Here is a 72,089-nt window from a genome sequence, read left to right on the forward strand (position 1 = left end):
TCAGAGTGTACAAAGTGTTTACCGAAGACAAACAGTACATCTCTGCTTACACAGTTCTATACATTCATTGTGAAAACATTACAGCAACACATTGATATATATAAAAAAGAAATGTGCTTCCACTTTTACTTTTACTTGTACTTGCAATTAAGTATTTTTAAAAGCATGTACTTTTGAATACTTAAGTATATTTTAAACGCAATTACTTTTGTACTTTTACTCGAGTAAAATTTTGACTGAGCTACTTTTACTTTTACTTTTTTTTTTGTAAATTTGACCATTAGTATCTGTACTTTAACTCAAGTACTGGGGTTGAGTACTTTGTCCACCACTGGTATTTTGAAGCTGCAATCCATGACCTTTTTAGTGAATAAAAGGTTATTTTGACCAATGTATATGTTTGAGTATTTTTTTATACAACATAACTATTATTTAAGACCGTGGCGGCGAGGGACAAGAGCAGGTCTCCTCGTAAGGACAACAAAACGTGGATATAAACCTGCACTGCCTTCAATCCTGCTAGCGAACGTTAGATCTCTGTGTGAATCAAGAACTGTGACCACTATGGACGACTTACTAGCGCGCGTAAAGTATAACAGTGAGACAAGGAACACGTCCATTGTGGTGCTAACAGAGACGTGGCTAACGGAGTTAGCATCTGATTCTTCTATCACTCCTCCTGGCTTCACCGCGTAGAGGAAAGACAGAGACCCTGTACTCAGCGGTAAGCAACGTGGGGGGGGAGTTTGTGCCTTGATCAACAACAACTGGTGCAAAGATGTTAAAATCCTAGATAATCACTGCTCACCAGACCTTGAACTTTTAATCATAGCCTGCCGTCCTTTCTACCTACCACGCGACTTCAGCATTGTGATTGTAGCCGTTGTTTACATTCATCCTGGAGCTAATAAGGACACAGCTATGAGGGAATTACACCAGGCGATCAGTGCACAAGAAAATCGCCACCCGGACTGCGCAGTCATCTGCCTAGGCGACTTCAACCGGACAGACTTAAAAAAGGTCTTTCCCAAATTCCACCAGCATGTCGCCTGCAGTACCCGTGGTGACAATATTCTTGACCACTGCTACACGCCCTTCAAGGATGGATACAAAGCCCTCCGACGCCCACCGCTAGGAAGCTCTGACCACGACGCCATCCAGCTGCTACCTGCCTACAAACAGAGGCTAAAAAGGGAGCCGGTCGTTGAGAAGGAAATCCGAATCTGGTCTGAGGACACAGACGCTATGCTACAATCCTGCTTCTACCAGACTGACTGGGGGATGTTTAAGAACGCCGCTGGGAATAACATCAACGAACTCTCAGACTCAGTCACTGGCTTTATCAGTAAGTGCATAGATGACATAGTCCCAAAAAACACAGTTCGGATCTATCCCAATCAGAAACCATGGATGGACAGCGGAGTACGTGCACATCTGCATGAACGGGATGCTGGTTTCAAATCTGGCGACGTGGAAACGCGCAACACGACGCGCGCGGCCCTAAACAGCGCCATCAGGAAGGCGAAAAAGGCCTACACAAAAAAGATGCAAGACAAACTCAGCAATGGCGACATCAGGAGCACATGGCAGGCGGTACACACCTTGACAGACTGCAAAACAAGAACCAGAAGCGAGGTGAACCCGCCTGCCTGCCTCCCCAACGAACTGAACACTTTCTACGGCCGGTTTGAGATCAGCTCCAACCGCGGCAGCCAAGCGGGGCCATCAGCAGCACCAGCAGAGGACAACCCTCTAACCATCTCGGAGAGAGAAGTGCGTACAGCCTTCACACGGGTCAACATCCACAAGGCAGCCGGACCTGATGGGATTCCAGGCCGGGTCCTTAAGACATGTGCAGACCAGCTGGCGGGTGTCTTCGCTGACATCTTTAACCTCTCCCTCTCCCTGGCTGTGGTCCCTGCAGGGTTCAAAATGTCAACCATTGTGCCCATTCCCAAAAAGGCCAAAGTGACATGCCTGAACGACTGGAGACCTGTTGCTCTCACCCCGATCGTCAGCAAGTGTTTCGAGAAACTGGTGAGGGAATACATCAGCTCCACGCTACCTGCCTCGCTGGATCCGTGGCAGTATGCATACCGCAAAAACAGATCCACCGACGACGCTATTGCCATGGCTCTCCACACCGTCCTCTCGCACATGGACAACAAGCTGCTGAAGGACAAATATGTACGTATGCTGTTCGTGGACTACAGCTCAGCATTCAACACCATTGTCCCAGCAATACTTGACAAAAAGCTCAGAGACCTAGGGCTACACCCAAGCACGTGCGACTGGATACAGGACTTCTTGTCCAACCGACATCAGGTGGTGAGAATGGGCAGCATCACATCCGACCCCCTGACCCTCAACACCGGAGCACCCCAGGGATGCGTGCTGAGCCCCCTCCTCTACTCCCTGTACACGTATGACTGCATAGCCACACATGTCTCCAACACCATCATAAAGTACGCGGACGACACGACAGTGATAGGCCGAATCGTCAACAACGACGAGTCTGACTACAGAGAGGAGATCAAATCTCTAGCACGCTGGTGCCGGGAGAACAACCTCTCTCTTAACGTCGACAAGACCAAAGAACTGATCGTGGACTTCAGGAGGCCGCGGAGAGACCATGCGCCCATCCTCATCGACGGTGCTGCAGTGGAAAGGGTCAGCGAGTTCAAGTTCCTCGGAGTACACATCGAGGAGGACCTCAAATGGGAGACGCACTCCACACACGTGAGGAAAAAGGCTCAGCAGCGACTGTACTGGCTCCGCCGCCTGAAGAAGCTCGGAGTAGGACGTCGCATCCTCAGGCTGTACTACAACAGTTCTGTCGAAGGCATCCTAACAGGCTGTGTCACGGCCTGGTACGGGAACTGCACTGCCCGAGAAAAGATCAGCCTACAACGAGTAGTGCGATCGGCAGAGCGGATAATGGGAATCGAGCTCCCAGCGCTCCAGGAACTGTACAAAAAGCGGTGCGTGCTCAAAGCCAAGCGCATCATCAAGGACAAGCACCACCAAAGTCACAGACTGTTCAACCCCCTACAACGACCGCGACCGGGCAAGGGGCTCTACCGCAGTATCAAGAGTTCCACCACCAGATACTGGTGTAGTTTCAATCCGGCTGCTGTCAGAATGCTGAATGGGGAATAAGCCTGAATGAGGCATAGGCCTTGTTCAGCAGCCTGACAACAGGCAGCGCAGACTTTTTTTTCTGGCTCTTCCTGAACACACCTGTGGATTATACCAGGGACAATGACTTGGACTTTAGCCCCCCCTCGGACACACCTGTGGACTACACCAGGTACAAATGACCTTTTGTTGCACTCTCTCAAGGAGCTACTTGCGGATTATACTAGGGTCAGTCCACTCTAGGTGGACACGCACTGACCTTTTGCACCTTAATCCCTTGTATAACGCACTGACTTTTTTTTTTTGGTCTTTTTTATTGTGCTCCTTTTCCTCTAAGCACCTTAACGTCCATTGTCTATCATGCACAGTATAAGTATAACATGCACAGTATACAATACATTGCTGCTATGCTCAGGCACCTTAGTTTAGTTTTGTTTAGTTTTTATTATCTCAGGTAATTTGTAAATATGTAGATAACTTGTCTGGCCTTCTGTTGCTCTCTTGTTTTGATCTCCTTCCCACTTACCCCCCACCCTCTTCCTCTTCTTCTTCTCCCCCCCCCCTCTTCTTTCTATGGAAACTAACGTTGCGATGGGAACGATGTACAAAAAAGAATTTCACCCACTTTTTTACCTTGTAAACCTGTGATGTGACAATAAAACTGATTCTGATAACTGTGGTTGTAGTAGATGATCTCCCTTATTGAGACATTTGATCATCCTGTGGTCTGGCATGACACCTACTGGTTGACAAGTGGTACTGCATTCAGCTCAAAAGCTTATTTTCTAGGGATGTAGCAAAACCAAAAACTGACGATACTACGATAATATCCCCATAACAACGATAATATCCCCATAACAACGATAATATCCCCATAACAACCATAATATCCCCATAACAACCATAATATCCCCATAACAACGATAATATCCCCATAACAACCATAATATCCCCATAACAACCATAATATCCCCATAACAACAATAATATCCCCATAACAACGATAATATCCCCATAACAACCATAATATCCCCATAACAACCATAATATCCCCATAACAACCATAATATCCCCATAACAACCATAATATCCCCATAACAACCATAATATCCCCATAACAACCATAATATCCCCATAACAACCATAATATCCCCATAACAACCATAATATCCCCATAACAACGATAATATCCCCATAACAACGATAATATCCCCATAACAACCATAATATCCCCATAACAACCATAATATCCCCATAACAACCATAATATCCCCATAACAACGATAATATCCCCATAACAACCATAATATCCCCATAACAACCATAATATCCCCATAACAAGTCCACAACAATACTAATATTTATCATGATGTACAGTATGAGCGATGATGCTCCAAATGTTCCACTTAATATGACCTGCTCAGAATAGGGATGCTATGGTTTATAAGGCCCTCATTGGAAACAAGTCCGCAAGGACTTTCATGAACGGACCTGTTAGACAAAGTATTTTAAATGTAACTGTGCAGTTTAAATTTTTTTTGCCTAATAAAATATTCAATCAATCAATCATAATGACATACAATCTGCTATTTTCAAACAGTTTAGTACTTTTACTTTTGTTACTTTAAGTATATTTTGATGCCAATACTTTTGTACTTTTACTCAAGAAACATTTTGAACACAGGCCTTTTACTTGTAACAGAGTATTTTTATATTGTGGTATTTTTACTTTTACGTAAGTAAAATATCTGAGTATCTTCTTCAGTGATACTTCAGATACTGAGTATCTTCTTCCACCACTGTTTTTTTGCTTCTCTTTAGCTTGTGTCTCTTGGCAGCCACTGTTTGACTAAAAGCTGGACCCCAGGTTCCTTGAGGGGGTTCCAAATGGACCCTTATGGGTGTGTAACTCTGAGAGTGTACAAATGGAACCAAATGGACCCGTACGGGTCCATTTGGTTCCATTTGTACACTCTCAGAGTTATGGGAGTCCTTGAAATGAAAAGGTTTGAGAACCACTGTGCTACACGAAATGGAACAAAAAGATGTATTTACTGTACTGTACCTCCCAGGGCAGAGAGGTCGTGCCCCCCGCTGCCCCCGCTGCCCAGCGCCCCAGGCATGGGGGGGTTGTTCAGATACTCGTTGACCTTACGGCAGAACTCCTCGTCCTTGTCCGTTTTGGGCTCCTGGTGTCAGGAAGAAAAAAAAAACACACATTCTAGATCAGTTCCGTGGAACCAGTGACCTCATCCCTCATCACATCTAGAGAGTCAAATCAGTTCATTTATCCATTTGTACATTTTAATTCAGTTGTCTCCCCCCCCATTCTTACAACCCCCCAAACTCACACACACACACATTCAAACACACACACATTTGAAATATGTATTCATAACCACATAGGAGCACAAAGGATATCAACACTAACAGTGCAGCCAGACAATAATGCATTGAATGAGACATTATCACCTTTTATCAGACCATTGAATGGGTGAAGTAGGCGACATACTGACCTACCCGCCATTTATCAGACCATTCATCTGGGTGTTAATATCAGGACCTACTGACACTGACTTAAAAAGTCCAGTTTTGGTTTTGGTTTGGGACCATGACGGAGGCGCGCTGTCTCAGGCGAACTGGAGCCACGTGAGGGACCACCGAGTGAGCTAAAGTGAGCGAGTTGCCGTCCCGAACGTTGTGGCGTTCGCCTGAGCCTACTCAGCACCGTTGGAGTTATGTACCGATAGAGTTATGTACAGATAGAGTTATGTACCGATAGGCACAGAATGGTAACTCATGTTGTGGGGACTGCTCTCCCTCAGAGTAGGTCAGTAGCTCCTGATTACGCCCAATGAATGGTCTGATAAATGGCGGGTAGGTCCGTATGTCGCCTACTCGCCCATTCAATGGTCTGATAAAACGTGATAATGTCCCATTCAATGCATTGATAGCATTGGAAGCCGGTGGTCAGACATGGTTTCATGGATAAAGGAAAACAACGCCTCCTCCACATTTAGTATAGGCTACCTCCAGACAGACAAGTAATCAGACACTCACCTGCATCCAGAAGAACAGCCTCTTGGATCCGGCCTTGAACTTCAGAACATAAACCCTGCCGGTGGTACACTGGCTGACCCGCTTGAACTCACAGTCATCAGGGAAGATGATCAGGTCCTAATCAATCAATTATTATCATTAACAGACAGCAAGATGATCAGGTCCTAATCAATTACATTCATTATTATCATTAACATAAAAGCAAATGAGGAGGGGGAGGGAGAGAGAGAGAGACAGACAGACAGACAGACAGACAGACAGACAGACAGACAGACAGACAGACACATGAGCTTTTAAATCTGTTATTTCTGCCTATAATGACATGCCCAAAATGGGGATGGATTAATAATCAATAATTGTATAAAAAATATTCTTTAATTATTTTTTTTACTTCTTTACATCTACAGTTAGATATTAATTCCCATTGAAACTGCCGCCGATTTTCCCTTTTTCCCCTGTAAATATAGCTGTTTGTATTTGTTGATGCTTTATCCCTTAACTGTACCGTCCTGCCGTTTACATTTTTCACCAATAAAAAGTATTCTATCAATCAATCAAACGCCTGTAAAATGTGACAATAAAGTTGGTTCTGATTTAGATATGGATATATTTTTGTATAATGATCAAATGTATGAATTAGTAGTTTATATGAACGTACATCGTCCACGTTGGCCGTGGTCCGGTCCTTCCAGCAGAAGTGGATGAGGGAGTCGTCTGTCTGCTGGATGTACACCTGACCTTTGCGTTTGTCCGGGGTCACCGTGCTGCCCTTCATGGTCATCTTCCCGGCACGGAACTCCACCAGATACTTACTGGAGGATCCACGAGAACCTGACACCAGGCTGGGGAACAACGCTCCAGACGCCATGAGGAAGGAGAAGAGGAACGCTGGAGAGAATATAGTTAGAGTTATAACCACTGTATTATAATGTATATAATATCTAGAGCAGGGGTCTTCAACCTTTTCAGCCCAAGGACCCCCTAGCTGAGAGAGAGATGAAGCAGGGACCCCCTAGCTGAGAGAGAGATGAAGCAGGGACCTCCACTACATATTGTATAAAATTGTGTTGCAGATTAAACCTCACTAAACACTTGATTTCGTCAGTGTTGTGTGAACTAATGTTGTTTTTTCACTTAAAACCTCAATACTTGGTAATCTTGATCATTGGCTTTGTACTTGATCTGATCTTTTTTCCCTCCACACCAAATCTCTTTGCCGAAAATAGCCGATCTACAAGCTCTATCTAAAAAGTTCCTATCACACAAAGATTTGGTGGTAACTCTGAGGACCCCCTAGGGGTCCCTGACCCCCTGTTGAAGACCTATAGCTTGATCAACCCCGGCTGGGTCACCTGGGCGAGGGTGTATGTTGTTGCGAGACCCGAAACACCCGTCCCCTAGGCTACAACACTGATTACTTATATAACCACTGTATTACAATGCGTTGTAAGTCATATGTTTTGGTTGAAACAAATTGTTTTGTTTAAAACTAAAAACAGCTCTATGTTGTGATAGTAATCACTGCTATAGAGTATTTGTTCAGTAACAGTGTTAAATAGCTCTATATTGTGATAGTAATCATTGCTATAGTGTTTGTTCAGTAACAGTGTTAAATAGCTCTATATTGTGATAGTAATCATTGCTATAGTGTTTGTTCAGTAACAGTGTTAAATAGCTCTATATTGTGATAGTAATCATTGCTATAGAGTGTTTGTTCAGTAACAGTGTTAAATAGCTCCATATTGTGATAGTAATCATTGCTATAGAGTGTTAGTTCAGTAACAGTGTTAACAGGACGTTCATGAAAGTCCTTGCGGGCTTGTTTCCAATGAGGGCCTGTGAGCAATTAGGGGTTAAGAGTCTTGCTCAGGGACAAATTTCATTTCATCGACACATATGCTGGCCTGGCCTGGAATCGTACCTTAGGCAACCAGGGCCTCTGGCTCCCTAGGCGGGCTCACTAACCACTCAGCTATGGCCGCCCCCCTAAATAGCTCTATATTGTGATAGTAATCATTACTATAGGGTGTTTGTTCAGTAACAGTGTTAAATAGCTCAGGAGTAACAGGAGTCTCTGTCTCTCCAGCTCTTTTATACACAAACAATGCAGGTACAAATTTTCAGGTGGGTTGCCAATTACATCCAATCAAAAGAGAGAACCAATTCACCAGCTTCAATTTGATAGTATTCTAGTTATGTTCTAATAATAATAATACATTTAATTTAATTTAAAGTGTGTCTATAATGACATGCCTAAAGTAGGCACTCCAAGATGAATGTGGTTATTTTGTTACTGGGTGGATGTTGACCCTTGGTGTTTAAAGCTATAGCACACAAATAGCCTGCTGTTTATCATGTGTTAGTTCTATATTATAATATAGAATACAATATAGAACCAAATGTCTTCCCTTAAATGTGTTTTCCATTTAACCATATAGTAGATTTTCTGTTAAAATCATCTTGACTGGCACTGTGTTTACATAGGAATATAAGTATTCTGATAATAAAACATATTCTTCTTAGAAATCAATAATATTCTCTTATAATAAACCGTTGGAACTATATGGAGCATCATCAGAGCCTTGTTCATTTTAATGACTCATAAAGGCAGTCATCTACCTAAATGACTATTCATATGTAAACACATGACCTACACAGACAATGATCATAGTAATCATATCATCATAAACATAAACAAATAAAAACATAAACATAAACATAAACATATAAAAACATAAACATAAACATACTCACATTGTTGTTGTGAATGAATGACCGTTAGCAGTGAGTGACAGACAAGCTTTTAGGAGCATGAGCTTGATGATTGGCTGACCGTTACCGTTGCTTCACTGTGATTGGTCAGAAGACACGCCAATCAAAATCACATCCGCACAGGTTCGGTAGAGAAGACACTGTGACTGCACACACACTACGTCTGAATAAATGTCAGTTTATTATTTTATTTATAATAATGGCAGGTCATAAAGAGTTGTATTTTTTTGCTGCAACATGATTTTATGAAGCATTAAATGATCAGTAAATTAAATAATCACGAGTCATCCATCCGGTGTTTATAGTCACGTGACGTCACGCAATGATGCTGAGGTGTTGTTGCATAAACTCTCCACTAATAAAATAAAATAAAATAAAATAAAATACATTCACCATCTGGAAGGAAAGAATGACTGCAATAGATACAAAAAACACCCAATACCGTCACCACCTGATGATGACAATGATATGTGATGAAGTATTAAATAACTCTATATTGTGATAGTAATCATTACTATAGATTATCTGTCAAAACCTCTAAAATAGCAAAGATAGCAGATAAACAACCAGTGATGCAACCAGCTGTGAGCTTGTAGGGGCCAGACTATTTTCATTATTCATGTGATGAAGTATAGTATATAGTATATAGGGCTTAAGTGTCACTTGTTTGTTACAGTCCTAGTGCAATGTGGCAGTGGTCCGGGGACCACCAGTGGTCCTTGAGGGGGTTCCAGGGGGTCCCCAGACAAATTAATAGTAGGGAACCAAATTGACCCTTGCTGTCTAACTCTGAGAGTGTACAACGGGTCCATTTGGTTCCATTTGTACACTCTCAGAGTTAAATTAACACTGATGATACTACAGTGTAGATTGGGACCCCCAAGAAATCAAAATGGTTGAGTCCCTGGCGTATCTTTTCAAATGGGGGTCCCTGGGCTAATGTGTGTCAATTTGGGGGTCCTTGATGCAAAAAAGGTTGCAATATGGGACAGCAGTGTGACAAGTTTACACAGAATCTACAACAGAAAAATACAGCAGTATCAGCCTTCTACCACAAGGGGTCACCGATGCGATGCGAGAGTGTGGCCTACTCTCTGGACCATTGGTTCTCAAAGTGGGGTCTGGGGACCCCCAGGGGTCCCCAGCTAAATGATGGATAGTAAGGAACCAAATGGACCCTTATGGGTCTGTAACTCTGAGAGTGTACAAATGGAACCGTTTGGTTACATTTGTACACTCTCTGAGTTCATTTAACATTGATTTTACAATATAAATTGGGGTCTCAGAGATATAAATGCCATTCAATGCGGGTCCGTAGCCTAATGCATGTCAAACTGGGGGTCCTTGAAATTAAAATGGTTGAAAATCACTGCTAGAGACGGAAAACTATTACGTTATGGGGGTCCCTGTCTGGCATATCTTTACAAATGGGGGTCCGCGGGCTAATAAGTGTTAAGTCGGGGGTCCTTGACATGAAAAAGTTTGAGAACCACTGATCTAGACAACACCAACTCGGGACTCCTGAATCGTTGCCCTCCACTCTCTCTCCTATCTAACATCAGGGTCTTTAGCTAAGCTGTCGCGCCGCAGTGTGTCTCAGTGTTGATTTAGACTGAAATTATGACGAAAAATGTTGGTTGACTACCTTTTTCACTTAAAAAAAACATTATTTTATGTTTGGTTGTGCTCGGGTGTTGCGCTCTGAAAATAGCAGATCTACAAGCTCACAACGCGTCGCGAGCTTGTAGATCGGCTATTTTCAGCATGCAACCAAGTGTAAAATCAGCCATTATGACGCCATCAAGGCACCACCAACATACATTATAGTCGACTAAATCAACTGTAGATTTAGTCGACTATAATCTTGATGATATTTAGTCGACTAAAACATTTCCGATGACTAAAACAAAATAAAAATTAGATGTCAAAAACAACACTGGTGTGTCTACAGTATGTAGGTGACTAGGTGGTCACTTCTTGCCTTTCCTGACTGTACCCTGGTATGGCTCCCATAGACAAGTAGCTCAATGGTAAACATGTCAGCACAGCAGGAAACCGGGTTCAAATCCGGGTCAGGAGAGGAAAGTTACATAGTGCAGCTTTAAAGGTAGGGTAAGTGAAAAAAAAAAAGTTTAAAAAAAAGCTTTTTGTTAAAAGGTTAAAGCACTATATTCTGATAGTAATCATTGCTATAGAGTGTTTGTTCAGTAACAGGAGTCTCCCCGTCTATCCAGCTCTTTAATAAACAGAAAATACATTTTCAGGTATAGGTGACAACATTTCAGCCAATCAGGAGAGAGTAACCATTTATCAGCTTAATTTTGATTCCAATTTTGTCTTTGCTAATTTCTTTGAGTCATCACTTCCGATTTCCCTTGTTTAATTTGTATCCTGCTGTCTGAGTTCTCTATCCTGATTGGATAAAATTGGTCTCCTGACCTGAAAATGCATTTTCTGTTTAATAAAGAGCTGGAGAGACATGGAGACTCCTGTTACTGAACAAACCAATATATCAGAATATAGAGCTATTTAATACTTATTTTAACCAAAGAAAATCACTTACCCTATCTTTAAATGTAGGAATAGTTAAGGGAACGTTTAAGGAATCGTTAGCATCCCAACCCTAGTCACAATGTGATACACTGGACGCTGTGCCGTCACCTGTATGTTATGCTCACAATTATCACATTGTTTATTTAAGAGAATAATAGAGAATCGTTAGAACATATACACGTATGTACAATACTGTACAGTATGGAGCCATTGTATTCATAAACTGACTGTCATTGTGGAGAAAGACTACGTTTCACATGGTTTCAGAAAGACTACATTTCCCATGGTTTCAGAAAGACTACATTTCCCATGGTTTCAGTCTCCTGGTCAGTTGAGCAGGTGTTGGGTTCAGGTTGCTGGGTTCTATGTCCATGTGGGAGACCCCAGGGACGTCCTGTCCCGCCTGAACCAGACGCATCACCTCTGCAAAGGACAGGACAGGTGTCTCTAATGAATGCTGGGTGGCTATAGGGGTCTCTAATGAGTGCTGGGTGGTTGTAGAGGACTCTAATGAATGCTGGGTGGTTGCAGAGGACTCTAATGAATGCTGGGTGGTTATAGAGGACTTTAATGAATGCTGGGTGGCTGTAGAGGACTCTAATGAATGCTGGGTGGTTGCAGAGGACTCTAATGAATGCTGGGTGGTTGCAGAGGACTCTAATGAATGCTGGGTGGTTGCAGAGGACTCTAATGAATGCTGGGTGGCTGTAGAGGACTCTAATGAATGCTGGGTGGTTGTAGAGGACTCTAATGAATGCTGGGTGGTTGTAGAGGACTCTAATGAATGCTGGGTGGCTGTAGAGGACTCTAATGAATGCTGGGTGGTTGTAGAGGACTCTAATGAATGCTGGGTGGTTGTAGAGGACTCTAATGAATGCTGGGTGGTTGTAGAGGACTCTAATGAATGCTGGGTGGTTGTAGAGGACTCTAATGAATGCTGGGTGGCTGTAGAGGACTCTAATGAATGCTGGGTGGTTGTAGAGGACTCTAATGAATGCTGGGTGGCTGTAGAGGACTCTAATGAATGCTGGGTGGTTGTAGAGGACTCTAATGGATGCTGGGTGACAGTGCTGGCTGTAGGGCACTGTTCCATGTGTCTCTGGGCACAGTGTGGTTGTCTCTGGGCACAGTGTGGTTGTGAAGCCGACAGGTGGCTCCCTGTTGTCCCCAGTGCTCCACCAGTGTGGTCCACAGCAGAGGACTCTAATGAATGCTGGGTGGTTGCAGAGGACTCTAATGAATGCTGGGTGGTTGCAGAGGACTCTAATGAATGCTGGGTGGTTGCAGAGGACCCTGAGCACCAGCGTCTGTACCCAGTCAGGTCTATGGGTTCTATGAACCTGGGTGAAAACAGAATGATGGTAAACCATTAGTATTAGACAATACTCTCTGGTCTAACTGTAGTCCCAGGTTTCCAGAAGGTGGGCATACCCGTTTCCTGTTCCAGTTCAGTGTCCCATGGCTTAGCCAGGCAGACAACTATTCCACAATCTCTGAATGCTACATAGTCTGAAACTACACCTCCTACACTTCAAACTCCATTATAATCATGTTAAGACTCAATAAAAACACCAGTCCTTGGTTCTGGTGACATATGATATTGTCCTTCTAATGCATGAGGGGGCCGTGCTTTATTATTATCATGGTTAAAATGGAGTTTGTATAGGAAATGGGCGTGTCTGCTAAAATGAATATCAAATATCTAAATACTGAATCAAGCGACTTGAACTTGAAAAACTGTCTTGGTTGAAACACAGAAGCCTGATTAGACGTTAAAATGACCCCAAACATGTTTGAAAGTGAAATTGTGATTAACTCACTGTGATTAAGACCATTAAAACAAATTAATTGGATAAAGTTGCTTAATGAGCTAAATGATGAATAATTAACGATTCATAATAATGAATTCAGTCAATCAAAGGAATTGAGTCTATGAGTCAGTAACTCTGACAGTTACCAAATAAATGGAACCAAATGGACCCTTACAGGTAACTCTGAGAAATGAGCAACCTCTAAATTAAATTAGCACAGAGGATGAACGGGTAGATTGGAGTCCCAAAAAAAAAAGAATATCGGGGTCCAGTGGTCTAATCTCTAATGCAAGGGTTCCCACACTTTTCAGGCCGTGAACCCCCAAAAATAATCAAATTTGAACTGGGAACCCCCTCTGACAAGCACTTAGAATTGTAGCCATTACATTTAGTTTGACTCGGTTCCATATATAAATACTGTGAAAATAACAGATGTACAAGCTCACAGAGCACAATGTTTGCCTCTTTATTATGTAATATTTGACAATTTGGCCAATTTGGTATTAAAAAGGTCTTAAAAGTCCATTACATTGTAACATTAGAAACATGCAGGTATACACTTATAGCCTACAGTATGTTGGTTTGTTTACCGTTGAGTGAGAAAACAATGTTGTACATTAAGCTAATCATCTGGGGACCCCCAAAGATAAAAAATAAAAAACTAATAATGCATATCAAACTGTGGGTCCTAGAAATGTAAGAATGTTGAGCCAATGGACTAGAATAGATGACAAATGGGAATGTAATAGTTAGATTAACAGAGGCCCCCCACCTCACTCTAAAATACACTTTTTACCCAGAAAAGAAAACATTGTTTTAGTTACTCCCCTGCGCCCCCTACAGATCTGGTCAATGGAACTTCTCTATTGACCAGACCTGTAGGGGGCGCAGTGGAGCAACAAAATGTCCACGTTGGGTGGAATATTTTCTTTTCTGGCCAAAAGGTGTATTTTCCACAGAAGGTGGGGGGCTCATAGCGTTCCCACCAAGGAGAGTAGGCTTTCAACACTTTATAACCGTCTTTGTTTTGGTGAGTACACATACTGTACTAGCCATGGTGTACATGACGCTCGTCTGTCACAAGCGTCATGGCGTTACTTGTTCCTGGTTTTTGAAAATGTTACATTTACAACCCGTACATCTACATAAACGTTCAAGTTTCAAATATAAAGTACTGACCCCACGGCCATGGATGTTACAAGTTAAAGCGCCTAGTTCTAAGTACCCGTATCTTCCGTATTGTTCAATAAAAAGCTTTTTAATCCGATCGGCAGCCATTTTTTTGTTTGTTTTTTATGTTGTATAATGTATCAGAGTGCAATACACCACCCAACCGATAGGGGCGCGTAGTTGAAAGCATTATGGAGAAAATTCTGAGAAAATGGCCACCGATCGGATTAAAATGTTTGTTATTGAATAATACGGAAGATACGGGTATTTAGACCCAGACGTTTTAACTTGTAACATCCATGCCGTGGGGTCAGCACTTTATATTTGAAATCTGAACGTTTATGTAGATGTACTGGTTGTAAATGTTATGTTTCAGGGCCAATACTGTACCTGTTATAGAAGAATATCTTCATCTGCAACATTTTATCATCATGAATGTTGGACCTGTGGTTCTGTAGAGACACCAGTCCATCCTGAAACATGCTGCTGCCCTCGAAGTCAAACGACTCAAACCTCTGGAACACGTTATTGTTGTCCACTTGTAGTTCATTGTCCACTTGTAGTTCATTGTCCACTTGTAGTTCTAACGACTCAAACCTTGTAAAAACACCGTCCATCTCTCTACCATCACGATCCTCAGACATGATCACTGTTTGTCTCTAAAGATCCTGTTAACTCGTATTGAACTGTGGAACCATGATGTTCTCAGAACAGGGAGGAACGATATTAACCTTTGAGTTTGATTTGAGGGAAGCTGGCTGTGGATTGTTTACGATCAACAACTCTAAACAAGAGGGTGTGTAGAGCCTGAAAAAGGTTCACGGTCCAAGACGTTAGCGCCCCACGTGGACGTTTATGGTATTGCAATGGAAGACAAGAGGAACACATTATATGAAGCGTGGTTTCTTATAACAGTACATCTATCTATCTATCTATGAATCTATCTATCTATCTACGTATCTATCTCTATCTATCTATCTATCTATCTATCTACGTATCTATCTCTATCTATCTATCTATCTATCTATGTATCTATCTATGTATCTATCTACGTATCTATCTATCTATCTATCTATCTATCTACGTATCTATCTACATATCTATCTACATATCTATCTACGTATCTATCTATCTATCTATCTACATATCTATCTACGTATCTATCTATCTATCTATCTATCTATCTATCTACGTATCTATCTACGTATCTATCTATCTATCTATCTATCTACATATCTATCTACGTATCTATCTACGTATCTATCTATCTATCTATCTATCTATCTATCTATCTATCTATCTATCTACGTATCTATCTACGTATCTATCTATCTATCTATCTATCTACATATCTATCTTCGTATCTATCTACGTATCTATCTATCTATCTATCTATCTATCTATCTATCTATCTATCTATCTATCTATCTACGTATCTATCTACGTATCTATCTATCTATCTATCTATCTACGTATCTATCTATCTGTCTGTCTGTCTGTCTGCCTGCCTACCTACAGTATCTGTCTGTCTGTCTGTCTGTCTGTCTGTCTGTCTGCCTGCCTGCCTGCCTGCCTGCCTGCCTGCAGTATCTATCTGTCTGCCTACAGTATCTTATCTATCTATCTATAGTATCTATCTATCTATCTATCTATCAATCATACACACTTCTTTATTATCAGGTATATTTAGGACAGTATGTTGGTAAACACATGAATGCTGTTTAGTGACAGTAACAGTATGAAGAGTAGAGGGGGGGGGATCTCACTAATCTCACCCTAAGATCCCATTAACTACTTTGCACTTTCCTTCTTAACACTTAAACCCTCTTGTCTTAGTAAACTGGACCTGAGTTGTCTCTGTACTTGGACGTTTTTTTCTTCACCAAATCTCTTTGCCAAAAAATTGCAGATCTACAAGCTCACAACGCGTCGTGACTCGTGTTAGCGACGCGTTGTGAGCTTGTAGATCTGCTATTTGCTCTTTCCAAAGAGTGTACGAATTTACCCGGGTCCATTTGGTTACATTTGCGCACTATAGTTTGAATTAAGATGAAGGATTTTGCTGTGTACAGCATGTGCAGTACTAGTAGCAGGATCAGTTAAATGACACAAGATAGTAGATCATTATTATTAATAATAATAATAATAGATTGATCTCTGTTTTGTACAGTATTTTTGTGCTGTGTCACAAACTCGTGTATGTTTTAAAAAACATAAGAGTAAATGTATAAATCTCTCCCTTCTGTTCCTCAAACATAATGTCTGCTCCAACCTCAGGAACCTTGGGGTGAACTTTGACCTGACCATGCACCTCCACACGCACATCAAGGCGGTGACCCCTGACCCGCACCTGCTTTTCACACCTCAGGTGGATTGTTTCATACACTGACCTAGGCATGATTATCCATGCCTTGTAGATCTGCTATCTTTGAAAAATTGTGAAAATGTGTGCAAATCTTTGAATATATATTTATATATATAGCCTACATGTATATATGTTTTAAAGCAAACATTTTTAACTCAAATATTTGCTTCTCGGGGATTCTACAAATGTCTTCTAAATCCTAACCGTTTTCTTATGTTGCTATAATATCAGTGGTGCTTAAACCTTTTTCATGTCAAGGACCCCCAAAATGATATGTATTTGGTCGCGGACCCCCATCTCAAAATGTTTTCTTCCAGGGACCCCCAGAAGCAAAGATTTGAGTAAAAAAATGTAAAAATGAGCTTGTATATCTGCTATTTTTGAATAGCCAAAGTATAAAATATGGATAAAGTGCTTACACGGATGTGTTCCCGATCTGAATGGGTTAAAGACAGAAGAAGATTGTTTTGCTGCTGCCATGACAACAGAGTCACCGCCCACTGTGTGGTTTCCTGAAATAAAGCAGAACCGATATAATTTCATCATCATGCTGTTGTTGTTGCAGCTTGCAGGTTTTTCCTCCTCCTCCTCCTCTTCCTCTTCCTCTTCCTCATCCTCCTCCTCCTCCTCCTCGAGCTCCTGATGGCAGCGGTCAACGTCCACTCCACCTCGGTTACCAGTGACAACCTGAGCCGTCATGACATGCTGGCATGGATCAACAAGTCTCTACAGCTGACCAGTCTGCACTACTCCAAGATAGAGCAGCTGTGTTCAGGTAGAGGACGCACTGATGTCTAAGTAACCAATAACATGCAGCAACACAAGTCTGTGTAACAGCTGTGTTCAGGTAGAGGACGCACTGATGTCTAAGTAACCAATAACATGCAGCAACACAAGTCTGTGTAACAGCTGTGTTCAGGTAGAGGACGCACTGATGTCTAAGTAACCAATAACATGCAGCAACACAAGTCTGTGTAACAGCTGTGTTCAGGTAGAGGACGCACTGATGTCTAAGTAACCAATAACATGCAGCAACACAAGTCTGTGTAACAGCTGTGTTCAGGTAGAGGACGCACTGATGTGTTCAGGTAGAGGATGCACTGATGTCTAAGTAACCAATAACATGCACCAACACAAGTCTGTGTAACAGCTGTGTTCAGGTAGAGGATGCACTGATGTCTATAAGTAACCAATAACATGCAGCAACACAAGTCTGTGTAACAGCTGTGTTCAGGTAGAGGATGCACTGATGTCTAAGTAACCAATAACATGCAGCAACACAAGTCTGTGTAACAGCTGTGTTCAGGTAGAGAGGATGCACTGATGTCTAAGTAACCAATAACATGCAGCAACACAAGTCTGTGTAACAGCTGTGTTCAGGTAGAGGATGCACTCATAGATATTAGAAACCTAGATACCTCATTGGCCTCTGCAGTTCATTGGGGCGACTTGTATCGCAATACACACGGCTCTTCCGCCCTGCACGGCTGCACCTGCCACTCAAAGTGACTACTGGCCAATCACAGCGCTCACAGCGCGTTGACTACTGGCCAATCACAGTGCGTCTTTTCCGGGACTTGTCATGCAATGGTTCTCAACCAGTGGTCCGGGAACCACCAGTGGTCCTTGAGGGGGTTCCAGGTGGTACCCAGCTAAATGATGGAGAGTTGATAACCAAATGGACCCTTATATAGATCTTTAAATCTTGAGTATAACATTTCACACTGTCAAGAAGAGTCAAATTGTTAAACATCTACATTACTTACTAAACAAGTACACAATTAGAGAACGTAAATAATTGTTATTTTGACAACATCTAATCGAATGATAACATTCTAAGTTTTGGGTGTGAGAGGCTAAAGCTTATCAAACGGTGGTCCGTGACTCAAATGCTGAATAAATAATGGACCTTGTCACCTTGATATGAAAAAGGTTGAAAACCACTGTTCTAATGCATTTACGTCCATTGAAGCAGACGGTCTCTCCACAATTAAAATCATCACAACTCCCTGAATTTTCAACCTATTTTCAAGCGGTGAAGTTTGTCACAAATGCGAGACATGGAGTTATGGATCCAGTAGGCGTAGGCCTATATTTGGTTACATCTAAATTGCATATTTTCATACCAAAATACTTTCAAGTAACAGTAATAGTCACAAAATATTTTTGTCTCCATTCACTGACAGACTACATGAAATATGCTGGCCACATTGCAGAATTGCCTTTATCTAACATCCTTCATGTTAGCTATTCAGGTCAGAACAGAGCTATCAACTTTGAAAGACTGAAATAATTGTTCATTTGAGAATTTTCTCTTCCAAAAACAGCAACTATAAATGAAAAGTCTGTGTTCCATATTTTAATGGCACTGAAAGTATAACATATAACACAAATACTCCAAGACAGCCAAAAGAATATCATTCCAAAGTCACAGAGCAGAATATCATAATGGCAATAAAGATAAAATAATACCAGAAGCATATCATTTTCTAGCCATGGTTCACGTGACGCTTGTATACGGGCTAATCATTTTCCACACGAAGCGACCATGTCTTATTTGAATTTCACAAATAGAGTGTGGAGTTTGCCAAGTTCCAACTAACTAGATGCTGCGCACAGCTGCTGCCTCTTAAAGGGTTAAAAGCTGGGTTACAAAATGACCCGCCCCCACCTGCCTCTGATTGGCCTACCGAACTTCCGCGTGTGTGACGCACACGGCAGCCCTGCAGAAGCAGGAAGCGCGCCCGAGATACAGACGCTTCAGAGCCGAATGAGGCGTCTACCTTTATATGTCTATGGATGCACTGATGTCTAAGTAACCAATAACATGCAGCAACACAAGTCTGTGTAACAGCTGTGTTCAGGTAAAGGATGCACTGATGTTTAAGTAACCAATAACATGCAGCAACACAAGTCAGCCTTGGCAGTGTGTTCAACGGTTGTGGGCTTTCAGACACATTTCTACTAGTTTTTCATGATATATTTGTCGATTTGTCCACTAGAGCTCTTTTAGCTGTTAATGTAATAAAGACTCAGAGAGAGGAAGTTTTAACGCAACAAAGGCAATAGTTTCGTAAAGCAGGAAGCTGATGCATTCTACTGTGGCAACTCTGTTTATGAACAGAAATGGTCATTTAGGTTCTAGTAATGATAGTAAACAGTAAACACTAGTGAAAAAGAACCAAGATGAAGTTTAGAAGCCGGTGCGTAGGAAACAAACAGCAGACGACATCAACAATAAAAGATAGACCCGCACACTGCCACTGGCACATTGAGGTTATAGTAAACACAATATTAACAAAATAAGCAGTTGTCATCAAGAGATTGTGTTTGTAATTATTTTAAGTCATTTTGCTAGGATCCCAGAGACATTTTTATCAATGCATATCAAAATGGGGGTTCTTGACATTCCAACGGTTGAGATTCACAGGGCTAGTGGTTGTAGTCGTGGACTAGTTGGTGAAACCCCTTATCATGCAGTCATCCTTTTTAAATGTGGGATATGTTGATGACTAAAAGACATATGTGTGTGTTGAGGACAGGTGCAGCATATTGCCAGTTCATGGACATGCTCTTCCCTGGATGTATTCCGCTGAAAAAAGTGAAGTTCCATTCCAAGCTGGAGCATGAATACCTCCAGAACTGGAAACTTGTCCAGAAACCGTTGCAATTTGTGGATGTGCGTGCCGTGCACCACCTAACCGCTTTACCTCTGAACCAACCACATTCACTATAAACTGCAGCTTGAGGAGAATTCATATATCCATATAATGTTTTTTGGACATACAAAGGTATCCACCCGACAGCGTCAGAATGTTGAAGGCCTCAAACACAGATTCCCAAAATATTATTTATTAAATACACAAACATATTCATTGTTTATGAGAATGCCAAATCATTACATACAGTGGGTACTCTTTTTCACATTATTTGAATTTCTGTCTTTTAAGGGGTTCCTGAATTCCTATCATTTTAATGAGACATAAACATGATATATCACTTTTTAATGAGACATAAACATGACATATCACATTTTAATGAGACATAAACATGATATATCACTTTTTAATGAGACATAAACATGACATATCACATTTTAATGAGTCATAAACATGATATATCACTTTTTAATGAGACATAAACATGACATATCACATTTTAATGAGACATAAACATGACATATCACATTTTAATGAGACATAAACATGACATATCACATTTTAATGAGACATAAACATGACATATCCCTTTTTTAATGTGACAAACATGACTTATCCCTTTATGACATATCCCTTTTTAATGCGAGATAAACATGACATATCGGATCATAATGTGTTGTGTGTGCAGAGCTCTGCTCTCCTCCACCAGCTAAACTGACTGAAATGAAATGTGTCATTTAGCAATGTCAGCGAGCCCTTGACACAACACATTGAGACACAACACATTGCTACAGTAAGTGTTATTATTATGTCACATTTATCAAGTCCTCCTCAAAACAGAACGATAGGACTCCGGTTAGAAATAAATGTAAATCCATAGATCTGATATCTGCTTTACTTTCACATTTCCAGAGGGAACTATAGGCTGGTTGTTTGCATAGGTTGAAGTGTCCAGTGGTTCAAAGTAACATTAGTTCATTTTACTCAAGTACTGTACTTTAAGCTGCACTATGTAACTTTCCTCTTCTACCCCGGATTTGAACCCGGTTTCCTGTTTCACCATTGAGCTAATAGAGCCGGCCTGCTTGCTCAGGGGATAAACTGAATCTTGACCATCAGGTCAAAATTGGTGTCAGATCCTGTGTCTAGGTGAGACATGACCTTTGACACCATCTAAATGTCTCAATAGAAGAGCAGGGAGACCAAATACAACCACCCCACTTATATAAGTTATGAAATTACATTTTATTCATTAAAAAAGTTACATTGTGCCTCTTTAAGTAACATTTTGAGCTACTACTGAGTTTTTAAAATGTTTCCAATACTTTACTCTTTTACTCCACTACATCTCAGAGGAAAATATTGTACTTTTTAATCCACTACAATAGAGGTTTATCACTTAAACCCCAGCATCTGAATTATGAGGAAAACCCTTGCAGAAAATAGCAGATCTACAAGCATCGCGTTGTGAGCTTGTAGATCAGCAACGTTCAGCCAAGACATTTAATGTAGAGCAAAAACTGAAAAGACACTAGTATAGAGCCCTGAGGGTTTAAGTGGTTAAAGCATTCCTCCTCTAGTCACTGATCACACCTTTCTAATTAAAATGTGTAAATGGTATTAAAATTAGACATCAATTCTATGACATTCTTTATCAATGAGTTGTGCTTGATTCTGTGGTGACGGGTCATGAAGACTGTATTTGATACAAAGACCAAATCACTGGATACAGCATTATGACCGTCTTTCTTTCACTTTGTATCCATTTTGATGAGTCAAACACATAACGTCGCTGTCAGGTAGCAACCTTGTATCTCCATATTTCAAAAATGTCTTACTTCTTCATACAAGAGTGACGCTCAAAAGTATCTTTCACTACTTTTGATTTTTTTTTTAATTATACATTTTATAAATATTGAACCAATGAAAAGTATCAACAAAAGCTTGTGACGAACACGGGTTCTTTTCTCCATTTCCTGAAAAGTTGCAGTTTTTGAGTTTTTGGTGTTTGACCACCTGACAGCGACGATGCTTCACATCAACATCTGTTCAATCATTTCAAATGGATACAGTTACAGTAACTTGTTGTTCAAATGGATACAGTTACAGTAACTTGTTGTTCAAATGGAGACAGTTACAGTAACTTGTTGTTCAAATGGATACAGTTACAGTAACTTGTTGTTCAAATGGATACAGTTACAGTAACTTGTTGTTCAAATGGATACAGTTACAGTAACTTGTTGTTCAAATGGATACAGTTACAGTAACTTGTTGTTCAAATGGATACAGTTACAGTAACTTGTTGTTCAAATGGATACAGTTACAGTAACTTGTTGTTCAAATGGATACAGTTACAGTAACTTGTTGTTCAAATGGATACAGTTACAGTAACTTGTTGTTCAAATGGAGACAGTTACAGTAACTTGTTGTTCAAATGGATACAGTTACAGTAACTTGTTGTTCAAATGGATACAGTTACAGTAACTTGTTGTTTAAATGGATACAGTTACAGTAACTTGTTGTTCAAATGGATACAGTTACAGTAACTTGTTGTTCAAATGGAGACAGTTACAGTAACTTGTTGTTCAAATGGATACAGTTACAGTAACTTGTTGTTCAAATGGATACAGTTACAGTAACTTGTTGTTCAAATGGATACAGTTACAGTAACTTGTTGTTCAAATGGAGACAGTTACAGTAACTTGTTGTTCAAATGGATACAGTTACAGTAACTTGTTGTTCAAATGGATACAGTTACAGTAACTTGTTGTTCAAATGGATACAGTTACAGTAACTTGTTGTTCAAATGGATACAGTTACAGTAACTTGTTGTTCAAATGGATACAGTTACAGTAACTTGTTGTTCAAATGGATACAGTTACAGTAACTTGTTGTTTAAATGGATACAGTTACAGTAACTTGTTGTTCAAATGGATACAGTTACAGTAACTTGTTGTTCAAATGGATACAGTTACAGTAACTTGTTGTTTAAATGGATACAGTTACAGTAACATGTTGTTTAAATGGAGACAGTTACAGTAACTTGTTGTTCAAATGGATACAGTTACAGTAACTTGTTGTTCAAATGGATACAGTTACAGTAACTTGTTGTTCAAATGGATACAGTTACAGTAACTTGTTGTTCAAATGGAGACAGTTACAGTAACTTGTTCTGTGCAGAAAAACTTAAAGCTTTGATGGCTTTAGGTTGTATAAAGAGGACATTCTGGTGACCATGCTTGCACCAATTGTATTATGCAAATCTACAGTATAATGTTACAGTTAATAATTACAATTACAATAATTTAGACAGGATTCCTCCGTTTACTAAGTGAGTAAACAATGTCATAAGAGCAGCTTTTCATTCCTAGTTTATCTAGTCACAGAAAATAAACCCCACTGAGGGATGGTTTAGTACTGAATAAAATAAATATCTAGTATTCAAAAAGATTATAGAAAAGTAACAGATACTCGTAAATAAAACCCCTGATGTAGCTTGATATACAGTATGTGCACTAGGGCTGGGCTGGGCTGAAACACTAGGGCTGGGCTGGGCTGAAACACTAGGGCTGGGCTGGGCTGAAACACTAGGGCTGGGCTGGGCTGAAACACTAGGGCTGGGCTGGGCTGAAACACTAGGGCTGGGCTGGGCTGAAACACTAGGGCTGGGCCATTCACTGAAGATATATCCAAACCCACATTTAGAACCTCTAACCTCATGTAGAATAATCGATGAAAAGAATCGTGAAAAAGTTGTGCAAATCTTAGAATATATACTTTTTAAAGCGAAATTATTTTACTCCGTTACAACTTCTAGGGGTCCCTGAAACAATATAATTTGAGATGGGGGTCCACGGCCAAATATATTTTGAGATATTATAGCAACATTTTTTTCTCAAATTTGGATTCAGAAGACATTTGTAGAATCCCCAGACGCAAAGATTTGAGTACAAAACAATTTTCCACGATTTTTACAAAAAATAGCAGATCTACAAGCTCGTAGCACGGCACTCGGTGCCGTGCTACGAGCTTGTATATCTGCTATTTTTGAATAGCACAAAGAAATATAAAAATTATTTTAATTTCTTATGTCAACGAATCAACATGATTTATTTTTAATTTTATAATAGAATAAATGGATCAGTCTGATGAACCACTACAGCCCTGTATTAAACAGTACTTCGTTGTACAACGGTGGCGCGCAAAAATAGTGAAAATAGCAGATCTACAAGCTCACAAGCTTGTGATCTCGTGGATCAGCGATTCTCACAACTTATTTAAAAAAAAGTTATAACTCGGGTGGCGGTTAAGTGGTAAAGCGCCTGCCCACAAACCGCAGAGTCTAGTGTTCGAATCCGCCGCGGTGCATCCGGCTTTGTGGAGTGTCTATACCAACACAATTGGCCCGTGTTCGGGGGGGGGAGGTCATTTGGCATAATAACTAAATTGGGAAGAAAAGGCAAAAGAATCTCATATCTAAAAAAAAATCACTCAGCCCTAACGTGCACAGTACATGTAGATGTATCTAACGTGCACAGTACATGTAGATGTATCTAACGTGCACAGTACATGTAGATGTATCTTAAACCCTAATGTTTCTAGTGTGGCTCAAATGTTGAACTAAAACCACAGTGCTTAGTATTTAGTCTCTCCAGACAATTTCCCCTCACACAATGTACAGATGCTCCCGTCATAACGTGGCTGAGAAAGTGCACATTGTAACGTTGAAGACCCCTCGGTACAGTATGTATACAGCATTATAGCTTGAGAGACTACTTAGTATTTGACAGCAGTGACAGTCACACAGTACGACTCTGGACTTCTGGAGGCCACGATCTTTAACGTTCTACAAAAACCCAGCGACGACAACAAGACGACATCCCTGACCTGGGCTGATGGGATGAAGAACAACGGACGACGTGCGAGAATACGTCACTTACGTGCGTGCGTGTGTGTGTGTGTGTGTGTGTGTGTGTGTCCTCTGAATTAAAAGTCAACTCTAAAAACTAAAGAGATTATTGTTTCAACTCTGTAAAAAACTAGTCATTATCAATGCACTATAAAATTGCAAAATAAACCATTTCTAATATATACTATATAATCATAAGCTTTTTCACAGGTTGTGTAGAAATGGTGAGGTGAGGGGTGGGGGGTACTGGGGGGTGATCAATAGATGTCGGGACAGTGGGACTGGGCGTTACTCCTCTCAAAGTAGCCTCCAGTGTAGAGCCAGTCCTCAGATCCTGTGTGAGGGTTTGTTCCCTGATGGAACCACCTGAAGGAGAAGGAACAGCATTAAGGTGATGAAACCACCTGAAGGAGAAGGAACAGCATTAAGGTGATGAAACCACCTGAAGGAGAAGGAACAGCATTAAGGTGATGAAACCACCTGAAGGAGAAGGAACAGCATTAAGGTGATGAAACCACCTGAAGGAGAAGGAACAGCATTAAGGTGATGAAACCACCTGAAGGAGAAGGAACAGCATTAAGGTGATGAAACCACCTGAAGGAGAAGGAACAGCATTAAGGTGATGAAACCACCTGAAGGAGAAGGAACAGCATTAAGGTGATGAAACCACCTGAAGGAGAAGGAACAGCATTAAGGTGATGAAACCACCTGAAGGAGAAGGAACAGCATTAAGGTGATGAAACCACCTGAAGGAGAAGGAACAGCATTAAGGTGATGAAACCACCTGAAGGAGAAGGAACAGCATTAAGGTGATGAAACCACCTGAAGGAGAAGGAACAGCATTAAGGTGATGAAACCACCTGAAGGAGAAGGAACAGCATTAAGGTGAAATCTGTAAGATTTATGCACTATCCAGGATCCAACCCGGGTCTCCTGTGTGAACGTTGATTTAATGTCATTATGATTATTATTATCATAATATTATTGATTGAATACTTTATTAGTCAGAAATGTTAACAGCACGTGGTACAGTCAGACATTAAGGCTAAAAGGGATAACATAAAAAATAGATACAAGACTCTCAACGACTGTGGTTTGTAGGAATTGGATTAAACCCACCTGGTGGACCATTCCTCTTCATCCTTGGAGCGTTCCTTACGCGCAAAGCGCTGTTTCTCCTCCAACCTCTCCTTCTCCACACTGGCTGTGTCTACAAGGCAATGACATCACACATGATAAGCTATGACATCACACATGATAAGCTATGACATCACACATGGAGCTTAATGTGCAAAAAATGTTTTCTCACTCAACAGTAAACAAACCAACATCTGCACATTTATAAAGTGACAATTTAAGGAATTTTAAGACCTTTTTAATACTGCAAAAAAAAACTAAAAAAACAATAAGACTATTACTGTGTCAAAGGTAATCAACAAACTATTAAAAACATTGTGAAACATTGGTCAAATTGTCAAATATTACCTAAGAAATGGGCAAAAATTAGAGACGTTGTGAGCTTGTAGATCAGCTATTTTCACTATTATTTATACAATTCCAAGTGCTTGTCAGGGTGGGGGGTCCCCAGTTCAAATATGATTATTTTGGGGGGGGGTCGCGGCCTGAAATGTTTGAGAACCTCTGCTATGAGGTTATGACATCACACATGGAGGAGTGGCTATGGTTGTGGTGGTGATGAGGTCATGCTGTGTCAGGATGAGGCAGTGTTGATTTCGTCGACTAAAACTATGACGAAAAATGTTGGACGAAAACCTAATAAAAACTAAGCTATGATGACTAAAAGGAAGACTAAATATATTGACAATTTCATCAACATATAAAAACTAGACTATAATGTTAGTGAGGGATCTAGAGGAGAAGAGATCCAGTAGAACTAAAAGACAAGTCATTATGTTTGGTTGCGCTCGGGTGTTGCGCTCTGAAAATAGCAGATCTACAAGCTCACAACGCGTCGCGCCGCGACGCATTGTGAGCTTGTAGATCGGCTATTTTCTGCATGCAACCAAGTGTAAAATCAGCCGTTACGACGCCATCAAGGCACCGCCAACATACATTTTAGTCGACTAAATCAACTGTAGATTTAGTCGACTATAATCTTATGATATTTAGTCGACTAAAACTAGACATAAACTAAAACATTTCATAAAACTAAATGGAATTTTCTTCAAAAGACTATGACTAAAACTAAATCAAAATGTTCTATCAAAACCAACACTGTGATGAGGTCATGCTGTGTCAGGATGAGGTCATCACCTATGTCTCCGTCCTCCATGGCTCTGATGTCAGGCCTCAGCCTGCAGTCGGTGGGGGGCAGCAGTGTCTCCATGCCCGGCTCCAACTCGTTCAGCGACAACGCAAAGCTGCTGAAGTTATACATCTAAGACGGGAGCAAAGGTCAACAGGTTAAAGGCCAATGTAGGCTTTGACGCGACAAGTGTCGCACTACGTGTCTGACAACCAGTGGTTGTAAAGTAACTAAAGTACAAAGAAAGTACATTTAGTATTTCTATTTCTACCTTACGGTATTGATACTTTTACTTAAGTTGCCAAAACATTTAAACAAGGGAGTGGATGTAGGCTTGTACTAGCCTGGGACCAGACCAATCTGACAGGGCAAAAGAAAAATATGGACACATGAGGCTAGGCTTGTACATCTTCCCAAAGTACAAAATGGCATTTTTTCAGAGGGCGAAATTGGTCTTAATCCCTTTCAACCAGGGATGAGCTGCTATGGGGGGTCGGCGACCCCTTAGTTCTGGCGCTGGCTGGGGGGCTGGGAGCTCCACATGCACGCGCGAGCACGCACCGTCAGCTGCGGTCTTTAACACCTTAAAGTTTAAACAATAGCCTCTCAAGGTTCGCGCCGTCAGCGGCGAGCCGTTCTCAATAGCGTCTACCTGGCTGCTTTGCATAACATTAGGCTACTTGAAAAAAGCCATGGACTTGAATTTAATGTGTTACATTCCTCTCACAATGAGAGACAACAGTCTCTGCACTGCAGAGTGTGAAGGGGATTGCTTAGAAGAGGACCCAGTTCTCTGAGACAAGACAAAGACAAGTTGTCTGATTATTTTAAGTACTTATGTGTGAGTGAGTCTATGTTTAGGGCTTTTATATAAAACTAAAAGGAAAATAACATAAATGATCAATTGAAACAAAAATAAAAACAACAAATTAACAATGCAACTAAATAATAAGATATGATTACATAAAAAATCACATGTTGAATACAGTATTTCAACTAGCACTGAGCTGATTGGCTATGTGCACATGCGTGCACGTGACGTCAGAAAATATAGCCCCCCTAGTTCAAAGATCCACAGCTCATCACTGCTTTCAACATGGTGGCCCTAATTTGGGCGCGTGTGTGTGTGTGTGTGTCAAGGTCACAGCCACGGTCAAAATGACCGAATGAGTCACATGACAGAGACAGAGATGTGATTGGTTAATGGATTGAGGTTTGGTACCTCTGCTGAGTGGGCGGGGCGTGGCGTTACCCTCCACAGTAAGGCACTTCCTGGTATCACCGTCACCGTTTCCTGTAGCTCTGGGGGCTCACACGCATCATCACCTTCTGCACTGTGTTCCTACACACACACACACACACACACACACACACACACACACACACACACACACACACACACACACACACACACACACACACACACACACACACACACACACACACACACACACACACACACACACACACACACACACACGCCTCGTCATAATCAAACCAGTGGACAAAGCCACCTCATGGTTTATGGTTTGATTATGATGCAGGTCCTCTAAATACGGTACAACACACAGGAGGGAAGGATGCTGTCTCTCTGAAGGCACAATGCATTATGAACATTCATACACTGGAACTATAGACACTAGTTACAGGAGCTGCGTTCGCGGTGGCAGCTACAGAGATACAAAGATACAAAGACACAAAGCCACGTAGCAAATCTCTGGGCGAGTCTCTTGCTGAAGTGTTGATGATCACCATGCTGCCGGCTGACGCCAAGCAGGCATCTGACGAGCCACAATAATATGAACCCATTAAGACCGGGAACGCATCTGTGTAACCACTTTAACCATTATTTGATACTTTGGCTATTAGAAATTATTTTTAGAAAAATAGTGAAAATTTGTCGAAATCTTTGAATATATATATATTTTTTTAAAGTGAACATTTTGAACAAATACATATCATTTTGGGGGTCCTGATATGGAAAAAGATATAGCAACAATAGTTTTTCAGAAAAATTAAGACATTTGTTGAGACATTTGACAGTTACAAATTCGCTTTAAAAAAATGATATTCAAAGATTTGCACAAATTCTCACGATTTTTCAAAAATAGCAGATCTACAAGCTCATAGCGTGGCACTCGGTGCCGCGCTATGAGCTTGTAGATCTGCTATTTTTGAATAGTATTAAAAATATGGTATATTATAGGGCATTAACGAATAGTGATTTATGGTATTCGAATTATTCGACCCAAAAGTATTCGAATAGTCGATTATTCGGTTTGATTATAAAAAAAATAAAAAAATTAAAACGTTTTTTTTTTTTTTTTCAATGGCATTGATGACTCGACTCAAGGAATGCGAGTTGACGTCACACCAGAGCTCACAGCTGCGTGTCTGCTGTAGAAAAGACACACAAATAATCGAATAATCGAATAGTGGTTTGATAGTCGAATAGTCGGTTTGATATTCGAATATTCGAATATTCGACTATTCTGTGAATGCCCTAGTATATTAGTATAAAATAATGGTTATAGCTAAAATGTAAAATGACACAGATGCGTTCCCGGTCTTAAAGGGTTAAGGGAAATATAAAGCCTGGGGTTTAAAACAACACAGAACTGGCTGACATGAAATAATGAAGTTTCCCTTCCATTACCAGCAGGTTGTGTGAAGAGAGAAGGTGAGGAAATGGTTAAACAACAGCTTTGTAGCTGCAGTTGAAGCCAGCTCAACGTGGACTGTAGCTTTGTAGATTTTGGTAGGAGCTTCAAAAAAGGTAGTTTTGTATGTGTGGCTGGTTCCCATTGAAAACGAATGGTAGGCTGTAGCTTTGTATCTTCATGTCGCTAGTGGCTTCCATTGAAAATGAATGGTAGGCTGTAGCTCTGTAGCTGTGCCAGCGTGAACGCAGCATTAGGGATGGGAATCCACAGCCGGAATCGTAAGATTCCAAAGCTTACAAACGTATCCATTTCTTTGATCAATGCCGGCGTGTTTTATCTGACAGTAGAAACGTTTGCAATGTCATGCGTCTAGCCGTCTCTACGCTGCTGAGGAGAGACAGATTCATTTTAAAGCTGCAAAAAATGAGCTGCCGTCGTTTTTTATGTCCTCCCCAGGATTGGAAACAACCTCTGCAGGCCTATACGTTTTCCACACTGAAAAATGATAAGAAATCAATCAGTGAATCGATAAAAAAATCGGATCAATACGTAGAATGGCTAATGTAATTGCTATCATTTCCCATCCCTAACAACAACAGTAGTGCACTACATAAAGGCATACCATATGAAACACACTGGACCTTACCTTCGTCTAATGCCTGTTAATGCATGTTAACGTGAAAGAAAAACATAAGTGCACACATGTTTGAGAAAACACAACCATCAGTGACAAACACACAGATTACAGAGCTTTGAAAGAGGAGAGGAGAACTCTGGGAATAACACTGTTAGTGAGTTAGTATCACAACACGCATCTGAGTCTTTAAAAAGGTGCTGTACGTGATTTCTTTTTTTCCCTTTTGGTTCAAATATGTGTTAAATAGCTCTACTCTCATAGTAATCATTGCTATAGAGTACAGAAGTCCTGACGTCACTCTTTCATCCCCTGGGTCGTAAAGTATTTCTCTATGGAGAATAACAACCGGTCATCTTAGAATCGTCTCAAATAAGAATTGTGGTCCAAAAATAAACAAACTGTCTCTGCGATATTGTCAGGGAGGAGCCTCTGACTGTATCGTTTATGATAGTCAGTCACTTATATTTGATACAGTCTGTTTCTGGCGAAAATGTAACTACCGGTAGTAACATTATCGTTTTCTCACCGTCAGTTGATGCTTCATATCCATAAGAGTCAAACCTCCGGGTATTTTGTTTATTTTTGGAACACAGTTCTTATTTGACGCGATATTAAACACGTCTATGGGGATTCAGAACGGGGGGAAAAAAACGAGACCCAGGTAGGATGTGTAAATAACATCAGACTTTGGTGCTCTATAGAGTGTTTGTTCAGTAACAGGAGTCTCCCTGTCTCTCCAGCTCTTTAATAAACAGAAAATACATTTTCAGGTCAGGATGCCAATTTTATCCAGTCAGGAGAGAGAACTCATACAGGATAAACAAGTCAAATTGGAAGTGATGATTGGATGAAACTGAAACTGAAAATGTATTTTGTGTTTATTAAAGACCTGGAGAAACCCCTGCTACTAAACACTCTACAGCAATGATTACTATCACAATATAGAAGCTTCAACTTTATAACGCTTTTTGTTTTGTTTGAAGTACCCAAGAATATCACTTACAGCACATCTGATTTACATTTGGTCTTATGACTGCGCCGCTCGCCGAAAATAGCGAATCTACAAGTTCACAACGCATTGAGAAGCAACGCTTTGTGAGCTTGTAGATTGGCCATTTTCTATTTTGACGAGCGACATGGTTATAGGACAGAGTATGAATTATACATTGAATGAAGCATTACTCACCTGTCTCTGCTTTTTAGAGTCCCCGGTCTTCTTGTCTGTTTTCTTCTGTGTTTCATAAGTCTTGGGGTCCACACAGTACAGACACTCTGTCCACTTCCCATACACCACACACCGCTTCTTCTTGCTACGGCAACAACAGAGGGACAAACTTCCAACGTGAAAAGTGCTGTGATTTTGGTTTTGTTTTAAATATCACTTAAAAGGTAGGGTAAGTGATTTACTTTGGTTAAAATAAGTGTTCAATAGCTCTATATTGTGATAGTACTCATTACTATAGAGTGTTTGTTCAGTAACAGTGTTAAATGGCTCTATATTGTGATAGTAATCATTACTATAGAGTGTTTGTTCAGTAAAAGGAGTCTCCATGTCTCTCAAGCTCTTTATTAAACAGAAAATGCATTTTCAATGCTCTCTCCTGATTGGCTTAAAATGTGTCACCTACCTGAAAATGTACTACCCGTATTTTCCGCACTATAAGCCGCACCGTCAGTGCGCCTTATAGTGCGGATGCGCCTTATAATGCGGTGCGCCCTATATATGAAAATAATACATTTATTGAAGGTGCGCCTTATACTCAGATGCGCCTTATAGTGTGGAAAATACGGTATATTGTGTTTACTAAAGAGCTGGAGAAACCCCTGTGACCGAACAAACGCTCTGTAGCAATGATTACTATCACAATATAGTACTTTAACCTTTTTAACAAAACAAAAAAAGTTTACCAAAAGATATCACTTACCCTACCTTCCTTCAACAGCACTTTTAAGGGCCAAATTCAGGACAGAACAGCTTCCAAAGTATTTTCATAAATTGGGATAGCTGTTTGTTTACTGTTAAAAATGGGTGAAAATAAATCAAATCCAAATTCCCCCCAAAATTAAAATGTAAATCTAAATAATGTAACATTACCTCTTGTCTTGTATGTAACCCTCCACTCTGTGCAGTTCTTTTCCAAACATCCCACAGGACTTGAAGTTCAGCACACACCGTTCTCCTGTACTGAAACACGACAGCACTCCTGTCACTCACACACACCTGGTTAGGCCGGTCACTATTACATCATCGCATGATCGCACTTATTTGAGATGATGGTAATCACCTTTGAATAATCGTTTCCATGCATCGGCATATCTGTTGAAAAATGTTGGAAATAGCTGATCTACAAGCTCACGACGTGTCGAGCTTGTGCAATCTTTGTTTACAAAGCCTAAAAGTTCAACAGAAATATATATTTTTATTGATATGTTCCGATCAATGCCAAAAACACGATGACATCATTGAAGGGTTCTGGGTTTGGTGATGTTCTACATTAGCCTGGCATTGGCCAGACTGATAACGTGGATTCACTCTCACGTTCCTCCCCGGTATCAGTCTGGACTTCGGCCCATAGGGAGCAAGTATGAGAAATCAGAATTATTTGTTATGCTTTTCACTGTTGTACGGACAGAGTTGAACAGCAGTCCCTGATTGGCCCATCATGTTCTGATTTCTCATACTCGCTCCCTATGGGCCGAAGTCCAGACTGATACCGGGGAGGAACGTGAGAGTGAATCCACGTTATCGGTCTGGCCAATGCCTACATGGTCAGAATCATCTTTGTTTGCTTCACTGTACAATGTACGTCAATGAGGAGCATATTTTGAATGATCAATTTCTAGTCAATGGAGCAATTATTTTGTATTCCTTGCCCACCTTTTGAGTTACAGTACATCATCAAGTTAACTACACAACCCAAACCTCCAGCAAAGTGGTCTTGCCCTTTAACACATTGACTGCCAGAATTATTTCAGATTTTTTGCAGTTTCATGCCAGGGTTTTTACATTGAAAAAAAAAAAGAGAAACAGATTTTTTAAGTTTTAAGTTAACAAGGAAGTGGATAGGAGTCTAGATCTTCGACAAATCATATCTCCTTGGTCTTTTTTTTTTTTTTTTTATGTTTTTCTTAAAAACGAGTTAACTCGATCTTGGCAATCAAGTGATGGATTTTAAAAACGAGTAAAAACTAGTTAACTCGTTCTTGGCAATCAATGTGTTAATTGCAATTATTTGTATGACAGTTAATGGTCAAATAAAGTTTAATGGTCGTGACAACCCTAGATGATGATGTTGTTGCTGTTATTGATGATGTTGTTATTGTTTATGTTGTTGTTATTGTTTATGTTGTTGTTATTGTTTATGTTGTTGCATCAGTGTTGATTTTGACAGCAAATTTTGCTTTAGTTTTAGTCAGTCTTTTGAATAAAATTCCATTTAGTTTTTGTCATCTGAAATGTTTTACTTTTTGTCTAGTTTTAGTCGACTAAATCTACAGTTGATTTAGTCGACTAAAATGTATGTTGGCGGTGCCTTGATGGCCTCGTAATGGCTGATTTTACACTTGGTTGCATGCTGAAAATAGCAGATCTACAGTCGCGTTGTGAGCTTGTAGATCGGCTATTTTCAGAGAGCAACACCCCAGCGCAACCAAGCATAACATTAATAATTGTCTTTTAGTTCTACTGGATGTCTTTCTCCACTCGTCCCTCCCTGACATTTTAGTCTAGTTTTTATCTGTTGACGAAATTGTCAGTATATTTAGTCATCATAGCTTCATTTCTATTTAGTTTTGTCAGTGAAAAAAGGTATTCGACCAACATTTGTCGACAAAATCAACACTGTGTTGCAGTAGTGGTAGTACCTACCTGTGGTTTACCAGGTCCACAGTGTAGTAGTAGTAGTAGTAGTAGTAGTAGTAGTAGTATTAGTAGTAGTATTAGTAGTAGTAGTAGTACCTACCTGTGGTTGACCAGGTCCACAGTACCATACTGCTCAATCCACATTTTCCCCAGGATGTGCACGCAGCACATTGGGTTTGTCCATGTGTACGCCTCCTTGTGTCTGCAAGTCAATTCACACGATAGAACCACATGGATCAATGCACTGATACATGTGTTGGTGCAAATAACACATTATGTGCCAAAAACGGTCCAGACCGTTTTTGAGAATCCAAACGATAAGTGCCGAAAACGGTCCGGACCGTTTTTGACCCAATTTTATTTTTATACGTGGGGCCCACGTGGGGGCGCTCTAACGAAACTTTGGGATCATCCAAGGAGTCTCTGAGAAGGAGAGGCCGGATGTGGATCCATGTAAAAAATCCTTCCGGTCGGCCTTTCCAATGTTAGCTCCTTGACTAAAAGCTTAATATCTCCATTTCTTTTTAACGTGGTGGAAGTGAGCCGTTTTCGATCGGCGATCACTCTGCAATGGAGGATCGCGTTAGAAATATTATTGTTCCAGGCGTTAGTCGGGACCCTCCGCCGTCTCGCACGCACGCTTTGTTTACATGCACTTCCGCGTCGGGGCTTCAACAGCACGAAACGTATCAACGTAAGTGGATGGACGAATAGCAGGCACTGAACGTACAGTATTTTAATAAACCTCTGGCACCCACTGTGATAAGAAAGAAAAACAGGTGCGCTTCCTCTGGATGCCTTTTTAGTTTAGGCAGTGGGTGCTCAGCTATGTATATCACTTAAAGGTAGGGTAAGTGATTTACTTTTGTTAAAATAAGTGTTAAATAGCTCTATATTGTGATAGTACTCATTGCTATAGAGTGTTTGTTCAGTAAAAGGAGTCTCCCATGTCTCTCCAGCTCTTTATTAAACAGAAAATGCATTTTCTGTGCTCTCTTCTGAAAATGTACTATATTGTGTTTACTAAAGAGCTGGAGAGACCCCTGTGACTGAACTAACGCTCTGTAGCAATGATTACTATCACAATATAGTACTTTAACCTTTTTAACAAAATAATTAAAAAATACCAAAACATTTCACGTACCCTACCTTTAAATCAAAAACCACCGAAGTGGAAAAAGCGGCACTCCAAAATAAATAATGCAACAGTGGCTCAGATGTCATTTCTCATCTTTATTGAGAGAGAACGCTACATGTGTGTTGGTGCGTTTCCACTGCATCCTGTTGGCTCCACTCCTCTCCACTCTACGCTGTCTTTCTTTGATCCAAATCCAAGTAAAACGACTAGAGTTCAAGTTGAGTCAAGTTGAACTGGTACCACGACGCACTGGAAAAGCACCATAAGCGCCGTGGTTCTCAAAGTGGGGTCCGGGGACCACCAGGGGTCCTTGAGGTGGTTCCAGGGGGTCCCCAGCCAAATGACTGATAGTTAGGAATAGGAACCAAATGGACCCTTTTGTGTCTGTAACTCAGAGAGTTACGGGTCTATTTGGTTCCATTTGTACACTCTCAGAGTTAGATGAACACAGATGAAATGGTATCAACTGGGGGTCCTTGAAATTAAAATGTTTGAAAATCACAAATCACTGACTGTACTTCCATAAATATCGTCACTTTGGGGGTCCCTGGCATATCTTTTCAAATGGGGGTCCGCGGGCTAAAAAGTGTCAATTTGGGGGTCCTTGGTTTGAGGCTGGGGGGGTCGGTGCCGAAATCCGGTTTTGGGGCGGATTTCTTTTCGGTTTTTGGTTACTTTATTTCGGTTTCAGGGTTAGGGTTAGGTTAGGGTTATGTTATTTAATTATTATTTTTGCGTGATTTTACTGATTTATTATCAAAAATGTAACTAAATAATGCTGCGCAATTCCCAGAAATTTCCCAGCATAAAATTTGGGAAGGCTTAGCCTACCCTAGCCTTCATTACCCGCCGCCTATGAGGAACGTTACACAAAGGGAAAGTCTCCTTGCATTCAACACATCCTGGGGTGAGTAAGCCATAGAAACAAAGTCCGTTTTTGGGTGAACTTCCCCTACAAGTCCTTATGTAAAGGTGCATAATTAAGTGAGTGCACGCACACGCACACGCACGCACACGCACACACACACACACACACACACACACACACACACACACACACACACACACACACACCCTACATCCAGGACTCACTTCAGTAGCTCTAGTGTCATGGTTCCTCTGGGCTCGGCCTCCACACTCTTCCCCCAGAACTTGAGCTTTGGGTAGATGGAGCCGTGGAACTCGAACTCCTGCTTCAGGGACTGAGCGTGGAAGGCGCTGACAGGAGGGTGGTGGCTCACCTGCTCTGAGATCAGCCTGTAGCCCTCCTCCTCCCTGCAACGTGAAAAGCACCATCTGTAACCCTACTAGCAGTGGTTGGTGGAAAAAGTACCGTAATTTTCGCACTATAAGCCGCACCTGAATGTAAGCCGCAGCAGATAAATTGAATGATTTGTACATATATAAGCCGCACTGGACTATAAGCTGTGGGTGTAAAATCCATAGATTTAGGAGGTCCCCTAGTGGCCGTTAGCTGTAAAAATCCATAGATAAGCCGCACCGTTACATATATATATATGTATATAAGCCGCAGGGTCGAAAAATTGGGAAAAAGTCGCGGCTTATAGTCCGAAATTTACGGTACTCAAATTCTTTACTTGAGTAAATGTATCGATACCAACCACCATGTAGAAATACTCTGTTACAAATAAAAGTCTGTTAAAATTAAATTAAATTAAAGTAAAAAGTAAAAAATTACAGTACAAAAAAAAAGTAAAAGTACAAAAATATTGGCGTCAAAATATACTTAAGTACTAAAAGTAAAAGTAGTCATTATGCACAATATCCCATTTCACATGTTTCCAAATGTATAAAAATCCTTTGAAAATAGCAGATCTACAAGCTCATACCGAGTCGCAGTTGTGAGCTTGTAGATCTGCTATTTTCAAATAGCCATGGCTAAAGTGGTTAATGTATGCTTTACAAAGTAACTAAATCAAATAATTGCAGTGGAGTAAAAGTACAATATTTGCCTCTGAGATGTAGTGGAGTAGAAATAGAAGCACTGAAAAATGGAAATACTCCACTAAAGTAAAAAATACCTCAAAATTGTACTGAAGCACAGTACTTGAGTAAATGTACTTAGTTACTTTACACCACTGAACCCCCATCCCTACAAAATAAAAGCACAGCCTGTAACGCTCGTCCCTACAAAATAAAAGCACATAAAAGATCTGGCTGAATAAGCAGCTGGACCCTAACCATCCATCAGTTAGTTGAGATGTACTGTAACAGCTTCCATTTACAGAACCCGTGTTGTTCTTCTGCTATTTTACACGTCTAGCATGTTGAAATTGTATGAATGTATTTATTATTGATTATGGTTTTCTGTATGTCTCTGTTCCCCCAAACACATGGTACTCAGTTTACACACATTTACACTCCAAGGACAACAATGTGTGTGTTTTATCCTTTTGACAGATATACGCCTGTACAAATACATGGTCATGTACAAATACATGGTCATGTACTGTAGGTGCATATTTGGCAATAAAAACATCAATCAATCAAACCGTTTTTTTAACTCATTCTCAACACATTTGTTTTCAATACCTTGTGAGTTCATACGTCTCTCCCAGTAAAGGGTTAAACGGCTTTCCAGTCCTCTCCCACTGAGACGCCACGGACGAGACGGCGAACGCTGCAACAAACTGTCACACAGAGAGACAACAAACAGGGTTCATCGCCATGCTGGCTTGTGGTGGAAATTTGTCAAATTTCCATTTTTTGTCACGGACATACAAAATGAGTGGACAATAATATTACCAGAAACACATAAAAAGCTAGCCCTGAATGACCATAACAGGTGTGTAACTCTGAGTGTACAAATGGAACCAAATGGACCCGTTAGGGTCCATTTGGTTCTATGACATTCATTTTCACTTTTTTTATTTTTTATGTTTTTTGGGGGGTTTTATGAGCTCAATTACACCCCAAAGATCTGAACTTTAAACATTCAGTGGATTTTCTGTGGTCTGGGGTTTTCTGAATAATCAGGCTGAAAAGTAATCTGGGATTGGCCCTTCGGCAGTGAAGTCACAGGCCATTAATCCCGCCCACTCTCCTCCTCGCCCCTCCCCTCCCCTATCCTTTCCTTCAGGGGGGGGCGGAGCAGAGGCGATGATTGACAGGCAAAATCCCTCAACAGCGACACCCGCAGGCAAAGATTTATTTTTTCATTCCAGTTGAAAAGGCTTTAGAAATGTGAGAGAAAAACACCTGCCATGGATCAATGGAGTGTAATTTTTTGTTAAAACTTTTTATACACGTTTGAAGGACCATGACAAATACTTTTAATGTGTGGTAAAACTGAACGTCATGAAACCTTTAAGGGGGTCCTATTGCAAATAAAACTTTTGAGAACCACTGTACTCGTGGACTCCTAATATGCCATAGTGTCATAGTAAATCAGTGTCATACATATTCTGAATAAACCCTGGAGACTTGACATTTAGTAATTGGGTTTTATGATCAAAATAAGAACATTATAATGTTGTGTAAAAAAGAAAATCTAAAATTTCCCACGGACAAGAACAAGTCTTTGCCAGTTTGCCACGGACACATTTGTCCGTGTAGGGACATATTGATGACCTCCGGTCACACAGAGACAGACGGTGGGTGGACACGTCTCAGTAGAAGTATGTTTAGGGCAGAATGATATGTTGGAGATGCATTGGTAAATGAAGACTTTGGTGTTCAAATCTACAGCGGTGAATCCGCCTTTCCGAGCGTCTCTACACGTACACAATTGGGCCGTGTTTCGGGGGAGGGAAGCCGGGCGGGGAGGAGGGGTGATAATTGCCATTGCATGTATTCCTACAGGCTGGGGTGGCCCATGTCAGCATGGGGCGTTGGGCGGGAGGAGGAGTAGGACGAAAGGCTCTACGTCCTACCGGTGGGGGCTCCTCACTGGCAGGTGAGTGAGTAGGAAACAGCAGTGACAACACAGACATGTGTGCTGGGAGGAAGATATTGGCATTACGACTAAATTGGGGAGAAAAAAAAAAAAAAGGGGGGAAAGAGAGAGAGAAAAAAAAAAAGAAGATTCAGAGATCAGCCGGAGAATGGGAGCAGCAGGAGCTGTACCTCACTGTGGTGACCAACAGAGAGCTGTACCACACTGTGGTGACCAACAGAGAGCTGTACCACACTGTGGTGACCAACAGAGAGCTGTACCGCACTGTGGTGACCAACAGAGAGCTGTACCGCACTGTGGTGACCAACAGAGAGCTGTACCACACTGTGGTGACCAACAGAGAGCTGTACCACACTGTGGTGACCAACAGAGAGCTGTACCGCACTGTGGTGACCAACAGAGAGCTGTACCGCACTGTGGTGACCAACAGAGAGCTGTACCACACTGTGGTGACCAACAGAGAGCTGTACCACACTGTGGTGACCAACAGAGAGCTGTACCACACTGTGGTGACCAACAGAGAGCTGTACCACACTGTGGTGACCAACAGAGAGCTGTACCGCACTGTGGTGACCAACAGAGAGCTGTACCACACTGTGGTGACCAACAGAGAGCTGTACCACACTGTGGTGACCAACAGAGAGCTGTACCACACTGTGGTGACCAACAGAGAGCTGTACCACACTGTGGTGACCAACAGAGAGCTGTACCACACTGTGGTGACCAACAGAGAGTTGTACCACACTGTGGTGACCAACAGAGAGCTGTACCACACTGTGGTGACCAACAGAGAGCTGTACCACACTGTGGTGACCAACAGAGAGCTGTACCACACTGTGGTGACCAACAGAGAGTTGTACCACACTGTGGTGACCAACAGAGAGCTGTACCACACTGTGGTGACCAACAGAGAGCTGTACCGCACTGTGGTGACCAACAGAGAGCTGTACCGCACTGTGGTGACCAACAGAGAGCTGTACCGCACTGTGGTGACCAACAGAGAGCTGTACCACACTGTGGTGACCAACAGAGAGCTGTACCGCACTGTGGTGACCAACAGAGAGCTGTACCGCACTGTGGTGACCAACAGAGAGCTGTACCACACTGTGGTGACCAACAGAGAGCTGTACCACACTGTGGTGACCAACAGAGAGCTGTACCACACTGTGGTGACCAACAGAGAGCTGTACCACACTGTGGTGACCAACAGAGAGCTGTACCACACTGTGGTGACCAACAGAGAGCTGTACCACACTGTGGTGACCAACAGAGAGCTGTACCGCACTGTGGTGACCAACAGAGAGCTGTACCACACTGTGGTGACCAACAGAGAGCTGTACCACACTGTGGTGACCAACAGAGAGCTGTACCGCACTGTGGTGACCAACAGAGAGCTGTACCGCACTGTGGTGACCAACAGAGAGCTGTACCACACTGTGGTGACCAACAGAGAGCTGTACCACACTGTGGTGACCAACAGAGAGCTGTACCACACTGTGGTGACCAACAGAGAGCTGTACCACTGTAACGGTTTAGCTTTGTTTGGGGTTTGGGGTGCCAGTTAGGTCAAGCCTAACACGAATTTAGTCCAGCTTGGACAAAAAACGCCTTTAAAAAAAACCAACCTTACACAGGATTTAAATGCACACTTGAACCAAATGAACCTTAAAACCTATAACCAGGGATGGATTAGACACAAAAGAACACCTTTAACTCAATAAACAATAGAATGAAACACACAATAGAATGAAACACACAGACACAAAATAACTCAGTTTTGACTTTGTATTATAAACTCCAGCCCACACCCGAAATCCAGTCCACAGTTTGCCTAATACCACACAGTTTTAGCGTCAGTTCAATATAGACAGTCAATATTCCCCATCCACTGTTCCTTCAAAATAGGTAATGTACAAATGTATGGAAACCTTGGTTAACCAAAACAAAATAAAAGAACAAAAGAAAATGCCCCACGGCCTTTACCGTGGTGACAAACGAAAATAGGCCAACCAGTGTACCGTGTGTGTGTGTGTGGGAGAGGGGCAGATCCAGGAATCCACTCCGTTTTTTCCGGTCAGCCCAGCTGGCTGCTCCGCTGCTGGTAAACAAACTGCACGGCACGGCACGGACAACTCCCGAGGGTTAACGGCTGGGGGTTTGTGTCCTCCACAAGGATCCGGACGGTTTGTAGTTTGTTCAACGGACAACGCGGACTTTTTAACGCGGTCGCGGGTGGTTTCCAGGGACGTCTGCTCTGCTTCACTATCACACAGTGACTGACACACGGAGGACGCCATCTTGGCTAGTCCATTCATAAAACGTGAGTAACGTGGGGGTGTGACGGAAACTGCACGTTACCGTCTGTACATGGCTCGTGGGCGTGGATAACCGTAGTGGTGTGTGCATGGGGGTGTGTGTGCGATAGCTGATCGCTACATTCCCTCCCCCGTGTGAAAAACCGAGCAAGAGGAGGCGTCAATCTCTAAACAAACCCGGGAAAGTCTTCATCTTCACTTTCCGCCTCAAAGATGTCCAGTACCTTGCGCCTTTGTATGTCCTCCAGTTCCTTAACTGTCGGGTTGGAGCTGGGGAATCCTAAGAAGTCCTCATCCTCACTTTCCGCCTCAAATATTTCCAGCACATTGCGCCTTTGCATGTCCTCCAGTTCCTTAGCTGTCGGGTTGGAGCTGGGGAATCCTAAGAAGTCCTCATCCTCACTTTCTGCCTCAAATATTTCCAGCACATTGCGCCTTTGCATGTCCTCCAGTTCCTTAGCTGTCGGGTTGGAGCTGGGGAATCCTAAGAAGTCCTCATCCTCACTTTCTGCCTCAAATATTTCCAGCACCTTGCGCCGTTGCATGTCCTCCAGTTCCTTAGCTGTCGGGTTGGAGCTGGGGAATCCTAAGAAGTCCTCATCCTCACTTTCTGCCTCAAATATTTCCAGCACCTTGCGCCGTTGCATGTCCTCCAGTTCCTTAGCTGTCGGGTAACAGGGCTTTAGGTGAGATACATGAACAACGCGCATGTCCTCCCCCGTGTCCTCCTTCACCACCTGATAATTCAGGGGTCCCGTTTGTTTAAGGATCCGATAAGGGCCTTGCCATTTGGGCGCAAGTTTGGCTGTGAATTTCTTTTCAGCTTTGGAAATAGGATGAGTCCAGTACCATACTCGATCGTCCTCTTGCAACTGCAGATCCCTCCGCTTCTTATCATAGTTGCGCTTTTGCCGTAACTGTGCCTTGTAGGTGTTCTGGCTCACCATTTCTCGCAACTCGCTCAGCTGTGCTGTTTTACTGTAGCTAGGGGCAGTAGGTCTGATGTCCTGAGGCTGCAGGCTTCGATCTAGAGGCCCTCTCAGGGGACGATTCAAGTTGATCTCAGCCGGAGTAAATCCTGTAGATTCCTGCACTGCGGTGTTCAAGGCAAAGCGGAATTCAGGCAGGTACTTATCCCACTGAGTGTGTTGATTGCCCACATACGAAGCAACCATGGTTTTCAGGGTCCTGTTTACCCGCTCCGTCAAGTTTGTCTGTGGATGGTACGCGGTGGTGAACCTTTGGGTCACGTTCCAGATTTTACAAGTTTCATCCAGGACCTCTGAAACAAACTGGGATCCTCGATCAGAGAGTAGGTAGTCAGGTACACCCCAGCGAGTTAAGATGTCCTTGATCAGGACCTGGCTGATGGACTCCGCTGTGGCGCGACGTAGGGGAAAAAGCTCCACCCACTTGGAGTAGTAGTCAACAAATACTAACAAGTACACATTCTGCCGACTGCTTCTGGGGAAGGGCCCCATGAGGTCCACCCCAAGCATCTCCCATGGGCGGGTGACGACAGTCTGTTGTAGTTTTCCAGCCGGTTTCCTCCCCTCAGGCTTGTATTTCTGGCATATCTCGCATTCTCTGAGATAAGCTTTAACATCAAGACTAAGCTTTGGCCAGTACACTACAGAATGTAGCCGTCGGTAAGTCTTAAACCTACCCAAGTGGCCCGACAATGGGTCATCATGGAAGAACCGCAACAATTGGCGGCGAAGAGAGAATGGTATGTAGACTTGATACAGAGTACGGTGCGGTAACTGGACCACTCTGTAGACCTTATCTTCAAGGATGGTCAGTTTGGTGGTAGGATTGATCGTTTTTTCTCCGTCCTCTGTAATGGAGTCATATAGGCCCCGCACCTCTGCATCCTCCTGCTGTACTTTCCACAAAGTCTCATCAGTGAAAGGTAATTCAGACTTGGGGGAATCCTGGACCGACAAGATTGTGGCACACGTCAAGGAAGTGACTCCTCCATCCACAGGAGCTCGAGAGAGGGCATCCGGGACAGAATTGTACTTCCCTTTTCGATACTCCACTGCGAACATGAACTCCTGCAGCCTTAGGGCCCACCGGATGAGTCTGGAACTGGGCTTACTGGTCTGGAAGACCCAGACTAGGGAGGCGTGGTCGGTTACCACAGTGAAGTATCTCCCCTCAAGATAATAGCGCCATTTTTCCAAAGCCCAGACCACAGCAAGGCATTCTTGCTCGGTAGTAGAGTAATTACGCTCTGCGGCATTCAGCGACCTGCTGGCGAACGCCAACACTTCCTCTCTGCCAAGCCCGGTTTGCTGTACAAGAATTGCACCTAGACCCACCTCACTTGCGTCCGTGTACACCACGAAAGGATAGTCGAAATTGGGGTGGCCCAGAATCGGAGGTGTGACAAGCAGTCCTTTGAGCTCATCAAATGCCGATTGACACTCTGGGGTCCATTTAAACTTGGCTCCTTTTCGTTTTAGTGCGTTAAGAGGCTCAGCGATCTGAGAGAAGTTGGGTACATAGCGGTGATACCATCCCGACATTCCTAGAAATCGCTGAACGGATTTCAAGTTGGTGGGTACTGGATAACTTTGTACGGCCACGGTTTTGTCAGGGTCAGCTCGAATTCCCTCTGCGGACACAATGTGCCCAAGAAATTTCAAGGAAGTTCGGCCGAAGTGACTCTTTTTCATATTGACTGTCAGTCCAGCTGCTTTTAGGTGGTCAAGAACTGCCTGAATGTCCTCAAGGTGCTGCTGTTTGTTGGTGGAGTAGATGATAATGTCATCGAGATAAACAAAGCAGATCTTCCCTTTAAGAGTTTCCAAGGTGGTTTCCATTAGGCGTTGGAATGTGGCTGGGGCATTTTTCAAGCCAAAAGGCATAACCTTAAAGTGGAATAAGCCTTGCGCACACACAAAAGCAGTCTTAAGCTGACTATCCTCATCCATCTCTACTTGCCAATATCCACTATTCAGATCTATAGTGGAAAAGATGGTTGCTCCGGCCAAGGACTCCAGAATTTCTTGGATGGTTGGAATAGGGTAGGCATCAGCAAGTGTGATGGTGTTAAGTTTGCGATAGTCAACACAGAATCTGGGCTTTCCGATCTTCCTGGGAATAATTACCACAGGGGCAGCATAAGGTGAAGAGGAAGGCTCTATGATGTCGTTTTCAAGCATCTCATCAATCAGCTCCCGGACTACGGCTTGTTTGGTAGGGGAAAGTCGGTAGGGTTTCTGCTTCAGAGGCATATCATGAGTGAGATGGATTTTGTGTTTTAGAACAGTAGTACGTCCCAGTCGAGTGGTACAGACATCTTGATTAGCATAGAGCAGTTGGTACAGCTGGTCCTGTTCACTGGTCTCCATCTGAGATTGTTTCACCGCCTCTATTAAGAGATCCTCAGATGTAGTCAAAGGAGACAGGGATGAGGGCGCAACTGCAGAGAAGAAAGCAAGTGTAGAATGATTCTCTGGCAGCTTAACCCCTTGCTGCAGGAAACTGAACTTCTTGCTCGGGTTTGACTGGAACCAATACTGCTTGTGGGCCACATTTCTCTGGATTCCACTGCAAAACATGAAATCCAGTCCCAGAACAATAGGGAAGGCCAGGGTCTCAACAGATAAGATAACGCAAGGTATCATGTAAGTTTGGCCAGACAGGCGAACATACACCTCACTCCATCCCAAAGGTTGCTTAGCTGCCCCGTCCGCCAGATACAGTGGTCCTCCTCTCCATGGTTTCAGGTGATTCTGTGGGGTCTTAATTTCCTTCCACAACTGTTCGTTCAACAGGGTGTAAGAAGCGCCGGTATCTAGAATCGCTTTTCCTGTCCATGAACCTATCGATAAAGGCAACACCAACTGCTGCGGGATTCCCGAGGAATAAGTGGGAGCAGCTGAAGGTAGGTAGGGATGGGTGTGTATGGCGTTGTGGTTAGGCTCTGTCTGGGTTAGAGTTCCTAGAGTCGAACGCTGTGGAGCAAGGTTTTGGGAGTTTTGGGAGTTACTGGGACCAGGTACATGGGGAGGGTGGGAAGTGTTTGGGTTAGATTGCTTGTAACAGTTAGAAGGGGAATGGCCAACCTGTTTGCATTTCCAACAGTACACCGGGGGTTCCTTAGAAGGAGCCTCACTTTGTGGGGAAGGGTCTGGCCTATGCGTTTGCTTGCCTGGGCCCTTTTGCTTGTGCCTATATTGCTGCTGGCTCTCCCGATCCTTTTCAAACTGTTGGCCCAGTCTCACCAGGGCCTCCACAGTGTTGACTCTTCCTCGTAGCTGGCTAGCAAGCCAAGGATTAATATTTTTCAGGATTAGTTTGATTACGTCCCCATCGTCAATGTCAGGCCTCCACCTACGGCACAAAGAGTGAAAACTGTAAACAAAGTCTCGTGCATTTTCCTTGTCCCCTTGGACACGATTCCGCACTCTGTCCGCCAGTTCCTCTGAATAATCCTCTGATAGGAAAGCTGTTATGAACCCGGTCTCAAACTCCTCCCATGTATTGACATTCAGTCTGGCCACATCCCACCAGTCACGGGCTGTGCCGTGCAATACATTTCTTAGGGTGGCCAGTAGTTCCTCATTCGTCAGGGGATTTAGGGTCATGAAGTCTAGGCATTTCTCCACAAACAAGAGAGGATCGGGGTTATCCTCGCTCTTGCCAAAGGTGGGAAAATCAAACTTAATGGGCTGTCTGCGTCGTTCACCCGATAAAGATGAGCTCTGGGGAAGAGTGGTTTGAGATGGAGGGTTTGTATGAGATGGAAGGACAGTATGAGAGAGAGGGACCGTGGCAAAGGTCTTATGGACAGCACCAGGGTGCATGGTAGACTGGAATGGTGGTTGAGGGGCTGGCCCAGGTGGTCCAGCTGCGGCCTGCGTAGGAGGAGTCACAAGAGAGCTCAAGTGAAAAGAAGGCTCGATGGAAGTGGCTACACTGGTAGCAAGCGAGTCCAGCTGCTTTGAAGTTTGGAAAACCTCAGTTTGGAGGCGGCTCACAGATATGGCAAGGGGAGAAACGGCAGAATGCATATCCTTGAGCATGTCTGTGTGGTGTTGTTGTAAACGCCATGTCAAGGTACCCGTGAGCTGAGCTTTCACATAGTCCAGTTGTTTTCCCAGAGTGTTGATTGCTTCCTTTGTCCGAGTTTCCTGCAGGTGCGTTAATTTTTCCACCACATATTCAGAATGTTGCACTTGCTGCCTACTGATTGTTTCCAGTTTATGTAGAAGAAGAGTTCGCAGCTCTTGTTGAGCTCTTCCGAGTTCTAAAATTTCCTCCTGCATAGACAGCGGATCCACATTGCTTTGAGGCCTGGTGGAATTCAAGTCCGGTTCCTCCTCAAGTTCCATGTCTATGAGAGAATGAACCGTTGCTCCTGTAGTCCTTCCCAAAATCCTTGTTGGGCTACTTCCACCAGGCATGAATAAGTCCACTAGGTCATTCACAACCTGCCCACCTGAGAGTAGGCACTCCACATCAGTCGCTGCCAGACCAGGTACTATGCCTGACCAGGTGGCCTCTGCCAGCCCAGGTACTATGCCTGACCAGGTGGCCTCTGCCTGACCAGGTGGTTCAGTGACAGCCTGTGCCACTACCACAGGAGGTACCACTGTCACCTCCAGTATTTCCGCCATTAGTGAGAGGGGAAAAATATATATATATTTCAAACACTGAACACTTGTTCAGTGTTTGAACAAGTGTTTTCAAAACTTATTCAAATTAATTAGCTGTTCCATTGAATCCCATCTGGGGTGCCATTTTTTATGTAACGGTTTAGCTTTGTTTGGGGTTTGGGGTGCCAGTTAGGTCAAGCCTAACACGAATTTAGTCCAGCTTGGACAAAAAACGCCTTTAAAAAAAACCAACCTTACACAGGATTTAAATGCACACTTGAACCAAATGAACCTTAAAACCTATAACCAGGGATGGATTAGACACAAAAGAACACCTTTAACTCAATAAACAATAGAATGAAACACACAATAGAATGAAACACACAGACACAAAATAACTCAGTTTTGACTTTGTATTATAAACTCCAGCCCACACCCGAAATCCAGTCCACAGTTTGCCTAATACCACACAGTTTTAGCGTCAGTTCAATATAGACAGTCAATATTCCCCATCCACTGTTCCTTCAAAATAGGTAATGTACAAATGTATGGAAACCTTGGTTAACCAAAACAAAATAAAAGAACAAAAGAAAATGCCCCACGGCCTTTACCGTGGTGACAAACGAAAATAGGCCAACCAGTGTACCGTGTGTGTGTGTGTGGGAGAGGGGCAGATCCAGGAATCCACTCCGTTTTTTCCGGTCAGCCCAGCTGGCTGCTCCGCTGCTGGTAAACAAACTGCACGGCACGGCACGGACAACTCCCGAGGGTTAACGGCTGGGGGTTTGTGTCCTCCACAAGGATCCGGACGGTTTGTAGTTTGTTCAACGGACAACGCGGACTTTTTAACGCGGTCGCGGGTGGTTTCCAGGGACGTCTGCTCTGCTTCACTATCACACAGTGACTGACACACGGAGGACGCCATCTTGGCTAGTCCATTCATAAAACGTGAGTAACGTGGGGGTGTGACGGAAACTGCACGTTACCGTCTGTACATGGCTCGTGGGCGTGGATAACCGTAGTGGTGTGTGCATGGGGGTGTGTGTGCGATAGCTGATCGCTACACCACACTGTGGTGACCAACAGAGAGCTGTACCACACTGTGGTGACCAACAGAGAGCTGAGCCAGAAGGCAAAGCTCTCCATATACCGGGCTATCTTTGTTCCTACCAGTGTTGATTTTGACAACAATTTTTGTTTTAGACATAGTCTTTTGAATGAAATATCATTTAGTTTTAGTCATATTTTAGTCATTTGAAATGTTTTAGTTTTTGTCTAGTTTTAGTTGACTAAATATCATAACATTATAGTCGACTAAAACTACAGTTGATTTAGTCCACTAAAATTTTATTTTGCCGGGCTTGATGGTGTCCTAATAATGGCTGATTTTACACTTTGTTGCGTGCTGAAAATAGCAGAAAAATAAAATATATGAATGAATGAATGAGTCAGACTGTACTGTACCTTCATGTGTTCTATGGAGTCAGACTGTACTGTACCTTCATGTGTTCTATAGAGTCAGACTGTACTGTACCTTCATGTGTTCTATGGAGTCAGACTGTACTGTACCTTCATGTGTTCTATGGAGTCAGACTGTACTGTACCTTCATGTGTTCTATAGAGTCAGACTGTACTGTACCTTCATGTGTTCTATGGAGTCAGACTGTACTGTACCTTCATGTGTTCTATGGAGTCAGACTGTACTGTACCTTCATGTGTTCTATAGAGTCAGACTGTACTGTACCTTCATGTGTTCTATAGAGTCAGACAGTGATGTAGTGTTGAACTTGTACCTTCATGCGTTCTATGGAGTCAGGCTGAGAGCAGGCCTTGAGGATGAGCTGGGTATGCTCCATGTACTCAGACAGTCTCTGAAGGAAACTCAAAGGCTCGTTGAAGGACACTGGCATTGCTATTTTGGACAGTTCCTGTGTGTGACCACAACAAAAGGACAGTCACACAAAGTCACACAAAGTCACAAATAGATGACATAATTAGGTGATAATAAAGGGAGGGGTTTCTATATGATATTTAAAGGGTAGCACAGCGCCATTGCAGTGCAATGTGCAATCCCACATTACAGCATGCGTATACGCTTTGCTTTTATCCACTACATTGCCTCTTAAATGAGGCGTGAAAAAAAAATATATATATATATATATATATATATATATTCATTGGATTTGAATGTTTACACTTGTAGTAGTTTCTCTATAGCCAGACAAGGTCTGGAAAATACATTTGTTTTTGACTAATCTTGAACAGGATATAGACAGAAACATTTTCACTTTTTCAGCCATTAAAAAAATCAAAGTTCAAGTTAAAACAGCAAACTAGAAATGAAAGAAATACAATTTCTTAAAGTGTTTTTTTCTTTTCTCATAAAAAGTGATTGCATAGTATTTCAGTGATTCTGGCAGGTTGTGATATGTTCTGGTACATGTATGTTGTGGTCGGTTGTGATTGTGGTACTCATACAAAATAATAAGGTTTGTACACTGGTTAGATGCTCCGCTTTGTTTCATTGTGCTCAATGTTTACATCATCATATCTTCATTAGGAATAACATCTGGGTTAGCGCCCCAGCTTGTGTCTTCCGTGAGGAAAAAGCCTAACAAACCCACGGTGAGGCCTTTAAGGAGGGCCTTTCAAGCTAGCCACACGTGGAGCCTGCAGTACCACCACGGTACAGGTAACCATCTCGCCAGAATGAGATGTTTGGAACGGGGGTAGTCTGGTGCAGCGCTCAGGTCCTGGACCTGGTGAGACGGAGGAGGAGCCCGGCCAGGAGGCCGTCCACAGAGCCTAGTCCCTCCACGTGCCAGAGCCTCTCCTCTCCCCCGGCCCCGGCAGAGTAGTTCCGGAGAAGCGTATTGAGTGGCCCTGTCTTACCCTAAGAGGACTGACCGTGGGTAGCTACTGGGACGTGAAGTCGGGGCTTGATCAACCCCAGGCTGGGTCACCTGGGCGAGGGCGTATGTTGCGAGACCCGAAACACCCGATGACCCCAGGCTACAACACTGATGATACGTCCCAGGTGCATCCATGTGATGTTTTTTCATTACTGGTGATCGAAACATTTAGCGCAATTAAACAAAGTGGAGCATCTGACCAGTGTGTGGACCTTATTATTTATGTTGAACTTTGGTTTGTCATGGACACTGAAGTAGATGTGTGTGCATTATTGTTCTGTTGTGCTACTCACCATGCCCATACATTTCTTCAGCATGTTCCACACGCTGAAGTTGTTTCTGGACATCATCTGAGCAGGCAGGGCTTCCCTGGTTCACATTCAAACACAACTATGAGTGGCTCATAAACTACGTGTTTTATTTGTAATTAACTTAGGCTGCATTATTAAATGAACACTGGTATTTGATTGTGTAACAGCAAGACGTCTCACCTGCGCTGCCACTGTCCGTTCTCCTGCGTTGTTGTGCTGTGTTTACTGTTAAGAGCATCTTTATAACCCACCTGCTGCTCACCGGAATCATCAGACTCCATTCCTGAAATATGACGACGACAAATGATGCAGCTTGGAAGTCATGCTGTCAACATGATAACATGTCAACCATGTTATATGTCACATGTTCATGTGTGTCTGTGCAGACTCCACTCCACCAGACTGTGTAACCATAGACTATTGGTTCTCAAAGTGGGGTCCGGGGACCCCCAGGGGTCTGTGGGGGGGTTCCAGGGGGTTCCCAGCAAAATGTGTTAATATAGCATCACAATAATTTTAATCACTATACTTTGGCTATTCAAAAATAGCAGATATACAAGCTCATAGAGCGGCACCGAGTGCCGCGCTATGAGCTTGTACATCTGCTATTTTTGAAAATGTGTGAAAATTTGTGCAAACCTTTGAATATACCTTTTTTAAGCGAACATTTTCAACTCAAATCTTTGCTTCTGGGGGGGTCCCTGGAACAACATATTTGAGATGGGGGTCCGCGGCCAAATACATATCATTTTGGGGGTCCTTGACATGAAAAAGTTTGAGAACCACTGATATAGACTATGATATAATTTAGAATTTAGAACTGCAAAAAAATAAAAAGGTATATTCCCCAAAACAAGAGACACAGTGCTTAATACAATATAACTTATACAATTGGGGTGGTTGTATTTGGTCTCCCTGCTTTTTTTAAATTATTATTTTATTGAGACATTTAGATCCTGTCTGGTTTGACAAGTGGTACTGCCTGAGGGTCAAAATTCTATTTCTCCCCTGAGCAAGCAGGCAGGCTCTATTAGCTCAGTGGTCCAAATGTCAGCTTTTGCGCAGGACACCCAGGACCCCATCCAGGGTAGAAGAGGAAAGCTACAGAGAGCACCTTTAACTATCTACACGGTACACCTTCTAAAGACTAACTAAGTGAGTTTTTAAAGTGTTAAAGTCTGTCTCACCTGTCTCAGCATCGTAGAACTCCTCTTCGCTGGTCATAACTTTGACGTTCTCATCTACCAGCCTCACGAATGCAGCATCACACTGTTTATGAAGTTGACGTTCTCTTCTACCAGCCTCTTGAATGCAGCATCACGGCCTGCAAAGGACAAGCAAGGAAACCTTGACTTTACCTGAGCATGTTCACTTTATACTTCTACTCCACTACATCTCAGAGACACATATTGTACTTTTTACTCGACTACAACTATCTGACAGCATTAGTCACTGTAAAACTAAAGAAAGGAAGCGCTGCCTGCCTGGGTTCAATCACAGTTGCTCAAAACAGGTGCTCTTCAGTGGAACAGGTGTAGGCATAGAAGCTAAGGAACCCAAAGTTCTGCTTGTGTTGAGGCACACTGTAGGGAATCAATACTGAGGCACTCCGTCTTCAGGTGAAAAACATTAAATAGATTTATTTTACAGATGAGCAGGGCAAAAGCTGAGCTGACCGACACGTTTCAACCAAGGGGCCAGCCTGAGATTTTTACATTGACGCCAATACGGAAGAGACAGTTCATATGAATGGCCTGTATGGCGCTGTTTTACCCCTGCTGGTGTCAGAAAGAATTTATCTCAATGAAAGCGGATGGGTTTTTGACAAACTTTAGACTAGATTTTCTTACCTTAATAAACATTGTCATAAATACTATATGCTTCCAGTCGCTAGTTTAAAGTCCCCTTTCAATCATTATGATATGCGTTTTGCTAAACTATGGTCCCATTTATTTACAATATCTACAAGCTCATAGCGTGGCACAGAGTGCCGCGCTATGAGCTTGTAGATCTGCAATTTTTTGAAAAGTCGTGAAAATGAGCGCAAATCTTTGAAAATATATGTATTTTAAGGCAATTTATTTTTTACTCAAATCTTTGCTTCTGGGGGGTCCCTGCTGGAACAACATATTTTGAGATGGGGGTCCGCGGCCAAATACATATAATTTTGGGGGTCCTTGACAATTTGAGTTACAAATGTTCGCTTAAAAAATATATATATTCCAAGATTTGCACACATTTTCAGGATTTTTCAAAAATAGCAGATCTACAAGCTCATTGAGTGCCGCGCTCCAAAGAAACCTAAAAATGACACAGATGCGTTCCCGGTCTCAAAGGGTTAAGCAAGGCACATAACCCCTGACTGCCCCAGACTCTTTTTTATTTTGCGGTATTGCTCCTTACTCAAGTAAATCTGAGTACAACTACTGAGTACAACTACTGCACAGTTCAGTGGTCCTCAAACACTTTCATGTCAAGGACCCCCAATTTGATACGTGTTATTAGACCACGGACCCCCATTAGAAAAGATTTGTATGGAGGGTACGCCTGTCACAATTATTATTACATCATCGTAATGGTTTCCATGTTGAAAAATGTTCATGTTTTCAAACATTTTGAAAAGCTCCAAACTGAGCTTGTAGATCAGCTATTTCACCTATTCATGTTTTTTTGTTTTTTTATGTATAAAGTTATTAAATTACGTACGTTATTTGTCATGTCTGCCCTGTGCACCTTAAAGACATTTTTATTCATAATGTTCCATAATGTTCAACGACAGAAACGTGATTAAATCCTTAATCGCAATTATTTGAGTGACAAGTAATGGTGAAGTAAGGTTTCATAATGGAGACAGCCCTATAGGGCCAGGAGGACCCACGTTGTTTATTTTATCTTTATTACCATATTATTAGCATTACACAGTGGTGGAAAAAGTACTCAGATGTTTTACTTAAGTAAAAGTGGCAATACCACTATAAAAGATATTCTGTTACGAGAAGTAAAAGGCCTGTGTTCAAAATGTTACTTGAGTAAAAGTACAAAAGTATTGGCATCAAAATATACTCAAAGTACCAAAAGTAAAAGTACTAAAATGTTTGAAAATAGCAGATCTACAAGCTCACAACGCATCGCGATGCAACGCGTTGTGAGCTTGTAGATCTGCTATTTTCAAACAGCCTAGGTATAAAATAGGGCTAAAGTGGTTAATTTATTTTTTTTAATAATAATTTATATCTGCAAAGTACCAACTAACTAAAGTTTTCAAATAATTGTAGTGGAGTAAAAGTACAATATTTGCCTCTGAGATGTAGTAGAGTAGAAGTAAAAAGGTTAAAAAGTGTTAATACTCCAGTAAAGCAAAAAATCCTAAAAATTGTACTTATAAGTACAGTACTTGAGTAGATGTACTTAAGTTGCTTTACACCACTGGCATTGCATTATGTACAGAATTCGAACAGAACTGTCTAACAGGTGGAGAGAGAGAAACAGTCTTTCTTATACATTCTGTCATCAGGATAAAGAAACCAGAGAGAAATAGAGAAGTTTAAACTGTTCCTCATTTGGCTGCCTTTATGGGACCCCCTGGAACCCCTTCAAGGACCCATGGGGGACCCCGGACCACACTTTGAGAGCCACTATATGCACATGCACATAACACACACACACACACACACACACACACACACACACACACAACAACTGCAACAACACAACCTTGTTCTGGTAGTTATAAACAAAACCTGGTTTGTGACATGTAATGAATAACTCTGTCTGTCTGTCTGTCTGTCTGTCTGTCTGTCTGTCTGCCTGTACTTGTTGTTAGCTTTAACTAGTTAGCAGTTAGCTCTAACTGACCCAACAACCTTAACTAACGGCTGTAAATGATTAATTATGTAACATAACCGACCCAGTAACGCGGACACACACACATTAATGAAGTTGTTTGGTAAATAACGTGTAGATAAATAAATAAAGGTACCTGCGTGTCACAGGGGGAGGTCACGTCACAACTAAATGTGTAAATATGATATTACACCGACTGACACATGCTGGGCGGAAGGGGGCGGCAAGGACACCGTGACTGACGCGTGCGTCGGCCAATCAGATTGCTGCCGTTCCGGTCTGGGGTCCAGAGTAGCTGTAGAATACAACTCTCGTAGACGTATTTATGATTCTGACGTTTTCAATCTACGAGAGTTGTAGGGTTCACCCCCCATGGACACAGGGACTTTCTGCACTATGCCCCGTAGACACTCCAAACATGTACAAATTGAAAATAAAGGTGCTTACCCCCACGCGCCAAATGTTAACTGTCTCTACGTGGTAGTAGTTTAATGTAATAATCCATATCTTTCAATAAAGAAGTGTTTTAATGCCGTCTGTGGCCGATTCTGTCGGAAGTTCTCAATGGGCGGTAGTGACGGGTAGTGACGGGGCGCATCTGGTGAAACCCGGAATTACACTAAATGTAAACGAGGGTGAAAAAATGGCGTTCGGCCACAGACGGCATTAAAACACTTCTTTATTGAAAGATATGGATTATTACATTAAACCACTACCGCGTAGAGACAGTTAACATTTGGGGCGTGAGGGTAAGCACCTTCATTTTCAATTTGTACATGTTTGGAGTATCTACGGGGTATAGTACAGAAAGCCCCTGTCTCCATGGGGGGTGAACCCTACAACTCTCGTAGATTGAAAACGTCAGAATCATAAATACGTCTACAAGAGTTGTATTCTACAGCTCCAGAGCGGATACGGAAACTGTGTTGTTGGCGAATGACCGGATATAGTAAGGCGGGCTTCTAGACCGGATCAGACAGACAGACTGGTGTGTTTGGAACAGAAACCAGGAGTTATTTCGGTCAATTTTGTAGTAAAATAAATGATTAGATGTCATAGGTAATATAAAAAAAACGTATATAAAATAATAATAGAGTACTTTTTCCACCACTGCACCCTTTTACAAAACAAAGAAAACAATAAAAATGGTCAAAATGGAGATTTAAAAAAAAGGGGGAAAAAGTAGGCTACAAGGACAAATAAGACACTTTAAATGTATGTGACTGCTGTGCTGTATGTCTGTACAAGTATATATGCTCAAATAAATACGTTTATCATACAGAAGGCATATTCATTTTATGTTTGTTTATAATTATCTTTCTTCTTGTTTTTAAGTAAAACATTATTATTTGTTTAATTAGGGCTCAGTAGTGGGCCGTGGAAGAAGTAGGCCTACTCATATGTTTTTACTTAAGTAAAAGTATCAATTCCACAATGTAGATGGAGCCTATTCTCGGTTACAAGTAAAAGTCCTGTATTCAAAATGTACATGCGTAAACATATACTTAAAGTACCAAAAGTAAACTGGCATTGTGCAGAATGTCCCATTTCATAAGTTCAAAATGTATAAACATCTTTTGAAATGATGTGACGCATTGATTGATTTTTGATTGATTTTTGATTGAAAACTGGAAATCCTCCAGTAAATTGTAAAAAATACCAAAACATTTGACTTAAGGACAGTATACTTGAGTACATTTTCTTAGTTACTTTACACCATTGTCAAGGCAATTTCACAAAGTTACTCCAGTAACTTCAAAGGCCAGTGAGCCATGTTTCTTTGTTTGAGGTCAGCCTCTTTGTTTTAGGTTAGTTTTGAGTTTGGGTAGAGAGTCTTATTCATCTTTCATTTATTTTAGTGAGGCATTCCACATTGACAGCATAGATAGTAGAATGCATAGATAGAGGGCTCACCTCTACGCCAGTAACTATCGGCTATAATTATGTACATCTACTCAAGTACTGTACTTAAGTAGCCTACAACTTTGAGGTACTTTTACTTTACGTGATATATTAGAGACAAATGTTGTACTTTTTCACGCCACTATAATTATTTGAAAACTTTAGTAACTCAAGTTATCTTGTGAAGTTTATATTTAAGCTTACAATTAGGCAGTGAGTGAGCTCATGTAAATGCTCCATGAACTGAGGGACAGTGACTCACAGAGAAAGGGGGGGGACCCTGGTCAAGGCAGTGGGCGTGACTCACACAGAGAGAGGGCGGGACAGCCCAGCTATAGGCTTGTCAAGGCAGTGGGCGTGACTCACACAGAGAGAGGGCGGGACAGCCCAGCTATAGGCTTGTCAAGGCAGTGGGCGTGACTCACACAGAGAGAGGGAGGGGACAGCCCAGCTATTGGTTGGTCAAGGCAGTGGGCGTGGACCAAGAGCAGCTGCAACACTTCTCTGCATCCCTCTCTGTGTGATGGAGGAGCATCAGATCAGAGAAGATGCCAGACAGTATAAATACTTTGTAGGATCCATTCACTGCATGAGGGCTATAAACCCAGGACGGATCTCTGACTGTACAGGAGCTGCCTTTTCTAAATCTGAAGGAGGAAAACATCAAACTGACATCAAACAACACATGTGCCTGGATGGACATATTGATGCCTTTTGTGTGTTTTAAACTTTTTTTAAAAACTTTTAAAAAACTTTTTATTAGCCGTCTGTGTAGTTGGCAAGATCTGAATTTTGTTAATTTCATTAGTATTATTGTTCATTCTTTTTGATTATTTTTTTCTTGAATTGTAGCACTTTGAGATTTTATTTGGTTCAAATATAAAGTGCGTTTACAAGTAACATTTTTTATTAGTAGTATTATTATTATTAAACTGGAGATGAACAGAGGAAAGAGCACACAGACGCCCAAAGCACAGCATCAGCATCAGGGAACCAGCAGCCAAAAGAAGAAGCGTTCTTCATCATCATCATCATCATCATCATCTTCATCTAAAACTATCCTCTGTGGTTCTACATCTAAGACCGGTGTGACTGCGGATGCTCAGCCTGCCGTTCGGTCCAAACCAGGGGGGAACAAGGTCACGTTAGATGCCTCCACCACCTCCACCACCTCCACAGAATGCCCAAAGAACCAGAGGATTGAGAGGAAACTGTCCGACGGCAGTGTCAACACTTCCGACTCGGACTTGAGCAAAGACTCGGGCTGTGCGTCGCACAGCCCGAGTCTTTGCTCAAGTCCGAGTCCGAAGTCCGACGAGTCGCCGGACACTAGCGGCTCATCGGACGTGTCCGATTGTCCCTCCTCCTCCTCCTCATCCTCCTCCTCCTCCTCCCCGGACAAGCAGCTCCATGATGAGTCCCTGCTGGGTCATAATGACCCAGCAGACACTGGGTTGATCTGGACAGACGGCAGAGCTTATGGTGACACTCGTGGCGACAGCCTGGACAGATCAACACAGGGAGGGGTCAGAGGTCAAGGAGGTGATCGACCACACAGACACCCTGATGACCGCTCCTCTGATGCTGCCGGAGGAGACGAAGGGTTCCTGGGCTTCGGAGGAGGAGGGTTAGGGGGGTTTGTGGGTGTTTTGGGGACATCCTCGTCTATGGGGACATATTTAGACCCTGCTGCTGGAGGAGCAGGAGGTCTCATGATGATGATGGACGAGACCACAGAAGACCTCGTCCGGGAGATCGAGGACCTGAGATCAGAAAACGAGTATCTGAAGGTAATTAAGGAATTAAGCTATTATACTATTACAATTTAGGCTTTTAGACGCTCCTACTCCAGAGTGATTTACAGAAAGCAAGGACAAACACGAGGTAGTAAATACACAGTGGTGGAAAAAGTACTCAAATGTTTTACTTAAGTAAAAGTATCAATACTGCAATGTAGAATAAGTACTCAGTTACAAGTAAAAGTCTGGAATTCAACATTTACTTGAGTAAAAGTACAAAAGTATTGGTATCAAAATGTACTTAAAGTAAAAGTAGGCTACTTAATGTTTGAAAATAGCAGATCAACAAGTTCACAACTCGTTGCATCGTGAGCTTGTAGATCGGCTGTTTTCAAATAGCATTATGTATAAAAGTGGTAAAGTGGTTAATGTATATTTTATAATGTGATAATTTATATCTGCAAAGTAACTAGTAACTAAAGTTTTCAAATAATTGTACGGGAGTAAAAGTACAATATTTGCCTCTGAGATGTAGTGGAGTAGAAGTAAAAGTATAGACAATTGGAATTACTCCAGTCGAGTAAAAGTACCAACATTTTTTACTTAAGTACTCGAGTAAATGTACTTAGTTACTGCACACCACTGGTTAAAGGATGCCAGGTCAACAATGACTGACATTATGAGTTAGTTGAGTTGAATTAGTCTCATATTGTGTTTTTCTATGTTATGTTACTGTATGTTCTGTTGTTGTGGTTTTTGTATTGTTGTTGCTATTGTTTGACTTTAGATTGCTTGTGCATAAAGCTTCCTATCTAAGTAATAATAATAATAATAAATGTATTTGTATAGCACCTTTCATACAAAATTTGCACCCCAGAGTGCTTCACATCAAGACAATAAACAGTAGAATGCCAGAAAAAGAATTGTCAAACAGAAACATAACTAAACAATGTAGTTAAACTAAAAATCAAGTAAACATAGGGCAGCTTTATACACAATCAAAAATAGAAATAGCAATACAAAATAAAAGCAATACAAATAATAAAAACACAAGATGAATTTAAATAAATGCCATATTAAAAAGATAGGTTTTTAGTTCACTCTTAAAAACACTGAGAGAGCTTGCCTTTTTAAGCTCTAGTGATAGTCTATTCCACAACGTAGGGCCATAGAGCCAGAAAGCAGCCTCACCAGTGTTTTTATGAGAAGCATCGGGAACCTGTAGTAGGAGAGCGGAGGAGGACCTGAGTGTTCTGGTTGGAACATAAAATGTCATAGACTCCTTGATGTATAAAAGGTGCTAAGTTATTTCGTGCTTTGTAAACAAAAGTGCTTTAAAATCAATTCTAAAAGATACAGGTAGCCAGAGTAGTGTTGATAAGACTGGTCTAATGTGCTCTCTTCTTCTAGTGTTGGTTAAAATTCTAGCTGCCGTATTTTGAATGACTTGTAGTTTTCTAATGGTTTTCTTTGGTAGTCCTGTAAAAAGAGAGTTGCAGTGATCTAGCCGGCTTGTTATAAAAGCATGGATAAGGACTTCTGCATCTCTAAGTGTATACCAGGCTCAGAGCACGTGACTCCAGGCTTTAGAGAGAGAGGAGTTCAAGCAGATTTAGTCTAATTGCTGGTGTCAGTTGTTATTGCTGACATGCTGCTGCATGGGAGCAAAGCTCACATGGACACATCACAGAGCAACAGGCTGCAGGGCTGACCGGGTCCTGGATCTATAGGGTCTAATACAGGGGTCTTCAGCGTTTTCAGGCCAAGGACCCCATAGCTGAGAGAGAGATGAAGCAGGGACCCCCTCTTTATCGTATAAAATTGCGTTTCAGATTAAACTTTTTTGTTTACTTGGTCTGCTCTTTTTTCCCTCTACACCTATAGCTCTTTGCCAAAAATAGCCGATCTACAACGCCTCGCAGCGCGAGGCGTTGTGAGCTTGTAGATCGGCTATTTTTGGCTCAAGTTCTCCTCAGAAAAGGATGCTAGGGTTCAAGTGGTTTAGGTAAAACATAAAAAATCATATCACACAAAGATTTGGTGGACCCCCTGTAGTAACTCTGAGGACCCCTTAGGGGTCCCGGACCCCTGGTCTAATATATCACAATGACAGTGATTCACCAAACCTTTTTCATTTCCATTTGATACAATATGTTTGATCTCTGGGACCCCAATCTACTGGAAAATCCTTTAACACTGAGAGTGTTACGGGTCCACTTGGTTCCATTTTGTACACTCTCAGAGTTACAGACCTCTAAAGGTCCATTTGGTTCCATTGTACACTCTCAGAGTCACATACCTGTAAGGGTCCATTTGGTTCCATTTGTACACTCTCAGAGTTACAGACCTCTAAAGGTCCATTTGGTTCCATTGTACACTCTCAGAGTCACATACCTGTAAGGGTCCATTTGGTTCCATTTGTACACTCTCAGAGTTACAGACCTCTAAAGGTCCATTTGGTTCCATTTGTACACTCTCAGAGTTACAGACCTGTAAGGGTCCATTTGGTTCCATTGTACACTCTCAGAGTTACAGACCTGTAAGGGTCCATTTGGTTCCATTTGTACACTCTCAGAGTTACAGACCATGTAAGGGTCCATTTGGTTCCATTTCGTACACTCTCAGAGTTACAGACCATGTAAGGGCCCATGTGGACCCTTTGGTGGTCCTCGGGACCCCATGTTGAGAACCAGTGTTTTAGGATATTCTGTTTCATTTAGCCATGAACATGTGCTGCATGGCTTCTGTCCAACTTGAGGCAGACAGAGATTTTAAAATCTAAACAAGATTTCATTTATTATTCCGAAAAATGGTACGCTCTGCATGATGGTGTCATAAAGCTATATGACATTTGAGGTAGCACACAACATAATACATTAATAATCAAAGAGATGGGGGGGACTTCATCCATATGTCTTGATTTCACTCAGAGATTCTGTCTGTCTGTCTGTCTGTCTGTATGTATGTACATACGTAAACTAATTTTCATTGTAGTAATTGGTTAAGACTTGACAGACAGAATGACTGACTGATCATTCATTCATTCATTCACCATCTAAGGTTGCAAAAACTCTTATAGTGGTATTTTTCTCTGTATTTTTATGTTGATTTTTGAACTGTTTGGTTGTTACTATATATGTCTATGAAATTAATTCAAGGACCCCAACGGAAACAAGTCCGCAAGGACTTTTTTGGTCGGACCTTTTAGACAAAAGTATTATAACTGTGTTGTTTTACATTCTTTTGCCTAATAGAAATGTCAATCAATCAACTATAGTAACTTCCTCCATGTTAAAGCTGCACTATAACTTTCCTCTTTTCTTGAACCCGGTTTCCTGCTCAACAAGTGCCGAGATTGTTTTTACACCATTGAGCCTAATAGACCATATTCACACAGCGGCCATATTGCCATTAAGTCAATGAAATTCCACCCCAGTTGCCACAGCAACGCAATGTTAAATTCCAAAATGGCCGCCGTGTGAATATGGACTATAGAGCCTGCCTGCTTGCTCAGGGGATAAACTGAATCATGTTGTGTCTCCTCCAGGATGAGATGGAGGAGCTGCGGTGTGAGATGGTGGAGATGAGGGACATGTTCCACCAGGAGGAGGTGGAGACGCTGCAGGCTCTCACGCTGCAGGTGGAGCAGGCCAACAAGACGTGCCGCATCCTGCAGTACCGCCTGCGCAAGGCGGAGCGCCGCAGCATCAGGGTGGCTCAGACCGGACATGTAGACGGAGAACTGGTCAGGAGCCTGGAGCATGATATAAAGGTCAGCGGTTACACACACTCCTCTCTCTCTCTCTGTAGCACACGCACACGCACACACACACACACACACACACACACACACACACACACACACACAAACACACACACACACACACACACACACACACACACACACACACACACACACACACACAGTTAATATGGTCTACTCTAAAACCTTTTATTAAAAAAAAAAAAAAAACATTAAAATAGTGAAAATAGCCGATCTACAAGCTCACAATGTGAGCTTGTAGATCTGCTCTTTTCACTACTTTTGTGCAAGACTCTTGTATGATGATGTACTGTATAGGTCTTTCATTTAAGAAAGAAAAATAATTGAAATATGGACCTGCAAGGTTTCTGCCCCGAAAACGGCGATATCCAAAGCACTCCGTCAACTCAAAAGACAAGTTCTTCCTCCTATACTACTAAACCCTATTCTACTAAACCCTATACTACTAAACCCTGGACCATACACACACGCATGCCATTCAGCTCCAGTAGTGTGCTCTGTGTGCCGTGCCCACTGCCCACCCCGACCGAGCATAGCGTGAGGTCAGGGAGCCCTATAAAAGATAATTGTCCCAGGGTGAGTCTTAACCCATTAAGACTTGAGGCCGATTCTACAAAATGTCTTTAAATCCTAACAGTTTTTTGAAAAAAAACTTGTGTTTCTATATCAGTGGTTCTCAAACTTTTTCATGTCAAGGACCCTCAACATTATATGTATTTGGCCCAGTCGCGTAACGAGGCAACAGTATGCCCCGACGCGAGGTGGTCACAGCGGGCCCTCATGAACGCGCATGCACGCGGCGCATGCATGTGTGCCCGAAAATGTTGTGGTTATTGGTGGTTTCTGATTTTTTTCGCGGATTTGTGACGGATTTCGGGTACATAAACAACGGTTTTGTAACAATGTTAAGGGGCACACCCAGGTTTATTTTTTTATTCATTTTATTTTATTTTATATATAATATTTTTTATTTTTTCTGGGTGGGGAGGTGCCCCTAACGTCATGGGCCCCAACGCAACCGCGTTGTCTGCGTGACGGTAGTGACGCCCCTGATTTGGCCGCCGACCCGCATCTAAAAAATATGTTGTTCCAGGGACCCCCAGAAGCAAAGATTTGAGTTACAAATGTTATATATATATATATATATATATATATATATATATATATATATATATATATATATATATTCAAGATTTGCACAAATTGTCATGATTTTTCAGAAATAGCAGATCTACAAGCTCATAGCGCGGCCGCGCTATGAGCTTGTAGATCTGCTATTTTTGAATAGCCAAGGTGTAAAATAATGCTTTTTTAGCTCAAATCAAAAAGTGACACAGATGCGTTCCAGGTCTCAATGGGTTAATGGGGTCCCTGCCTCTGTGGTGTTCAGTAAAACCGGCGGGGGTCCGACCGACGTCACACCAACTCTGAACTGACTCATGGGCGACACACTGTAATCACAGTTCTGGCTCTAAATGGACCTCTGGGTGAATCACTCTCATGTTCCCCTCATCATAAAGAAAAGGAACTCCGTTGCTCTAGATTGCACCATGCTGCAGTCGGTGTTGCCAAGTCTGCTCATTATTTATAAGCGACTTTGGGCTTGTTTTCCTGTAAAGTCGCTTGTAAATATATTGGTATTTGCGGGTTGTGGTTTCTGGGGCTTATTGTTTCTAAAGTGTTGTTGCTTATTTGGGCGTGTTTCAGTTTAATCACTTTAACCCTATGTACGTTGGCTATTTTAAAATAGCAGATCTGCAAGCTCACAACGTGTCACAACGTGTTGTGAGCTTGTAGATCTGCTATTTTCAAAAGAATCTTGAAAGACAAGCTAAAAATCTGGAATATTTTTGAAACATTTTACAACAGAAGTCTTGTATTAGGGTCACTCACTGTCACTGGCACAACATGTTTTCAGATCGGGGTCCGCGGCCAAATACATATTTATTTGGGGGTCCTTGACATGAAAATGTTTGAGAATAACCTACTGGTTTAAAACAACCGTAGACGATAATCGTTTTTCATAGACCTGCCTGCTTGTTTCTCTCGCAAAATCTGGCAAGGCTGGTTTACAGCATGCATGCGCATGCTGGTTTACAGCATGCAGTCACTTCCTGTGTGACAAACACTCACATCCACCACAGAAATGTTTCATAAAGTGTAACGTCTTTTTAATGCTTCCTGGGTCTCTGTTTTCAGGGAACTGGAAGTGTAATTATAGTTTGAGTGGTTGGCTATGACACAGAGCTAACAACATGGTAGTTAGTGTGTGTTTGGTACATCTAGTGGTGGAGAATAACTAAAGTATAAATGTTCAATACTTTAACTTCTATTCCACTGCATCATTGGTTATCAAAGTGGGGTCCGGGGACTTCCAAGGGTCCTTTAGGGGGTACCAGGGGGTCCCCAGCCAAATGAGTTAACCCATTAAGACCTGGAACTGTGTCATTTTTTGATTTGAGCTAAAAAGCATCAGTTTACACTTTGGCTATTAAAAAATAACAGATCTACAAGCGCCGCGCTACGAGCTTTTAGATCTGCTATTTTTTTTTAATCGTGAAAATGTGTGAAAATCTTTGAATATATATTAAAGCGAACATTTATTATCTCAAATCTTTGCTTCTGGGGGTCCCTGGAACAAAATATTTTCAGATGGGGGTCCGCGGCCAAATTCATATAGTTTTGGGGGTCCTTGACATGAAAAAGTTTGACCGCTGATATAGAAACGTACGTTTCTATATCAGTGTAAAGTATCAAAAGTAACAGATATACAAGCTTGTAGATCTTTGAAAAATCCGTACTTTTACTCAAGACAATTCTGGACACCAGACTTTCACAAGCATCCGTGTCATTTTAAGATTTATGCGTTGGCTATTCAAAAAAATGTATACAAAAGTAGCAGCTCACAGCGCAGCACAAATGACGCGCTGTGAGCTTGTATATCTGCTATTTTTTTACATTTTAAGTGTTCGAAAATGTTTGAATCATTTTGCATTTTTGAACACATCTTCTCATCTGGGGGGTCCCTGCATCATGACACAAAACATGTTCAGACGGGGGTCCCTGCATCATGACACAAAACATGTTCAGACGGGGGTCCCTGCATCATGACACAAAACATGTTCAGACGGGGGTCCCTGCATCATGACACAAAACATGTTCAGACGGGGGTCCCTGCATCATGACACAAAACATGTTCAGACGGGGGTCCTTGCATCATGACACAAAACATGTTCAGACGGGGGTCCCTGCATCATGACACAAAACATGTTCAGACGGGGGTCCTTGCATCATGACACAAAACATGTTCAGACGGGGGTCCATGCACCGCCGTAGATATATTAGAATTTGGGGGTCCTTGGTCCTTGAGAACTAGTGGTTTAGAGGGTCATGTGTGGAATCAAGTACTTCATCCACCACTGTGTAGATCTAGTAGTTGTCGTGTGGGTTCTTTACACAGCTGTGTGGTGTCAGGATTCCACACAGCAGTTTATTTGGGAATAGGAGACGTTGTGCCAAAGCGTTTATCCCCCCCCCCCTCCCCCCTCCATAGTGATCATATCATCTGTTTCTTAAACCCCACTCCCTTCCATATAGTGCTCACATCGTTGCTGTCAGCGCAGAAACCTCTGATCTCCAGATTCTAACTTTGTGTGTTTCTTCGTAAATTAACGCCCTACTACATCAGTCACACAAAAGCATCAAAAGTATCAGATGCGCGAGTGACACGCTTGGAGCTTGTAGATCTGATACTTTAGCTATTTTTGGAATTTTGAATCCTGAAAAGTAACAGTTCTGGACATATGAGGTTTCCACCCGACAGACGATGTGGTCTCTGTGGGCGACATTCCTACTGAGAGCAAAACCCCATCAGATGCTGAACCTGTTTAATCCAGTAAGACCGGGAACGCATCCGTGTGTCATTTTAACACTTCTTTGGCTATTTATTTATTTTAATCGTGAAAAATGTGTGCAAATGTTTGAATATATATATACAGTATATGTTTTAAAGTGAACATTTTTAACTCCGACCTGTGCTTCTATGGGGGGTCCCTGGAACAACTTAATTTGAGATGGGGGTCCGCGGCGAAAATACATATTTTGGGGGGTCCTTGAGATGTAAAAGTTGGAGCACCACTGATATAGCAACATACTGTTAGGATTTAGGAATTTTTTTTAGATTATGTATTTTGTTCCAGGGACCCCCATGAAGCAAAGATTTGAGTTAAAAATGTTAGCTTTAATTTTTTTTTATATATATATATATATATATATATATTCAAAGATTTGCACAAATGTTCACGATCGTTCCAAAAATAGTAGATCTACAAGCTCATAGCACGGCACGCTTGTAGATCTGCTATTTTTGGAATAGCCAAATTCCAGAATTGCCACAGATGCGTTCCCGGTCTTCATGGGTTAATGACCGGGCCTGGAAGAATCTGGACGGGCCGGAGTTTTCTAACCACACGATCCCTACAGCATTCCTGTTCTGGAGCTGGCATTTGGCACAAAAAATAGCCGATCTACAAGCTCACAAAGCGCCGTGAGCTAATAGATCATGTATTTCTGGCAAACAGACTTGGTGTAGAGGGGGGGGGGGGGGAAAGGAGCGGAGCTAGTATAGAGCCCTGGGGGACGCCGGTGAACTAAGTATAGGTTTTGAGTGGATATTAGATATTATAGAGATAGAGATAAGATATTATAATCCAGGAATTTCATGGTGGCCATGAAGACTTAAGGCTGTGGCCCCTCCTCAGTTTGGCCCTCTGCCCTTCAGAACTACATGATAGGCCACTGTGGCCCTCAGAAGGGCATATCATTTAGTTTTGCCCAGTGGTGGAAAAAGTACTTTGAGTAAAAGTACAAAGGTATTGGTATCAAAATGTACTTAAAGTACCAAAAGTAGAAACCACTCATTATGCAGAATGTCCCATTTCACAAGTTTTCAAATGTATACAAATCTTTTGAAAATAGCAGATCTACAAGCTCACAAGACGCATTGTGGCCTTGTAGATCTGCTATTTTCAAATGGCCGAAATGTACATAGGGCTGAAGTGGTTAACGTAGGTTTTGCAATAATAATCAAAATCTACAAAGTAACTAGTAACTAAAGTTTTCAAATAATTGTAGTGGAGTAAAAGTACAATATTTGGATCCGAGATGTAGTGGAGTAGAAGTAAAAGTATTGGATATTGGAAATACTCAAGTAAAGTGCAAATACCTCAAAATTGTACTTAAGTACAGTACTTAAGTAATGTACTTAGTTACTTTCCTCCACTGCTAATAAGGGCATATCATGTAGTTTTGCCCACTGGCCAACAAAAGACACCAGTGTGTTTAATAGAATTATGAATCCTTAAAACCTCCATAGTCTACAACCCCATCCTCAAAGTCCAGTGACTCTGATTAGTCCAGGGCTGAGAGAGTGGATGAACTTTTGACTCAGGAGTTTGTACAAATATCTGATTTCTAAATATCCGAACCCTCCTTAAACCCAAGTTAAAATTATTATTTCTGCAGACTTAAAATCTGTTGAATTCTTGGGTCTTGCTCCCCTGGCATTCGGCCTTTGTGCCTTAAAAAAAACTGCCATCACTAAAAGATCACTGAATTGATCAAATTCCAGCTTGAGGCCGATTCTACAAAATATCTTCTAAATCCTAACAGTTTTCTGAAAAATGTATGTTTCTATAATCAGTGGTTCTCAAACGTTTTCATGTCAAGGACCTCCAAAATGATATGTATTTGGCCGCTGTTAGGATTTAAAGTTCAAACTGGAGCCACAAACCACCAGGAAACAAAGGTTGCAAATCAAATATCCAGTTTATTTAGCCGGATAATGATGTATAGTGTTGACATTGGGTTTCATGATGATTGCCATGGTTCTAAACAAAGAAACAAATTGTAATATCATGCCAGATAAAATATCACACATAAACATGGCCTTTAAATCATATTATACATCGGCCAAGTATTTACTTCCTAATATTAAACACATCTAAATATCCATATAACTCAAGTTCATCAATTCTTAAATATAATCCACATCACTTGAAGTAAAACACTGGACCTTACATTATAGCAGCTTTAACAGACACATGGCAAACATCAGTACATCAGCAGCACACACACACACACACACACACACACACACACACACACACACACACACACACACACACACACACACACACACAGGCCGGCTGCATGTGTTTGGACACAAAGGACAAGGGGAGAATGGGAATCCAGTCCTGATTTTATAGCGGGAGGAAGTGAGGTCACCACCACAGGTACGACTGAACCCCACTGTGGCGCCTCCTTTGGAGCGGAGGGAAAATGAACCTTGCAGTTTCTGAGAGCCGCGGACCCCCATCTCAAAATATTTACTTCCAGGACCCCTCAGAAGCAAAGATTTGAGTTAATTTTCGCTTTAAAGAAATATGTATTGAAAGATTTGCACAATAGCAGATCTACAAGGTCATACATATTTACTTGAGTAAAAGTACAAAAGTATTGGTATCAAAATGTACTTAAAGTATCAAAAGTAAAAGTACTCATCGTGCAAAGTTCTTCAAATGGTTAATGTATGTTTCGTGATGAAGTCAATCTGCAAAGTAACTAGTAACTAAAGCTGTCAAATAATTGTAGTGGAGTAAAAGTACAATATTTGCCTCTGAGATGTAGTGGAGTAGAAGTAAAAGTATTGAAAATGGGAAGCACTCCAGTATAGTAAAAATTCTTAAGTGTACTTAAGTACAGTACTTAAGTAAATGTACTCAGTTACTTTACACCACTGTAATGATGACCAGTGGATGATGTCAATATGACAGGTTTTTTTTTTCTTCACTTTCTATTCGTCTGCTTTCCACGAGTGACATCACACTAAAAATAGCCCGGGGCGCTGCTGGCTGCTTGTTGGAAGGCGTGTTGGTGGAATCACAGGCATGTGGAGAGCGGCAGAGATTCTGCCGTGGCTGTGCCTCGTGGCGGTCGGAACGCATCGCTGTACCAGCTACCACCACGCCCCCAGTGGAATCCCAAGTTCTCATGGATCTCACACTGTGTGGGGCGAGCTGTCCATCTGGGTGGGCCCGGGTCCACACCCATAGATCTGCCCTGTTGTTGTAGAGTGCCCCATCTTTGGGCCAAGGGGTCTGCTGCGCTCCACACACCAGGAAGTTTAATTAAATAATATCGTCGCTGTGGGGCGTGTCCAGGGCCGCATTGCTCATGGGACGTCCTTGCACGCCGTGCAGGAACCTATTTGACCAGGAGCAGGCAGCAGGCACGCACATAGATTTAAAACTACTTTAAATTCACACCTCAACAAAGCGTCACGTCATTAAAATACAGTGCAACCACGTTCCAATTCAGCAATGCAACACTGGGTGTGACTGTGTCGGCTGTGTCCAAAACCTCTAACTTTTCAGGATTTAATAAAAAAAATAGCAAAAATAGTTGATCTACAAGATCAAAACGTGATGCATCGTGATGTGTTTTGAGCTCATAGCTACTTTTATGTGACACTGTAGTTAGTATGATGAAGTAGACAGCAACAATATGCTCTGTGTCCTGCTGTAATGAACACATTTACAAGATAAAAACTCAATGCAAGACACCATCGTACCACAGTGTACATTATGCTGAAGACAGACTGGGTTGGTGTTGATTTCGTCGACTAGAACTATGACGAAAAATGTTCGTCGACTTTAGTTTTTCACTGACGAAAACTAAATAAAAACTGAAACTAAGCTATGATGACTAAAACTAAGACTAAGTATATTGACAATTTCGTCAACACATAAAAACTAGACTAAAATGTTAGTGAGGGATCTAGTGGAGAAGAGATCCAGTAGAACTAAAAGACAAGTCATTTATGTTTGGTTGTGCTCTGGTGTTGTGCTCTGAAAATAGCAGATCTACAAGCTCTCAACGCATTGTGAGCTTGTAGATCTGCTATTTTCAGCATGCAACCAAGTGTAAAATCAGCCATTAAGACGCCATCAAGGCACCGCCAACATACATTTTAGTCGACTAAATCAACTGTAGATTTAGTCGACTATAATCTTATGATATTTAGTCGACTAAAACTAGACAAAAACTAAAACATTTCAGATGACTAAAATATGACTAAAACTAAATGGAATTGTATTCAAAGGACTATGACTAAAACTACATCAAAGGTTGCTGTCAAAATCAACACTGCTGACCTGTGACCTGTCTCTGACTCCCAGGTTGCTAAGTGTGTGTCTGTGCGCGTGCACGGCGAGCTGGAGGCCGTGCAGGAGAAGAAGTCCAGGCTGGAGGAGGAGAACCAGGCTCTGAGGGAGAAGATGGAGGAGCTGGCCGTGTCCAAGATGGTCCTTCAGGCCGAGATGGACAAAACCAGAGAGGTGAGCGTTTTACTCCATTAAGACCAGGAACGCATCTCTGTGTCATTTTAACATTTTCTTTGGATATTAAAAAAATTGCAGATCTGCTATTTTTGAATAATCTTGAAAGTTTGTGCAAATCTGATTGATTGATGATTTAAATTTTTTTAACCACTGATAAATATGACAAGTATAAAGCTAACAAGATAAATATGACATGTAAATATGAGCTTGTAGATCTGCTATTTTCTTTTTTTTTAATGCGAAAATGTGTACAAATCTTTGAATATATACATTTTTAACTCAAATCTTTGCTTCTGAGGGTCCCTGGAACAAAATATTTTGAGATGAGGGGGTCCACGGACAATACATATCATTTTGGGGGTCCTTCTGGGATTCCCCCAGAAGCAAAGATTTGAGTTAAAAATGTTCGCTTTGAAAAACATATATATTCAAAGATTTTCACGATTATTTTACAAAACATAGCAGATCTACAAGCTCATAGCGAGGCACTCGCTATGAGCTTGAAGATCTGCTATGTTTTGAATAGCCCAAAGAAATCTGAAAATGACACACAGATGCGTCCCCCGGGCCTTAAAGGGTGAAAAGGATTGAGAAGCACTACATGTCTGTAGCACCGTAACACCCTGAAGAAGCATGTTCTGTGTGGATGTGCAGGGCAACCTCAGCCTAGCCCATCCCAGAGGTCTCCATGTCCCCCCCCCCCCCCCATGCAGCCATGCAGCTGCCCCACCGCATGCAGCCAGCTGTCCTCACCGTGTCCCTGTCACTCTGATGTCACCTGACCCCGCCCCCCCCCCCCCCCCCCACTCCACAGCCACTTTATGAGAGCAGCTGACCGCTGCACTGCTGTGTGTGTGTGTGTGTGTGTGTGTGTGTGTGTGTGTGTGTGTGTGTGTGTGTGTGTGTGTGTGTGTGTGTGTGTGTGTGCGCGTGTGTGTGTGTGTGTGTGTGTGTGTGTGTGTGTGGGGGGGGGGTTCTCTGGTATGTAGAACTCTGAAGGCACAGCTGACATTCTCCACAGGACAGAGAAAATGAAACGAGAGAGAGAGAGAGAGACACAGACAGACACACACACACACACACACACACACACACACACACACACACACACACACACACACACACACACACACACACACACACACACACACACACACACACACACACACACACACACACACACACGGTTACAAAAATAGATTCCCTCTCTGTCCTTTTTGTTGTTGGCTCTATTGAGCCAGGCTAAATGTGGATCAGCATGTATTATGGTGTTCATTCACCATGACATACTGACCTACAACCATCACTGAATGAAGCAATCAATGAATGAATGAATGAATGAATGAGAGAATAAAT

General features: G+C 42.1%; 4 protein-coding genes across 4 annotated transcripts in view; 1 reads left to right on the top strand and 3 right to left on the bottom strand.

Moving 5' to 3' along the window:
- The window catches only part of LOC308097019 (proteasomal ubiquitin receptor ADRM1-like), a 20,090-nt gene extending 13,016 nt beyond the window's left edge, over window positions 1-7,074 (bottom strand). The window contains exons 1-3 of the mRNA XM_080444577.1: window positions 6,857-7,074; window positions 6,199-6,315; window positions 5,204-5,327 (exon numbers count right to left, since the gene is read on the bottom strand). Coding sequence (XP_080300703.1) covers window positions 5,204-5,327; window positions 6,199-6,315; window positions 6,857-7,066 — 451 coding nt within the window. The 5' untranslated portion in view covers window positions 7,067-7,074. The remainder of the gene's footprint in view (window positions 1-5,203; window positions 5,328-6,198; window positions 6,316-6,856) is intronic.
- A 4,747-nt stretch (window positions 7,075-11,821) lies between these two features.
- LOC308096663 (uncharacterized protein) lies at window positions 11,822-15,220 on the bottom strand (the record flags this gene model as incomplete). Its single annotated transcript, XM_080444075.1, has 2 exons — window positions 14,895-15,220; window positions 11,822-12,863 (listed from the first exon to the last, which is right to left on the bottom strand). The coding sequence occupies exons 1-2, from the start codon at window positions 15,146-15,148 to the stop codon at window positions 11,822-11,824; spliced, it is 1,296 nt and encodes a 431-aa protein (XP_080300201.1). The 5' UTR covers window positions 15,149-15,220.
- A 2,261-nt stretch (window positions 15,221-17,481) lies between these two features.
- On the top strand, window positions 17,482-20,605 carry LOC308096664 (microtubule-associated protein RP/EB family member 1-like; the record flags this gene model as incomplete). Its single annotated transcript, XM_080444076.1, has 2 exons — window positions 17,482-17,644; window positions 20,412-20,605. The coding sequence occupies exons 1-2, from the start codon at window positions 17,512-17,514 to the stop codon at window positions 20,603-20,605; spliced, it is 327 nt and encodes a 108-aa protein (XP_080300202.1). The 5' UTR covers window positions 17,482-17,511.
- Window positions 20,606-24,559: 3,954 nt separating this feature from the next.
- LOC308097018 (oxysterol-binding protein-related protein 2-like) lies at window positions 24,560-55,102 on the bottom strand. The gene is made up of 14 exons (XM_080444576.1): window positions 55,046-55,102; window positions 52,254-52,390; window positions 51,247-51,349; window positions 51,049-51,124; window positions 49,637-49,771; window positions 38,557-38,654; window positions 37,096-37,278; window positions 34,966-35,067; window positions 33,099-33,188; window positions 32,190-32,313; window positions 28,926-29,045; window positions 27,712-27,835; window positions 26,557-26,647; window positions 24,560-25,803 (listed from the first exon to the last, which is right to left on the bottom strand). Exons 2-14 carry the CDS (start codon window positions 52,288-52,290, stop codon window positions 25,695-25,697), a joined length of 1,392 nt encoding a protein of 463 aa, XP_080300702.1. The 5' UTR covers window positions 52,291-52,390; window positions 55,046-55,102; the 3' UTR covers window positions 24,560-25,694.
- Window positions 55,103-72,089: the final 16,987 nt, after the last annotated feature.

The sequence above is a fragment of the Gymnoscopelus braueri genome (genome assembly GCF_963280865.1).
Source record: "Gymnoscopelus braueri genome assembly, chromosome: 12".
Classification (NCBI taxonomy): Eukaryota; Metazoa; Chordata; class Actinopteri; order Myctophiformes; family Myctophidae; genus Gymnoscopelus; species Gymnoscopelus braueri.

Excerpts from the sequence above, each read along its gene's own strand:
- LOC308097018 (XM_080444576.1), bottom strand. The coding sequence starts at position 52,290 with ATGACCAGCGAAGAGGAGTTCTACGATGCTGAGACAG. Across the intron at positions 51,125-51,246 it reads AACGGACAGTGGCAGCGCAG|GGAAGCCCTGCCTGCTCAGA; the intron begins GTGAGACGTCTT and ends AATGTGAACCAG. Across the intron at positions 26,648-27,711 it reads CATGGAGGACGGAGACATAG|ACACAGCCAGTGTGGAGAAG; the intron begins GTGATGACCTCA and ends ATTGCCTTGTAG.